Consider the following 72,089-nt stretch of genomic DNA (forward strand, 5'->3'; position numbering starts at 1 on the left):
AAAAAATTATCAGCCCCCACTTTACATGTAGGGGGGGTACCCTACTAAAACATTTTTTTCTATTTTTTATTTTTGCACTTTGTTGGCGTGATTGATATACATATTGGTACCAAATTTCAGCTTTCTAGTGCTAACGGTTACTGAGATTATCCGCGGACGGACGGACGGACGGACGGACGGACGGACGGACGGACGGACGGACGGACGGACAGACAGACATGGCGAAACTATAAGGGTTCCTAGTTGACTACGGAACCCTAAAAATCAAGGAATGACTTCAATAATAGCTAACAAAATAAGAATAAAACGATTTAAAGATGCATAGACTGCTAGTTTTGTGATAATTTATTTTATAACTAACTTCATAATTATTGCAACGTTTACCTATATCTACCTATATATTATATTTGTTACATTTGGTTTCAAAAATATCCTTCAGCCTTTGCCTATACTCAACTATGAAATTCCTTTATTTAAATGTTGAGAAATGTTACGGCTTTTCTTTCCAAAGTTGTCACTTTCCTAACATTTTCCCCTACCGAGACATCATAAAAAGTTACTAACGACTAATGTCAACAATTAGAATAAAAGGAATCATAAAAATCAGCTATATAAATTCAGTGTTTTATAACTTCGAAAAACAAGAACGATATTTCTAGTTTGAAATCACCTAACCTTCAAGAGATAGGAACTGATTTTATTTAAATAAAAAATAAATAATAAGTAAATATTAAAGGACATTTTTTGCATAGATTACAGCCCCACGGTAAGCTCAAAGAAGGCTTGAATTGTGGGCACTCAGACAACGATATACCTATATGATATACAAATACATGTATAGAAAACATCCATGACTCAGGAACAAATATCTGTACTCATCCCCGGGATTCGAACCCAGGACCGATTTTCATCTCATTTGAATACCACCTTGAGTCGTAGGCAACTCACGTATGAACACGATTCGAGCGAAATGCCTAAGCTGCAACCCACACTCAGGCGACGCACTCTTACGACGTGCGTTGCCTGTGTAGATAGTCCCTTATGAGTCTTATTACACAACATCTGTGTAGCTACCATGAGTGTCGAATACGTTACTTGATAGAGAGAACGTCAGGAAAACATATATGGAGAATGTGAACAAGGCCTTCATAGGGTCACAGAATATTTAATAGTACAAGTACAGAAGGCTCACTCCTTTGATGTTCACAAAATGCCGCCATTCTAAATTCTTACCTACATGTACTTGTATCGCGGCGATATATATAATCGCAAAGTGACCCGACCCTGATAAGGTTACTCACTAAAATCAATGATTAATTAATTACATACTTTTTTCGTGACACGCTCGCTAACGTATTTTGAACTGAAGATATAAACACAATGATATTTCATCATCACCAAACGAAGTAAGCCACTAACGTCATTGGTGCTCATGTCAAGTAAAATACTAATTACTTTTAATTTTACGATATAACGATGTTCATAATTATTCCAAATTTAAAATCGATAACATAAGTACTTCTCGAGGTATTTAGTAATATGACAGTCAGAAAGACAAACAGACAACACCAAAAGGGCCCGTTTAGACGGTACCTACGAGAACTCGCATACCTACGAGTTTTATTACATTGCGGTATTTGATGGCTGAGGAAAATTGTACGTAACCTCAACAGCCCGCAATGAACTAAACTCGCATGCGAGTTCGCACACCGTCTAAATCAGACCTAAGAGCTCCTTTTGTATGCATCTTTTTAACATTGATGATAACCATAATTTATCAAGTTGTAAGAAACAGAATCGGCCAAGTCGGAAAATGCAAGTTGTATGAAAGTTAGGAAATGCTCTCCAGAAACTCTCACGCAGCCAATAAAGGGCTTACGCGCGATAAATTACGATTATAAATCAGGGGAATGTTGCTTTTCCTACAGATTTTTACGTAATAAAGAGTCCACTTCGGGCGGAGTCTGTAATTCATATCTGTCGGGTAATCGATTGGCACACAACACGAACTCCTACCAGTATCTTAACCTCGTGATACTGGTGTTTTTCTAAACCTAAAGAAAATCGAGTATATGTAAAATAAAGTAAAATGCTGTATAAAGTAAAATGTGTAGTCACAGAACATAGACCGCCATCTCTCCACACAGGATTAAAATCTAAGTTGACGAACAGAAATAATCACTTGTCAAAATTACAGTTTTTTTATTAGTATTACAAAAATGTTTTTTGGGAACGTATTTTTTTATCAATAAAACGTTTCATTTGTTTTTAAGTTGTTAGAATTTAGGTATACTAGATAATATCCACTAATTTTATATTAAAACGTTATCTGTTAACAATGCTGTTTTACGTCTGAAAATTATACAATAAATGTAGTTTTATGGCAAATTCAGATAGATATTGTTAATTTATATCTCATGATTAAGGTTTAATTAGCTTATTTTATAGCACAAAGTAAAGCTTGTAGATTAAGTTAAAATTAAGTGCTCCGATAAATCACTGGTTGACAGAAAGTATTTATTACCGTGTAAACAATTATTTTGATTACTCCGCGTAATCTTGAAGCAGCGTTCAGTTTTACAACCTGGCGGGTGTTTACATAATCTGCTATTTAATCAGGCCGTTCTAAATTTCCGCCGGAATAACGTTTTTGTTTGCCCTAAAACAAATTGTTTTCACCCAAAGTTTTAGTATCCCCAGCTTTAACGTGCCCGAAAAATATTGAGGTTGCGAGTTGCGACCAATATTGAGTTTGGCTCCGAGCTTCGTTGCTTCACGTTACAAAAATGTATTACTTAAAACTAAAATTGACTATTAAATTCTATTGTTTTTTAAGGCTTTATAGCTTTCTTTTGTGCTATGTGATGGATAATTTTTCAATTTAAATGCCTGATTTCACAGTCGGTTTAGGTCTTCTCTAAGCCTTCGGCGAGATGTTGGCTCTCTATGCTTGTTCTACCGTCTGTACAACGGGGAATGTTCTGATGAACTTTTTTTTTATTATTATTTAAAGGTAACATACATTTTACATTTTTAAAGTTCCTCGCCAAACTGCTCATGCAGTTTGTTGGCGAGACAGTGCTCATTTTTTACAAAGCTATGTACCGTTCTTAAGTTGCTATAATTCTAAATAATGCTTACCCTAAATTTAACATTAAATAGTAATTTAGTAAATACACTTAACTTGGTGCCACCGTTGCGCTTTTAACACCGCGCCTCCCGCCAAAGAAACCAAATTCATACTCACTTTTTCGACACGAGGCGAGGCGCGTGGACTCGATAAGAACAAACGGGTTTTTTTTCCAAGTTGTGGAATGAGCTACCTTCTGAGATGTTTCCCTTGCGCTATAACATGGGGTTCTTCAAGAAGCAGGTATTTAGGGTTCTCAAAGGTCGGCAAAATATAAGTGGCGTCGATTACTGCTACATATGATAAAAAACCGGCCAAGAGCGTGTCCAGCCACGCTCAGTGTAGGTTTCCGTAGTTTCCCGTATTTAGCATTATCAAAAAATGGTTTTAGTAAACTCCTATTTATTATTAAATACCTATCCAACAATATATCACTCGTTAGGGTTGAAATGAAAAAAAAAAATCACTCCCCACTTTATGTGTAGGGGGTAGCCTAATAAATATATTTTTCCATTTTTTACCAAATTTCAGCTTTCTAGTGCTAACGGTTACTGAGATTATCCGCGGACGGACGAACGGACAGACAGACATGGCGAAACTATAAGGGTTCCTAGTTGACTACGGAGCCCTAAAAATGCATAATTAGTATAAGTATATTTTAAAGGGCTATCTAACCTTGTTTATTGAATCTCAATAAACCAGCACGTGTACCGTATCTGTCGGAATCCACAAAGGCTCAAATGGACCGTGAACAGTAAAAAAAACAACTTGTCTTGACTTGTTTGACCAAGAAATTGCTTTCGAAAGTTACACCATTCAATACTGTTCGACACTTCCAAGAAAATGGTTTGTATTTACTTGTTTATGTTAATTTATTTTATTCAGTTGTTAAACAAGCGCTGGTGGCCTAGCGGTAAGTGCGTGCGACTTTCAATCCGGAGGTCGCGGATTCAAACCCCGGCTCGCACCAATGAGTTTTTCGGAACTTATGCGCGAAATGCTTTTCGGTGAAGGAAAACATCGTGAGGAAACCGGACTAATCCCATTAAGGCCTAGTTACCCTTCGGGTTGAAAGGTCAAATGGCAGTCGCTTTCGTAAAACTAGTGCCTTCGCCAAATCTTGGGGTTAGCTGTCAAAGCGGACGCCAGGCTCTCATGAGCCGTGCCAAATGCCGGGATAACGCAAGGAAGATGATGATGAGTCAGTTGTTGAACAAACGAGTCGATAAAACCTTAAAACGAAGGTACTAGCCAAGTATCAGTGCCACGTTTGGCAATGAAGAGGTTGTAAAAAATTTAAATAGTGATATTGCAATGAAAAGTTGCCAGCCAGTCGTGCACATCACAAATGAAAACGTGTCCCATAGTCCTCTTCTACGGGGGTCTTTGTTCCAGAGAGGGAAGGGAGTGGTAATAGTTTATTTGTTTTACAAGAGGGCAAAGTTGTTGTTTAACCGCACGTTCCTATATTACCCGAGCAAGCGAAAGATTCCAATATTAAACCGCGAGCGTAGCAAGTGGTACACTAATTTTTTTGAATAGAGCAGAATATAGGTAAGTAATATTGTTTAAGCAACACATTAAACATGTTGATTGAAATTGTTATTTTAATGTAGAATTCAATGCATTATTTCTGGTCGTTTAAACACCAATACATTTACTTACTATCTGAACGAGCAAAACTCACGCGCGAATGGTTACTAAACAATTTATATTATTTTAATGTCAAATACAAATGCAAATTGTTATCCTTGCATGTACACACAGAGAGTTGTTTGCATATGTAGACAAATTAGATAACTTCTATTGGTTTTTTTTCTACCATCAGGAGTGATAACCTCATTTCCCACAGGCAAGAAATGCAACGATTTCAATGTTTCATTTCAATAAATTGTACCGCCAAAGATACAAATTCCTTGCCTACTGACAAATATAAGCGAAGAAGTTTACCCATAGCTAACGCGCTACAAAGCCGGGTATGTATAAGATTTAACGCGTCGTTTGAACGTATAAAACAAATTACATTTCCAACAAAATGCGCTTCCATTTTGCGATAGAAGACCGATTCTGATTTTAGAATCAGTTGTCAATATCTTTCATATTGGATTTCCTTCATAAACGAGTATTAAATAGAGCTGATTACTGTAACTAGGATGATTCAAATGTTATTCTACTTTCGATTTGATGTCGGTCCAGCCGACGTATTATGCTTCAAATTCACGCAGATAAGACACCCTGTCACTCTCACACTGACATACTTGCCAAAGCGTGACGGATACTTTATCCACATATTCTACGTGATAAAAATGGAAGCATGATACGCCGGCAGGTTCAAATTGTCTTGTTAGACACCTCGCTCTTGTTTTATTAGGGTGTGTAAGATGCCTTCTAGGGGGTATGTCTCCTTTTGTCAACTTTTCTATGTTAAATATTTCGGAGTAACACGTTGGTACCTACAACGGTGGCAAATAGCATTCAAATTCGACATTCCATGGGATAAAGCGGATTTGTGACAATCAGCGCCACCCACGCACCTTACCAATAACTGTCATTCACGTGTCTTGCCAACACGACATAAGTTGTGTTAAAACAAGATTCAACAAAGTATCTAAATTCTACATTAGAATCGCCCTCATGCTGAGTATACATTACATACGTATTTGACATACATTGACGGTAACATTTTGAAAGCATCAAATTTTGATGATAGCTTTCAGACTAAATTTAATATTCATCAATATTTCATTTACAGCGAAGTTAATGGTTGTGTATAGATCGTTTCATTCCCAAAGACGTGTGTTTTGGTTCGTGTTACCATGCTTTTAATGGTTAGATTTTATAAATCGACGCGTCATCGAGAATAGTCCGAACTATGAAGGTCTGGATTAAACCGACTGTATATAACTCAATTTTATAAAATCACTTCAACCTAGATGACATGTCAGCAATTTATTAGGTTACGAGTATGTTTATTTTTTTTTAATAATTTTATACCTGAATAATACATTTAGGGCCACTTGCACAAACGAAAATGGAGGGTTAACCCGAGGGTTAACCCACCGTTTTATATGGAATTAGACAGATGACAGCCCACTAACCCTGAGTTAAGTGGTTGTTGCAAGTGGGCCTTAGGTCATCTATTTAAAACTAAAGTAAGATTCCAAGGATGTTGGAAGGATTTTAAAGGCAAAAATCAAAGATGGCGGCTTAAATTTACGGTCCGACATCCGATATCGGATCGGATAATGTGTAAACGCACTAAAGCCGAATGCGGGACAGTTATGATAGTACTCATAGTACCTATTTAATAGGTGGTACTAAAAAATGGAGGTACGATTCTTAGTATGAAGATTTTAAATCCTGTATAAATTATATGTATGTATAAGCTTTATTGTACATAAAGGAGAAAAAGACACAGTTACAGAATCAGTAATATACAATCTAGGCGGACTTATCCCTTAATGGGATCTCTTCCAGTCAACCTTTGAGGAAATGAGTAGAAGCGAATTAACGATGAGTGACCAATTTAAAAATGTACAACCACTAAAAGAATTATCGTTGCTTATTAATAACAAAATCCCTGATGTGTCTGCAAATACCAGGAAAACAAAATTATCGGCACGAAACGCGAATGACTTTCCTTTATTAAAACTGGATAAACAAACTTTTATTAGGAAAGTTGCCGACCCCGTGTGTTATGAAGTTAATCTCAACTTTAATATGGCTTCAAATCAAACAGCATGAACCTAAATTCGCCCACGAAGTATTTAAACTATTTTTTTTTCGAAAAATGCATAAACAATATAAGTATTTATTAAATGAATTGGAAACATACCTACGTAGATAAGATAAAACCTACATAGTTTTAGATTCGGATCGGATGTAGTGCAAAACCGCTCTGAGGGCAGGCCCGCCGTCCTTGAAACGGCCAATCACAGCGCGCTTAACACATTCCCCGCCCGCTCCTCGCACCCCTGGCACTGGTGACTCGTATCGCGAACAAAATATACAAGAATGCTACTCTATAGGAGGTTCTCTGTGCCTACGTCACTCGCTTGCGGTCGCGCGTTAAGTTAAGTACCTACACGCTAGCGGTTCATTCGAATAAACAAGTGGCCGAGGGGCGCCTTTGTAGCCGTGTGGCACGTACCTACTATTCTTCTGAGTTTTACGTAGTAACTTATTAGTATTAGTTAAATAAAGCGTAGGTATTTGAGGAGTATCTTTTCAAAAGGAGTTATTTCTATAAGTCAACAAGGGTTATTTCTTTAGGAAGACATAGATAAAAATGACCTCTGTTGATTTATAGAAATAAGTCCTTTTGAAAAGACACTCCTCATTTGTCGTTTTGACGGGCAAGTGAAGGATCTGTACGTCAGTAACTTATTAATAATCTGTGCTGAGGGTTTTCTGAATCGTATTTAAAATCCACCAATCATATTAAATCTATATTTATTTCATTGGTGGATTTTGAAGTTTGCTGTCAGAAAGACCTGGCGCCTCAGTGGCGCCGCCTGGCGAAAACATTAAGATGTAGAAGGAAAACAAAATCGTGATACCTACCTATTTATTTTTTAAAACAGGCACATTTATTCCTATTAGGTCGTTTTCAGGAAATAATGCAGGAACCTTTTAGATGGTTTAATCGTTGGAATGGGAGTTCTGTGTTTTCCTTATTCAGAATAATAAGAACTTTCACCGCAACTTTTTATTATGAAGTGGTACAAAGACTCGTGCCCACTAGACAAATCTCATTTAGAAAATGTATTTCCTTTTAAAATGTACTTATTTTTTTTAAATAAAAATATACAATAGTATTTATAATAATAGACAGACAGACAGACAGACAGACAGTAATAACTTGGAAAATAATGAAACTCTGAGCTGAACCTACTTTTCAACATGACCAAAAATAAAATGATTTGAAACAGAATGTATAAGGGCCACTTGCATTCACGAAAATTGAGGGTTAAACCCGAGGTTTAACCCACCATTTTATACGCTTACGCTGTAAGTGTAAACGCTGAAACGCATAATTGCTAGATTAAGAGGTAATCGCTCATAAAGCGCATGAAGTAAAGGGTTAAGGTAAGATGGGTTTTGGCTACGCATACATGCATCGTATACATATACGTATATGTACATGTGTGTGTGTATGCGTAGCAAAAACTTAAAAACTTATAAATATTATACATATATCTAAAAACTGTGAGGTACGTAGCTTGATAAGTGAATGGGAGCCTCGTCTGCCAACAAACCACAAAGTGGTTTGGCAGAAGATAAGTAATAGGGTTAAGCTTTACGTTCTGAATAAACGTTTTGTTTATTTTATATTTTTTATTTCTTTTATATGGATTTTGACAGGTGACAACCCTGAGTTAAGTGGTTGGTACAAGTGGGCCTAAGGTAATAGCTATTGAAAAATCTGTTTGATTGAGAAATACTAACGCACACACATCATTGACTATCGAAAGTTCTACCTATACACAGACATCATTTCGCTTACGATTAAAAACAGAAGTGTGCGAAAGAGAAACTGCCACGTGTATGAATCCCAAGAGTGCAAAACGACAGCGGCCATCTCAATTAGAGTTTAATGGATTAATCGCGGACTTTCCAGTACAAAAAGTTGTGTTTGGAGTATAATAATAATAACAGGCCTTTGCATCTATAACAGATGATTCAAGCAACATCCTTGCGACGCTTACGTTCGTGGCTGTATAGCCCAATTCGAGAGAGGATCCCTCGTCCGCAGACACGGCAGGTGTGCTCCCCCAGATGGGCGGGGGTTAGAGGCTTGCTCGTGATGCCTCATGCGTTTATCATTCAAGGAGGAGAACCAGGCATTTTCGTGCTTAGATTGACCGTCATGGACAACACGGCGCCACGTGGGTCGGTCTTCGGCCACTTGGAGTATACAGTGGGTGACATCCATTACGATGTTAGAAAAGCAAATTATTCACGTAATCACACATACATTTTATGTTATGGATACGAAAAAAGTTTCCAATCTATCTATCTTTGTACATTCTGAATACAAATCACTTGGAATTGTTCCAGTTTTGGTCGCACTTTTGATATTTGAGAGTTCTTCTTTGGTATTCTACTTGTGTTTTATATCGAAACGAGAAAAGGTTTCTTAACCATGTTCTTACATGGCAACGTTATTTATTACAAGCACTCGTAATCTAACCGCGATCGAACGCCTAAACGAAATACTTGTTACTATTCACATAATGGGGGAAACCAAAACACATCGTCTCCGTTGGCTTGGTCACCTTGAAATTATGGGTGAAGATCCGGCAGTCAGTAGGGCCTACTTGGGAAGACGGAATGGACGCCGTCCTGCTGGTCACCCAAAGTATCGTTGGGCGGATAGAATGGAGGAAGACCTCCGTGAGCTCGGCGTCGCCGAAAGCTGGCGCTAAGACCGAGCAGGGGCGTGCTCTTGTTGAGGCCAAAACTCACTTTGGGTTATCGCGCCAGCACACCTCGGACAATAGCAATCGGGTGCCGTATCTGAATGGCACAAACGCTCACGAAACGAAACGCTCGTAGATATCTATCTCTATCACTCGTGCGTATTGAAGCGACAGACCCAGACTACCTTTCGCGGCGTTTCGTTTTCGTTTGGCGTCGGAGAAATGCCATTCAGCTACGCACAGATGTATGAAAGAGGCGCGTTCCTACGCACACAGTTTAAGCTCGTGTAGGTGTACGCGTACCATGCTTGTATGAGTAAGATATGACAAGTCGACTGGTCGCGTTTTTGACACGCGGTAACTGTGAGATAACCGAGAGCCATACTGTACAATACTACTCTTTATTATACATGCGCCAGCCAAGTAAATAAGTTAATGATCCATCTACTAGAGGATAACACCTTCGTACGTTATACACGTGTAAACGCCAAACTGTATGAAAGCTACATTGAGAACTTACTTGCGAAAGTCACGCGAAGTTAGTCTCTCTCAAGGCTCGGAATTGAATGGTTTCAATGAACGTTTTGCTTAACTCGTAGCTTAACCGCGTTGAAATTCTTAGTAACACTGTGTATGGGGCACTCGTAATAATAACTTCCTATGAATATGTAGTACTAGCTTTTGCCCGCGGCTTCTCTCGCGTTAGAAAGAGACAAAAAGTAGCCTATGTCATTCTCCATCCCTTCAACTAGCTCCACCTAAAAAATCACGTCGATTCGTCGCTCCGTTTCGCCATGAAAGACGGACAAACAAACAGACACACACACTTTCCCATTTATAATATTAATGGATATTTAAGTTTGTGTTTTAATGTTGCCCTATAATGCTGCAATAACCGATAGAAATAGTTACGATGCATGTACGGAAAAGTGAAAGTTTGAATCGAGTAACGATTAAATCGACACGAGTTACCATTTTCCTCTTCGTGTGCAATATTGTACAACGTTTTTCAGTACAATATTAGAGGCATTATAGCTTTTTGAAGGTTCGACATAGACACATACAGTACCACTTTTTGCACTAGTGTTGTAAATTAGCCCCATATATTTGAATAGATTTTTGACTACTGCAAAGGTCAAATGAACATCATAATTATAAGGTGAAATACCTATCGTGTGAAATACGTAAAACATTTCAAAAAAACTTACTTCAATGAAACATATATTTCGCCAATAGCGATATAAGTAATAATATTAAATATTGAAAGAAAGTATATCGTATGATACAAGTAAGTAGGTACTAGGTATTCGGTTAGACGTCCCATAATGCTAAGAAAATAGAGTTCCCGAGAAAGCACATTGTCATACTATAATGCAATTCTAGCATTACAAGCAATTCTTGCTTTCATTCAAATTTGACCTCTGTTTCACTATGATAAGATCAATATTGCTTCGAATAGTTTCAATTGACTTCTGTAGCAAACTTCTTATAAAAGTACAGTTATTTTAATGTAATGGCCGCATTTCTTGATGTAAAATTTTATTTACTGGATAATATACCTTTTACTAAGTATCCGATTTTTCAATTTTATGTTTCAAATGTAAAGTGGTTGGGTTGGGATTTATTATTTTTTACGGAGCTTTAGAGTGGTTTTATTAATATTTAAGGACAAATAAACAGGGTTTTCTTTCTAGTTATACGAGTATGTACTTAAATGGAGTTTACAGTACAGACACAAAATATTGTATTGCTAAGTTTTTCACAAAAATTTTATACTTTTAAATTTCATTTATTATATGTGACATATTTTTACACGTAAGTAACATGAAAAAAAATGAATTTATTAATATCGTTAGAACGTCAAACGGTTGGCCAAGGCAACGATGCGATGGCGGATATAGTTGAAGTGGATCTGTGCGACCTTTAGGTTGAAGACTGGCCAGGATCTGCAGAGGGTACGTAGCCGAATGGCACAAACGCTCACGAAACGAAACGCTCGTAGATATATATCTATTCCTATCGCTCTTGCGTATTGGCGCGTCAGAGCCAGACTATCTTTCGCGGCGTTTAGTTTTCGTTCCGCGTCGCAGAAATGCCATTCGACTACGGCACCAGGATACGAAAACAAATGCAAAACGCTTACGATAACATCGTAATCAAAGCTATCGCTCTTCCGCTGTCTCTATCGCTCTTCCGTTTTGGCACGACGGCGTTTCGATCGGCGTCTAGCGTCAACGATTATTTCCGCTTACAGGATCGATCCTTGACAATATTGTCAGTCCCTTGTTTATGGCGGCCAAAATCCTCTATGAACTTACTTACTTCGTTGCCTTAACAACCCGAAATGAATCTTGGCCTCCGACACTAGACTTCGCCATTCGCACATTTGCTGTGCGAACGGATATATGCCATATTAGTTACTTTAGTAACTTTAATTCAAACCATAACACAAATGTTTTAGCAAAAGAAACCGATGTATACGCGCCATATAAACTTCAATAATTGAATGGGCAAGTTTATATTTGCAGATAATAAAATTCACCACACGGGTAAACAGCGCGTGGTTTGGTAAATATTTACGGAATACTATATTTACGATAACCTCAAATCTTAAATAATCTGTTCTAAATTGGATACATTATCTACGTCATGTTGATGTACCTGGTACGTACTCAAATTTATGCTCAAACGCTTTCGATAATATTGTTTTCATACATAATACATACATATAATCACGCCTGTATCCCATAAAGGGGTAGCCAGAGCACATGAACTACTAAGTCTCAGTGCCACTCTTGGCAAAAAGGGGTTGAAAGAAATCCAAATTGTGAATATCGTTTTCGTAGCGAGATATCTCTATCACTGTTCCGTATTGGCGCGACAGAGCCAGGCCCCGTAGCCGAATGGCATTTCTGCGACGCGAAACGCCAACGAAACGCCGTAGAAATGTAGTCTGTCTCTGTTATGTGCCAATACATAAGAGCGATAGAGATAGATAGCTACAAAAAAGATATTATCCTTAGCGTTTCGTGAGCGTTTGTCCGTTCGGCTACACACACAGACTGCATTTACTACAAATAAAAAAAAATCGATCGGCGTTAAGGGTCTATGCTTGTCATTTCAGCTAGACCGAATGGTCTTCTAACACTGTTCTAGTAGCAGAAATGTAACACGTTACATGAAAATACAGTTGCCATCAAATATATGGAAGCTGTCAAAGATCTCACAAGTAAGTATCGGAACTCATGATTTGTGAGAGCATTGACAGCTCCGATGTTTCTGATTGCGACTGTACTTAGACAAGTCATGGCAAAAAATAAGCTAAAGGTCTTTTGAGAGTTTTTTTCAAATATTGGGATTCTTTCGCTGAGAACAAGTATTTGTTATAACTTTTTCTAACATCCATTTATCTAACATCCATTTAACCGCTTCAATCTAAGGATTCAAATCGTAATTAATCAATTTATTTCATCTATTTAACATACAGTTTTTTGATATAACATGTAGATAGTCGTCTGACTATATTCCAACGGTAACCAGGATGTACATTACCTATAACCATAATTTTTGATTTTACTATATTTTTGTTAGTACTATTGAGCTCCAGGTAGGTTTGAACTCACGACCTTTCCCACTTTTTGCCAATTGGGATAAATAACAGACACACAAACAAAAATATTATACAAAAATGTTTTGATTCGTTCCCTCGTAGGTACTATTTACTACATTTCAAATCACAAGGCTACGGGAAAGAACTCGCAGAAATGTCTAATCCCCAAATATAGGTCAGAGAAGTGTGTCGGTCGATGACACGTATCATTAGGTTGTCGACGGTGCCGTGGCCTCGGCTTGAGATGAATTATGACGTTCCTTATGATCTGTTATTGCGTTTTTATACGGTACTGAATATATTAAAACGGGTCACTTGCGTTGAAGTTGAAATTGCTACGTATATGTAACAAAAAGAAGATTTGAGATATAGATAGAGATTGCTACATCTATGTGACATTTTTCGATATTTTTCGCATTTACATATGGTGACAAATGAAATGATAGACAGCCGTCCATCTTAGCCCTGCAGTATACGATAAAGTGTGCGGACAATGCCAGAATGTGATGAAATTGTTATTGGTTCGAATCAGCCTCCAGAATCTCCTGCCAGAGAATTGCTGAATCACGTAATCTATCATTTAAAATCTCTCATACGTACCGGGTCAGCCGCCAACACTTCCGATATTTCTCGCAAATAACAGCCATTTTTCCAACTGGCAATTTTGATTCGATAAAAATCTCGAAGAATTTAGATGAAAATAACGCGATTTAATGCGTATTTACAAAATGAGGCAAGAAAGATTTATTCAGTAAGACAAGTAGTAGATAAAGATGACTACGCATTTACTCAACTCATAATTTGTTACTTACGAAATATTTGTAATGTAAATTCATGATAATAACGACACAGTTTATTAAAACCAGTAATAAATCGTCTTACGTTTACGTACGCCGCGCGGGGTGCACACAAGCGCGTTGTGTACATACGCAACACATGCAAGCGGATTTGGATAATCGTGAATAAGAATAATATGCATAATGATATTTTTTGTGTTTTCTGGCTGATATAATGTGGTATTATTATACTAATACATATAGTTAATAGTATTAAATAATAACATCTTACTTTGGACGATGTCGAGTAACATTGATAGCAATTTTGTACTACCACGTGCTTTCGAGCGCCGCGCAGTAGGTAGGTACCTTTCGCGTCGCCGCTGCCGGAGATTAACTACTGAGTCGTCCTTATACTGTGATAACGATTTGATGAAATAAACACTACGTTGTTTAGGACTGTTGGTAGAAAATAAGACGTTGTAAATATGAACATATTATTCTTTTCCATCGATAATGTTTGAAATTAAACAAAAGCGCTGCCCTGTTGCATCTCCCTATTCTATGTTTACGACAAAGCTCAATATGCACAAATGCATGTGCATTTCAGACACATGTGTCTTCACAAATAATTATAGCTATTAGCTAACCCTTCCCGATCTCATGAGCGGCCGTGCCAACCACGTGTCGTATGCAACAAAAGAAAAAAATTAAACACATTTCAGTCTTCGTGACGATTGAGATTCCGACAACATATATATGTATATGTCGCAGTAAGATAGATAAAGCCGTTATATAGTTATAACCCTAGGAATATAATTATACGTCGTAACATATGTAGTTAAACGAAAGCGATTAATTGCTATCTTACCAGGAATATAACTATAATATGTTACTAGTTTAGTCATATAGCTATATGACTGGATTCAGTTTAATGAAATGATTGTAGGCAGAGTGCGGCGGTGCGGCGGAGGTATAGTTATAACCCTAGGGATATAAGTATATGCCGTAACATAGCTAAACAAAAGCGATTTACTATGCCTATACAAATAACCCGCATTTACTGATATATATGGAGTTACAACGTTCCCTTACTTGTTCCTCCAATGAATAAAATTGTGGTTTTTAAATAAAATGGAACTAAAAATATTCTTTACAATATATAGCCAGAAAAAAAGGGGGAGTGTTTAAGCAGACAGACATAGCTACTCTTCTCCTCCCATCTTCATTCAGTACAGTGATACCACCTCTCTTCTGTAATAACTAATCGTATATTTTTATGAAAATTATACGATGTCTTATTCACCAGCCGGTGTATCATGCTTCCAATTTTATCACTTATCCACTTGGATAAGACATCTGTCCTCTCACACTGACATACTTGCCAAAGCGTGACGGATACTTTATCCACGTGGATAAGTGATAAAATTGGAAGCATAATTCGCCGGCAGCTCGTCTTCATAGTATTGACATTTTCGTGATGGAAAATGGTGCCATGAATTGATGAACATCTAGAGGTTTCTACAATCTATGCCACAAAATTGTTGCAATGTATAAATAGCATTTTACATCAAAAATGTGACAGTTACACCGCAAGTGGCGCCATCTATATTTCCTACGAATTGTATGTCGTATTGTATATATCTATGTACCAATTAGACCTTAATCCCTGTAACTGCGGCTCTGTAATTGACTCTGGTGGCCGTAAAAGCCTTCGCCCGAAAACGAATCGGATTTCGGTAATTTTACGCTATAATGCGTATTAAGGTTACGGTTTAAACAGATTTATTCAACCATGTGTACAGTGAGCTGTAAAAGTGCATGGCGAATTTATTAATGAATTCATTTATAACTTCTCCATGTAATTTCGCAGCTCTCTTTACACAATGACGACCGGTATAGCCTAGTCACAGTATAATAAAGAGTATACTATGGTACATTATGGCCACTCCCGCTCCCCGCTGAAAGTGCCGTCCACTCCCTCGCGGTTACCTCACAGTTACGTACGTTACCGTCTGTCAAAAACGCGAACAGTTGGCTTCTCATATTTCACTCATACAAGCATGGTACGCGTCCATCTACACGAGCTTAGACTGTGTGCTCATCCCTGATGACGGGTCTCCATATGAATCGAAACATGTCACCAATCGCGGTATAATCATGTGAATACATTTTTATATGTAAATATATCTCTAAAGTTACTGTTTCGACGTACCTATAGTTCTAATTGGGTCGTGAGTAATTAGAACTATAGGCACACATTAACTAAGCTAGAGTACTTATTAGGTAACCTAGGTTTTCTGTTTCAAATGCCTAAATGATCTGTTATCTTCCAGGAAATCGTGAAATCTCAAACCGATTTAATTATTCCACCAATAATTTACATACCACTCTAGAGGGTGATAGAGATAGATATATGCAGTTGTGTCCTGCTCGCACATCTAAACAGCATGGCTTGTCAATTCTTTGGCGCTGTCACTTTTTAATTCAAACTGCGTTTTTTACGATTAGGTTTCAAGGTCTGATGATGAAGCCGGAAGATATGAACTGGAACTACATGATGGAACATCGTATCATAGCTGTTTTTGGGCTTCTTAGGAAAGTCTTGTAATGAACTTTGACTACGATTAGGTTTCAAGGTCTGATGATGAAGCCGGAAGATATGAACTGGAACTACATGATGGAACATCGTATCATAGCTGTTTTTGGGCTTCTTAGGAAAGTCTTGTAATGAACTTTGACTACAATTAGGTTTCAAGGTCTGATGATGGAGCCGGAAGATATGAGCTGGAACTACATGATGGAACATCGTATCATAGCTGTTTTTGGGCTTCTTAGAAAAGTCTTGTAATGAACTTTGACTACGATTAGGTTTCAAGGTCTGATGATGGAGCCGGAAGATATGAACTGGAACTACATGATGGAACATCGTATCATAGCTGTTTTTGGGCTTCTTAGAAAAGTCTTGTAATGAACTTTGACTACGATTAGGTTTCAAGGTCTGATGATGGAGCCGGAAGATATGAACTGGAACTACATGATGGAACATCGTATCATAGCTGTTTTTGGGCTTCTTCGAAAAAGGGGGGGGGGTCGAGGGGGAAGCATGAAAGAAAGATCAACGTAGTATTTAAAATAAGTTGGGTTAGCGTTTTCTTGTGACCTTTCAGAGCAAACAAAGGGGGCTCGGGGGCGAAGCCCCCGCATAAAAGAAAGATCAACGTTGTATTTAAAATAAGTTGGGTTAAGGTTTTCTTGTGATCCTTAAGAGTAAAGAAAAGGGGGGCTCGGGGGGCGAAGCCCCCCGCATGAAAGAAAGATCAACGTAGTATTTAAGATAAGTTGGGTTAGCGTTTTCTTGTGACCTTTAAGAGCAAACAAAGGGGGGCTCGGGGGCGAAGCCCCCCGCATAAAAGAAAGATAAACGTTGTATTTAAAATAAGTTGGGTTAGGGTTTTCTTGTTACCCTTAAGAGTAACGAAAAGGGGGGCTCGGGGGGCGAAGCCCCCCTCATAAAAGAAAGATTAACGTAGTATTTAAAATAACTTGGGTTAGCGTTTTCTTGTGACCTTTAAGAGCAAACAAAGGGGGCTCGGGGGGCGAAGCCCCCCGCATGAAAGAAAGATCAACGTTGTATTTAAAAAAAGTTGGTTTAGGGTTTTCTCATCATGCACCCGAGTTTAAAATGCCGACCGTTGAGCCGTCAGATGTACTTGCGCCTGTGCATACCGAATCAAAACAAACATTATCTTTTGCTACGGTTGCGAGTGGTGGTGAGTGGAAATCGCAAGTAGTGGATGAGCAATGGCAACTAGCACAAAAACGAAGGCTAAGGAACAGGTTTGTTGGGAAAAGAGGGAATGCGACCGTGGGCGCTAACGATAAGTTCAAGGCCGCCGATATAAAGAAACCAATATATATTTATCAAGTGTCGAAAGATGTAATGGAAAACGAAGTTGCGGATTATGTGAAACAGAAGTCAGGCTTAGATGTGACAGTAGTGAAAATTAATATGAAAAAAATAAAGGACTATAATGCATTTAAAATATTTGTGCCAAATCATAAAATGGAAATGTTTATGAGCGATGGTTTCTGGCCTGAAGGCATATTGTTTCGCCTATTTTATGATTTCAAAGAGAGGCATGCAGCAGATGAGGCTAAATAAATCTAATAATAATAATATTAATATTAATAATAATGGCCAGTATCACGAAACTAGTAAGTTTTAACTGTAAAAGTATTATGCGATCTATTGAATGTGTGAGAAAGCTCTGTTCCAAGGCTGATATAATCGCTCTGCAGGAAACGTGGCTTCTGCCGCACGATATACCATACTTGGGAAGTATAAGCTCAAACTTCGGATACACTGGCGTCTCGGCAGTCGACACATCGACCGGAGTCCTGAGGGGCAGGCCATATGGAGGAGTGGCCCTTCTATGGAACAAAACAATATTCCCATGTGTATCGGTAATAGTTTGTAATAGTGCGCGACTCGCGGCGATCAAAGTCGCACTTAGCGACCGGGCGTTGTTAATCATATCAGCCTACATGCCAACTGCCTCGGCCGACAATTTAACGGAGTTCATAGATTGTCTCAGTGAAATTAGTGCGATAATTGAAAGTAGTGGTGTGGAAACTGTGTTTATACTTGGGGATTTTAATTCGCATCCAGGTGAGCAGTTTTACTCTGAACTAATGAACTTTAGTTATGAACAGAATTGGTCGTGCGTAGATATAGATTTGTTACCGGCTAATACCTACACTTTTATAAGTGACGCGCATGGTTGCCGACGGTGGCTGGATCACTGCATAGTGACCAGTGCGGCGCGGCAAGCAGTTGTGAATACCTACGTGTTAGATAAGGATGTTTATTGGTCTGATCACTTGCCTTTGTTAATTGAATGTAATATCACGAACATTGTGCCTAAAATTATAATATCTCCTGTTGCTTGTAACAAAGTAGTTTGGGGTGAAAGAGATAATAAACAGATAGAACGGTTTCATGAGTATTGTAATACAAAATTTAGAGAAATAAATTTTCCTTCCGTGTTTACTAGCTGTGCAGATAAAATGTGTCTTGATCAACATCATAGGTCACTTTTGGATAATATGTACTTAAATATAACATGTATACTTGCGGAGGGAGCGAAACTCTGTTATAATTCGCCTAAAACTAAGAAACATAGGTACATACCCGGCTGGAATAAGCACGTCAGCTGTGCTCACAGGCAGGCCCGGCTATGTTATCTTATGTGGTTATCGTGCGGCAAACCGGTTTCAGGGGACGTGTATACTAGAATGTATGAATCTAAAAGAATGTTCAAATCTAAGCTAAAATATTGTCAAAATAATCAAGATCAGATACGAATGGACATTATTGCGCAACAACATTCAAGTAAAAAGTTTGGTAAATTCTGGAAGTCAACGAATAAATTAAATCCTAGGGCGGCACTGCCTGTGAGTGTAGCGGGCCTGCATGAGCCGAGTGATATAGCCAATGCGTTTCAGCGCCACTTTAAGGTAGAATCACCGTTGTCGCCCGCGTCTCACATGTGCGATGCTGAGAAATATCCGCTAGCCAATATTGTAAGTTTCTCTGCTAAACAGGTAGCCTCAGTTATTAATAAGATGGTGCGAGGAAAGTCTCCTGGGAAGGACAGTCTTAGCATAGAGCATTTGAAGTACGCGGGTGTACACCTACCTAGAGTTCTAGCATTGTTTTTCAATCTTTGTGTAAATCATAGTTACCTGCCGGATGAGCTTATGCATACTGTAGTTGTCCCAGTAGTTAAGAACAAAACGGGCGATGTTTCTGACATGTCCAACTACAGGCCTATCTCGTTAGCCAATGTTATCGCTAAGGTTCTGGACAGTCTGCTCGACGAACAGCTGGATAAACACATCCGCCTGCATGACACTCAGTTCGGCTTTAGACCGGGCCTATCTACCGAATCTGCAATACTATGTCTGAAGCAGACTGTCCAGTACTACACGGCCCGAAAAACGCCTGTCTATGCCTGTTACTTGGACCTGTCAAAAGCATTCGATCTCGTATCTTATGACGTGTTGTGGCATAAGTTAAAACATGAAACTGATGTACCGGACGAAATTACCTCGCTGCTTAAATACTGGTACGATAACCAAGATAACAGTGTAAGGTGGGCTGGAGCATATTCGGGGACATATAGGATGAAATGTGGGGTGAGGCAGGGGGGGTTAAGTTCGCCCCGCCTGTTCAACCTATATATGAACCAACTACTGGAGGGGCTTAGCAGTGCCAGCGTTGGATGCTCCATAGACGGCGTACGCATTAATAACATAAGCTATGCGGATGACATGGTGCTGCTCAGCCCCTCGGTGGGTGGTTTGCTTAGCCTGTTGCGCATATGCGAGACGTACGCGGAGGCCCATGGGCTCAAATACAATGCGAGCAAAAGTGAGTTGATGCTATTTAAAGCGGGTAATAAAACGTACAAAGTGCCCCCTGTAACACTTTGTGGCACTCCTTTAGCGCTAGTAAAGCATTTTAAATATTTGGGCCACTGGGTCTCTGATGACATGTGCGACAATATGGACATTGACAGGGAACGCAGAGCGCTGGCTGTGCGTTGCAATATGCTGGCCCGTAGATTTGCACGATGCACTAAGACAGTTAAGGCTACGCTTTTTAAAGCATATTGCCAGTCCTTCTACACGTGCAGTCTATGGGTTAGCTATACGCAGCGGGCATACAGCGCTCTGAGGGTGCAATACAACAACGCGTACAGGGTGGTTTTCGGGCTGCCGCGGTACTGTAGCGCCTCGGGTATGTTCGCGGAGGGACGGATCGATGGCTTCCACGCGATCATGAGGAAGCGGTGTAGCTCAATGTTGAGGAGGTGGCGCGCCAGCTCGAATGCCATCCTGTGCACGCTGGCTGACCGGTGGGACTCACCGTTGCTGAGGCATTGGGTGCAGCTACATGCCCCAATGTGTGTAAATTTATATTAATTTTAATTTTATGTCTCTTTACTAACCCTAGATCTAAGTGTTAATGTATTACTAACAAAATATGGACTTTTGTTCGAAATAAATGCAATTTATTATTATTTATTATTATTATTTTCTTGTGACCCTTAAGAGTAACGAAAAGGGGGGCTCGCCCGCATAAAAGAAAGATCAACGTAGTATTTAAAATAAGTTGGGTTAGGGTTTTCTTGTGACCCTTTAAGAGTAACGAAAAGGGGGGCTCGGGGGGCGAAGCCCCCCGCTTAAAAGAAAGATTAACGTAGTATTTAAAATAAGTTGGGTTAAGGTTTTCTTGTGATCCTTAAGAGTAAAGAAAAGGGGGGCTCGGGGGCGAAGCCCCCCCGCATGAAAGAAAGATCAACGTAGTATTTAAGATAAGTTGGGTTAGCGTTTTCTTGTACCTTTAAGAGCAAACAAAGGGGGGCTCGGGGGGCAAAGCCCCCCGCATGAAAGAAAGATCAACGTAGTATTTAAGATAAGTTGGGTTAGCGTTTTCTTGTGACCTTTAAGAGCAAACAAAGGGGGGCTCGGGGGGCGAATCCCCCCGCATAAAAGAAAGATCAACGTAGTATTTAGAATAAGTTGGGTTAGCGTTTTCTTGTGACCTTTAAGAGTAAACAAAGGGGGGCTCGGGGGGCGAAGCCCCCCGCATAAAAGAAAGATAAACGTTGTATTTAAAATAAGTTGGGTTAGGGTTTTCTTGTTACCCTTAAGAGTAACGAAAAGGGGGCTCGGGGGCGAAGCCCCCTCATAAAAGAAAGATTAACGTAGTATTTAAAATAAGTTGGGTTAGCGTTTTCTTGTGACCTTTAAGAGCAAACAAAGGGGGCTCGGGGGCGAAGCCCCCGCATAAAAGAAAGATAAACGTTGTATTTAAAATAAGTTGGGTTAGGGTTTTCTTGTTACCCTTAAGAGTAACGAAAAGGGGGCTCGGGGGGCGAAGCCCCCCGCATAAAAGAAAGATTAACGTAGTATTTAAAATAAGTTGGGTTAGCGTTTTCTTGTGACCTTTAATAGCAAACAAAGGGGGGCTCGGGGGGCGAAGCCCCCCGCTGAAAAGAAAGATCAACGTTATATTTAAAATAAGTTGGGTTAGGGTTTTCTTGTGACCCTTAAGAGTAACGAAAAGAGGGGCTCGGGGGGCGAAGCCCCCCCGCATAAAAGAAAGATCAACGTAATATTTAAAATAAGTTGGGTAATGGTTTTCCTGTGACCCTTAAGAGCAAATAAAGGGGGGCTCGGCGAAAAAGAAATACTTCAATTTTGTTTGAATTAGTTGATATGTGACAATATTTTCTAATCGAGTCAAACAAAATCCCACTAGCTGAGAGCTTCAAAACAATGTATGGCGAAAGTATGTCTCTCTAATGTCTTCAAAAAGTCCGCGATGGCACATGTCTATATTGTCTATCTTTTACGGATAACTTACTAGGTATAAACATTTTTATGATAATACCGTAATAAGAAGGTAGCCGCTAGTTATTATTAAGTAGCAATTAGCAATAAGTACACGTTAAGCCACAAATGGCATGTAAAATCCGCCTACTTGAAATAAATTTATGTATAAATGTTAAAAGTATTTCATTATTAATGACTAAAAAGTATAAAATAAATTAATAGTTTAAAAACACTATAAAACACGCTTTTATAAATGCACGTAAAAGCCAAAAATAAATTATGGATCGTTCAAGTTGTCTCTATTTGTGAGCTGAAGTTTAAAAACTATGTGCTTTTAATTATAATATTTGATTGTAAAAGCGTGGGGCGCTGGAACAGGAAAGACTTTCTTGTAAACAAATACTAATCCGAACTTCCTGGCGAATGAAGTTGCATAAGAACATAACGTTTACATATGCCGCCTAAGGGTTACCAAAGAGAACCAAAGATATCTCGTCCACAAACAAGAACTCTGCATCCTGTCACTGTAGACACTTTCCCCTTTTGTACTTTGATTACCGGAAAAAAGCGGCGTTCTAAGTGTCGGTGACTGTCGACTCTCCTCGCTACTAGCGCATATTTTGTTGAACGATCCATTTTATTGTAAAAAAGCGTGTTTTATAGTGTTTTTTAAACTAGCAGCGAAACAATGATTTCATAAAAAACAATTGATAATTCGTAAATCAATAGGCATAGATAGATAAAATACTTTTTATTAGCACACCTCAGCAAAAGATACAGAAGACAAAAACAAAAGTGATTACAAATGGAGGCAGACAACAGGCGGCCTTATCGCTAAAGAGCTATCTCTTCATAGTTATGATTAAATACATAACACGCTATACACACAATAGTTTCCATGATGTCAATATCTAGGAAAAGAAAAATGTCTAGGCAGGAAAATGGGGACCCATTTGTAGCGAAGAGTAACCGTTCCCTTTCCTCTTAAGTACGAGTCGGACATTCGTCACGGGTAACAAATAACCACTTACGGCGCAAGGGCGGAAAAGTTACTTTTCTTTTGAGCTTTATTTCAGTGTTAAATTTAGGGAAAACTACTTATTACTACTTAATTTCGCTTGCTAACATTAATGTAATTGGTACTTGCCTCCATTTGTACGTAATATTACTTAGAAGGTTTAAGTAACTTTGTTAGTAAATCAACTTAGGGCCGGTTGCATCAAACCGTTTGTCACCGTTAAAGCCTTCGTTAAATTTTATTGTATGGGAAGTTCCATAGACGTCTGCTGCGTGACGATGATGTGTCTGTCAAATGTGGTTGATGCAACTGGCCCAACCCAAATGTATATCTAATCAAAACTTATGAATAGGTACCTATGTAGGTACTTGTAGGAGCCTGGTTATTTTTTTATAAGATAGGAGGGTGAATCAACTTTTTCTTGCTTTTTGCAAGAATTGCCCATACTTATTATTAGCTCTACTTTTGTGAGTTTTAACCTGGCCATCGTGAATAAAAATCCTTATTTTTATTTTACATTAAGGGAATAATTAAAAAAAAAAACATTTACAATTAAATCTATATGTGACCCAGTGGAAGAGACACTTTTTTCATACAAAAGTGAGGGACAGCTATGTCCACTGGGTCACTGCTCGAAATAAAGTAATAAAATAGCAAATCCTATAAAAACATGATGTATTGCATAGCTTGTATATCTGTTTTTAATATAATAAGTATAAACTAATTACACTAAATACAAATTAAATTTTCTGACCACATGTAGTCGAAGTATGCGTAATTTTGCTGGCAAAGAAAAGTTGATTCACCCAGGAACAAGGAGGCAAATAAACGGACGAAAAAATAGACGGGTCGATTGATTGTAAGTGATCACCGCCCCCCACATGGAAACACGTAACACGTTAGAATTACCTATAAGCCTATAAGCACAGATTATTAATAAGTTACTAACGTAACAGATCCTTCACTTGCCCTAGGTACGCTTTATTTAACTAATGCTAATAAGTTACTACGTAGAACTTAGAAGAATAGTAGGTACGTGCCACGCGAGTACGCAGGCGGGCGCGTGGCGCTCCTCGGCCACTCGTTCATTAGATGAACGGCTACGTGTAGGTACTTAACGCGCGACCGCGAGCGAGTGACGTAGGCCTGCTACAGGTCCATTATCAGACTTTAAGATTAATTGAATTAAAAGGTAATATAGCCTAATATAACCTATGAAACACTGATTGATTGAATTACCTTCTACCTATCATTATTTCAGAATTTTACCAGCTTTAGAATCCGCTTGCCTGCTACTCGCAAGAATTGGAGTAGCCATTTTTATGGAATTAGAAGAAAAACTACAAGTTTTTTGGACTAGTGCAATTTCCTCGCAATTTTACTCTTTACAGAAATAAGACTGATGCAAAACACTTTTGGAAAACTAACTCTAGATCGAAAAGCCAAGGCTAATAAAACGTTTTAAAAAACTCGAATGCTAATTCATTATATTCACGAGAATACCTTTTTATCACCCATGTCACGTATTTAGCATTTACTGAATGGCAAATGAATAAAATCAATACGAATCGTCCATTGTCAGTGGCATTTCGACGACCTAGATCTTTTTAAAGTGTTTTATTGGCAATATCCTCGAATACGCTCGATTCCGAGTCTTGATAGTATTTCTTTGTATTTGCTCCGAACTTATTACTGATAGAATCGAAACCGAAAATACAGTGAAACCAAAGACGTATGTAACTCTGTATAGACAGATAAAGTCTAAGACAAAAACGTAACTCGGAACCATCAAGAGAAATGTGAATCGTGCGCCTAGATGGCGCTAGTTGATACTCGGCTCTAGATGACGCTATAGTTATTTGTTATACAAGGGGGCAAAGTTGTATTTTAACACACGAGAAGTAAAATACATTTGCACCCGAGTATAACACAAAACTTTTCCCCTCACTATAGCAAGGAAACTACAACACAAAAAATGATAAACGCATTTTTTGTGTTGTAGTTTCCTGCTTCCAGTAGTTCCACAGGTGGTAAAACTGGTAAATCATCTTTATTACTAGATTCACCTACTATTATCAATTTTAAAGCAGTTAATTTGACTTTATTCAAGGTCAAATTACTTTACCCACTACTGGATAAAATGCGTTTTTACACGCTGGTAATAAAGGACAAAACACGTGTTTCCGAGCTAGTGAGGGGAAAATATTATTTTTTGTGCTTTTTTAACACAAATCAAGTTGAGAATATGGGCCAATTGTCAAAATTGAGGTTCAAAAGTTGCACATATCAAGTGAAGAATGTAGACCAATTGTTAAAATTGAGGATCATATTATTCATAATTTAAGCCGGTTGAGAGATGAAAGTGTATGCGCTGTGACCTCAGACTACACATTTTATTTTGACAGTAATTCTCTAAATAATCCATCTACTTTGGTAAAACGCAGCACCGAAATTGGTTGATTTTAAATTTGCATACTAATTTGTTGGTTGAGTCGGTGGTGAATAAGGAACTTCAATATTCAACTTCAATGTGAAATCGGTCTTATCTATAATCGGCCACGTGGTACGTTTTGATTTAAAACCTTACATGCTATTAATAATTCATCAAAACTGTAGTAATCCCAAAAAACTGTGGTACGCCTACCTTCTTAATATTTACATATTTTTAAATTAAAGGAAAAAATGGAAAAATCCACACCTCCGTCAGGACTCGAACCTGCGACCTTTGGCCTTACCGGGGCCAACGCGCTTCCAACTGCGCCACGGAGGTCTGCTGGATGTGTGCGAATTTATCCATGCCTTCCCTCAATTCTCAACCGCCTTAGGGTGGCGTTATAGCAAACATCTACCCGTAAGAATAGATCTTAACATAGATCTTAGTCCTGCCGGAGGTGTGAATTTTTCCATTCTTTCCTTTAATTTAAAAATATGTAATAATGCACGCAGACGTTTCTGGATGATAAAAAACAAAATTTACTTAATATTTAGTTTACCAGGAGTAAGAATATATGTAGGTACTTACTATAATCACGAACATCTGATCTGTAACAAAAAAAAAACATTTTCTCAGAAGTAATTTCAAAAGCCAGTACCTATATGTTTAACATAGGTAAATCCATACTAATATATATATATATAATATTATATATGTATTATAAATGTGTGTGTGTTTGTTTGTCCGTCTTTCACGGTAAAACGGAACAACGAATTGGCGTGATTTTTTAACTGCAGATATTTGAAGGGATGGAGAGTGACATAGGCTACTTTTTGTCTCTTTCTAACCCCCCACTTCCCTAAAATGGAAGGTGGAAGTTTGTATGGAGCACTCCGCAATTTTCGAATTTAGCGCGAGCGAAGCCGCGAGCAAAAGTTAGTATTATATACATATTAGCCTACCCGAAATAATGATACTCAAGGTATTTAATATAATGTTAAAATAATTAAAAAAAAAACAAACTTCTCTCAAAAATGATTTATGTCGAAAGCACTTAATTATTAGGTTGTTCCTTTGGAAACATTTATTTTATAGCAATCCAATTGAAAAACCAATTATTCTAATTGGTTTCTAAAAAAATCCCTTCATCTCGTTTCTTCACTCCAATAAGTTCATTAACGGTCGTAATTAGAAAAAAACAGATTGGTTTTCTTTAAGCACTATGAGGAGATTTCAAAATCGTCACTACTTTTTAAAAAACTTGTATCTTCGTATGTCAATGAAAAGAAAATTGTAGTAAGTATGTATGGAATGCATATAGACTTACTGCGTTTTAACTTTGAGGAACAGCGTGAGATATGAAATTTTTTAAAAGTAGTGACGAAAAAATAGTTAATTCACTTGGCTGAATATGATTGAACTCCATAAAAACATGTGGTCTCTTGTAGCTAAACGTCCTTTCCATCCGAAGATTCAACTTATTTTTATAAAAAGGTTCTTATTGCATATGGGTCATAAGAATCCTTTAGGCATAGAATGCCACAAAGCTCCATTGCGTCTCTTTACCTCTGTACTTCTCAGTTTTTTTGAAACAAAAATGCACAAAAAAAATGTTCTTTTTATGCGATATGAGGCGACAGGGCGCCTGGTGGTAAGCGATCACTGCCGCCTATGGACATCCGGAACACCAGAAGTGTTGGAAGTGCGTTGCCATTAAGATGGGTCTAAGCTTTCACTTTTGGAGGGTTTGAAGGTCGTATCATTCCGAAAATATCGAAGGCGACAGTTTGTTCCCTAGTTTAGCTCCATAAGATATGACTTATATTGACCGGGATATAGACCGTGATTACCTCTGATTTTTGTCGAGCTCCCGATTGTTCGGAACTGTAATTCCGTAGAACAAGTGTCATTCTAATGAGTTTAATATATGTCACGAGAGATGTCGCTGTACCAACTATCACTATTTCTACATCGCGCTATCGAAATGTTTATTGGGAATGTATACAAGGGTTTGGCATTTTTGAAGGAATTAGGAGTACATACACTACATACATTTCGACGCAGTTGCATGCATCATGATCACGGAAAACAATAATAAATAATATCGGGAGCTGGACAAAAATCAAAAAGGTAATCACGGTCTAAATATATCCGGTCCGGTCAATATAAGTCTAATGAAAATAACCGTGAATCATTCAAAACTTCCATAAGATATGATTATTAATTTATTCTGGTACTTACTTCACTGCTCCCTTTTATTACAAAAGTGATGTAATTACGAAAACACTAACCTCAGTCTAGGTTAATGCTACAGTTCACTATTCACTCAGTTCATTCAGTATTCCGCTGCGCCATGAATATTAATAGCGCCATCTATTGTTCACGTACGTGAACTAATGAGATCAGTTTGCACTTGCATGTTCTAATTGAATTACTTCCTTCGAAATTAGCTTGCTTTTAGTGGGTTGATGCCGGTAATTTTCACCTTTCATGTCGATTTACGCAATATAGTAACGAAATATATGGTCCTTCGTGTACCTAGAGTTGCAAAAAAACGGTTTTTTTCTGGCTTGAAAAAAACATGAAAAAAAAACCGTGAAAAAAAACAGTTTTTTTTCTGGAGCATGTTTTTTTCTAATGTACAAAATCTCAAAATTTGCAAAGCAGTAATACTTTTATACGGTTTTTTAGACTTAATGTTAACTATTAAACGAATTTAATCAAATAACTTTAATTTCTGGTCTTATAAAACGTAACATTTACGAATTTAATCTGGTCTTAGTAACATTTACGAATCTGTAGTTGGTAGTTATCACTATTTTCTGTTGGCAACACCACCGCCTCTCCACGCTGCACGCCGCATCGGGGATTCCCCAATAAACGTTTGTATACTGAATGCTAATCGAATTAAAATGTACGTTATTGTTATTGAAACACGTTACAATTCACGAAAAACCGTTATTGTCGAATTATTTGTTCATCTGAAAAAAAAAACCATATTTAGAAAAAAAACCATGGTGCTCGGTTTTTTTTTATGTTTTTTTTTCACAATTCTGAAAAAAAACATTTGGTTTTTTTTCTATTTGCAACCCTACGTCTACCTAAAACCTAGAAAGACTAGAAAGCCGCATCTAGTTTAATACAACTTTACGTGCGGTACCACAGGTTAGATAATTACGTTATTTTTGACAACCCTAAATAGGGGACAGGGATAGTGCCATGGATTAAAGAGGGATGGACACGATTCGACCTTTAAACTGCTTTCAAGCTTCGGGTTTGTAGGAAGTGTACTTTCTGTACGTGTTCATTATTTATTCTGTGGTATTGCGTAAGGTCAATTTTCACGAAAGCTGGCAGGAATAAAACGAACAAAACTTTGATTATTTGAATGACACTGTGTTGGTATACAGTGCGTTACCAACGAGTGGGCTTTTTTTAAAGGAACGTAATCTTACATAGTTATTTAACTTAACCATGTTCTTAATATAATTAATAATTTTGAAAAAAAATATTGCCAGCAATGTACAGCACACACTTGTCAAGTGAGGGCAATGACAGCTCATAAGTATGAGCGATATGAGTAATGACAATTAACAAGTGCACGCGTTACATTGAATGTTGAGATTTCGGAAAATATTTTTTTTAGTTAATTTAAATAACTATGATTTGCTGATATGCGCAAACGATTGCTAATTTACTGTATTATTATTGGTTTAATAACTGCCCGGGTGGTGGTAACACACTGTATAATCGTATTGTCATAACTGTTAAGATCCACCATTTTATTGGTTACCTAATGTCACAAACATTCATAATAAAATTTCATCCACATTTCTTCCATTGGTGCCAAATCTTTTGAATTATGTGTTATCGTGTTCAATGTTTAACCCCCGACGCAATAACGACGGGGTGTTGTAAGTTTGGCGTGTCTGTCTGTCTGTTTGTCTAATGGATGAACTAATTTAGATTTAGTTTCTTTTATTTGAAAGATATGTTTCTTCATCGTAGTAAGTACTTTTTAACCCCCGACGCAAAAACGAAGGGGTGTTATAAGTTTGACGTGTCTGTCTGTGTGTTTGTCTGCCAGTTTGTGTGTGTCTGTCTGTGGCATCGTAGCTCTCGAAAGGATGAACCAATTTAGATTTAGTTTTTTTTTTGTTTGAAAGCTGAGTTAGTCGGGAGTGTTCTTAGCCATGTTTCATGAAAATCGGTCCACTATGTCGGGTTTTTTTTTTAATTTTCTGGTTATAAATGGATCTATCGCTAAGTCGTACGAGTAACGTGAGGATGTAATTAGTGCCGTTTTTACGTAGAGTGTAATTGTGGGTTTTGTATAAAGGAGAGCCAGAATTGATAGCGGCAATTAAACGGGGAGACTGGACAATATCGTTTACATTTCCATCTAAAAGAGCCCTAATGGCGTCGCCTACGTTGCCTTTGTAATATACAAGTACGTAAATTGTTACGTTGGGTAGCTTGATAACGCAGTGAACGTGATACCTAACAAAAATACATACATACATACATACATACATACAATCAAGCCTGTATCCCATGAAGGGGTAGGCAGAGCACATGAAACTAATCAAGTTCCAGTGCCATTCTTGGCAAATAAGGGGTTGAAAGAAAACGAAACTGTGACATTGCAGTGACAGGTTGCCAGCCTCTCGCCTACGCCACAATTTAACCCATATCCCACAAAAACAAACAAATATCTAACATAAATACTTACAAATTAAGTACATTACCTTATAGACGGTGAAATAAAAAGGACCAGCCATATTTTGCTTAGTGACTTTTGATACAACCACTCTTATTACGGGACCAATGAAATAAAGCGTCGTGCCATATAATATATGTCGGAAAGTTTGGGCGTATCATAAATACTTATAAGTACCTTACCTTCAATCATAGTTGATGAGAGCTTTCAATGAAATGACACATATCACAAAGTTTACTGGACAAAACTGATTACACATCATAGAACATATTTCACCTGTTACTCCAAGCAAACTGCACTGAGAAAAATTTGCATTGTAAATTTAACAAGTTCGACTTGTTGCGGTTTATCCATTTGAATCAGCCAAACGTATGTTTAAAACCATATGTGTCAGGCTGTTTTTATAAAATCGACTTGTTGATTCAAATATATTGCCGATTCAAATAACAAGTAGCTTGTTGTTTGAACCAAAGAGCACGTAGGCGCTACTTTAACCAAAAAACTTGTTGAACGAAACTGGTTGATTTTCTCTCAGTGTAGAACATATTTCACCTGTTACTCCAAGCAGACTGCCGGATTTGGTTCAGGAACCAACGCCATATCTCGTCCGTCACACCATCTCCCCTGCAAATCGATTGATCGCTTTCCGTCATCCGTTTTCGGATAAGTACTGTTCTTTTGTAGAGCAGCGTCCTCTATGACGTATGAACAGAACTCAGTCGAATACCAGGTCTTACGAAGTCTTAAAACCCTTGATTTGCTCTATTTGTCAAATATAACGTTATACAACCTAACCACAAAATTAAAATTTTGAAAAAACCACCGACCGCGACATAGTGGACCGATTTTCATCAAACATGGCTGTATTGTAATACCTTAATAACAGGTTACTTCTACAAAATTGACAAAAGAGCGATATTCATTTAGTAAATAAATAAATAAAAATATTTTATTCAGTAACAAAAATATCGATTACAATTTCTGTGCTGGTGCCTCTTTTTAAGTATATTAGATACTTGTGTTAAGAGAACACAAAATAAATAAATAAATATTGGGGACACCTTACACGGATCCAGTTAGCTTCAAACTAAGCAAAGCTTGTACTTTGGGTGCTTTTCATATTATATTCTGCGGGAGTGTGAACATTGTACCGAATTTTATTTGTAGCAAATTCTTAGATATTTTAACCCTTTTAGTGTTGCTTTTACTTATTTACTCGATTCAAGGGTGTACAGTCAAGTTATTAAATATAAATTCGGACAAAGTTCCAAAAGAATGTATATAGTACTTTATTGCTTATACTTTAAGGTTGTGTATACATGTTTTTGGCTGTCCTAACCTTGGCTGTACAAGATTGTGGATGGCAGACGACAAGTGATTTCACTTGAAGAGGTCAGTGGGCGGCCATTAAGTACTCCATTAGAGATAGGTAAACCATCTTTGAAGTGTACGATGTGTCCTCTTTCATAAACTTACACACACACATCGAAATAATTTTGTTGACGATTACACACACATACAGAAAAGTTTGTAAAAGCAAGCCGCGGTAGCGTTGCGGCGGGGTTGGCGGGCGGTCTGGTATAGTGGTAATGACGTTAGCCGCGTGAGCTGAAGACCCGGGTTCAATTCCCCGCTCGGCCACCAGTGTGCCTTGTTTTTTCTTTCGTGTATGATATCTATTAAATTTATCTATACTAATATTACCAATGAAAGGGAAAAGTAAAGTGTGTGGCCGTCCTTCACGGCAAAACGGAGCGACGAATTGTCGTGATTTTTTAAGTGGAGATAGTTGAAGGGATGAAGAGTGACATAGGCTACTTTTTGTCTCTTTCTAACGCGAGCCGCGGGAAGAAGCTAGTAATATATATATAGTAGTGTGCCTACTTGAAAAAAACAAATAAAAAAAATCAAGAAAATAATTTGATTTGTTTCCTAGTTGAACCAAATTAAACTCAGTGAAATTATTCTACACGTGTTAATGCTCAAATTTTGTCACCAAACAACCCCTTGCGGGGTCAAAAAGTTTATTATCCTCAACTCACCATAATCCCAAAGGAAACTTTCCACAATTTTACGTAAACCTTCCCTATAATTTATTTACCATAGACATAATCTCCTAAATATCCTGAGCTACGGCAAAGTTCTTATTCCATTAACAAATAGTCTATTTTCGCGTAATTAATACCTCACAAAAGATAGATCCTTTAAAATAATCTATTTATTTTGCAAACCTCGTATGTGGTAGAAGAATTTGATTGAATAATCAACCTTGTTCAGTAAGTTCATAAGGTTTATCTCCAACAAAAAACAAGTTGCGAGATAAGAAGTTGAAAAAATATAGCTACTGAATTTGTGTTTAAGCCGAAAATTTGGAACGGACCAATTGGCAATTGGCGATCTTGAATTATGTAGCTGATTGATAAATGTGTGACAGGAAAGGATCAAATAAGGTATTTTTCAGTACAGATGGTCATTTATTTACGCACTAGTTCGAGAAGTGGTTCATTATATAACAGGTAGAAACTTCGGAGGGCCATCTGTACTGAAAAACGTCGTACGATACTCGTGCGAAAAATAAATTCGGAACTCGTGTCGATTTAAAACACTCCCTTCGGTCGTGTTTTAATCTATCGCCACTCGTGTCGAACTTCCTTTTTTACGCACTTGTATCGTAATGTACTATTTTGCACAAGCTTTTATCGCCGACAGTACCTTTCTTTCCGCCATCTACTGCTCTCTGAGACGTTTCTAAAATCTCCTTACTCGATGGGGATACGACGTTTCATATCAGAGTTCCTATGACCACCTTTCTGCTCCATCATCGGATCAGCTCCATGATACCATAATATTGCATTGTCACGTGCTTTACATATGTGTGCAAAATTTTAGCTCAATCGGAAACCGGGAAGTGGGTCAAATTTAGCTTCAACGTTTTGACGCACACTAATAACATACTAAGTAACAAGGCAAGTTAAATAAAAGCTTGTAAAATACGTTTACTTCAGTTCAAAACGTATTAAAGGAACTATTTTGCAGCAAATCGATCAAGTTACGTTTTATACTCTGTGATCAAATTTTTAATACCTCGTTCGTTCTCGTTTTCTTTCGATTATTTATTGTACCTTTGCAAAATAACTAATAGAGAAACTGAGTTATTTGGACTTAATACTAAATAACATTTAGAATGTACAGGTCGATTCAAGGAAGCTGTGCCACGAATGGAATGAACAAATCTTTGATTGTATGAGTGACACCTGTAAAGATATACCCCCTTGTATTGTATTGTAGAACGGGCGATTTTCCTCAACTCGACGTCTAGCGCCTATTTTGCGTGATATGAGGGAGGGGTTGGCTAGTCCTGCCATCCCAACTCCTACCAGAAATCCTACCAGACCCTTGATGTTGAGTAGGACCTCGGGGAGGTCTCTCGGAGATCCGAGATATTTTGCCCTGTATGGAGCCACCCCGCTGCACTCCAGCACCACGTGAGCAGCTGTTTCCTCTGTCTCCATGCACCCTCGGCACAGGGGACTGTCCGTAGCACCTGTTATGAAAAGATGTTTGTTAAATAGTCCATGACCTGTTATGACACTGGTTACCATTCTCAGACGGACCTTCCCTAGTTGAAGGAGCGTTCTTGTGAGTTTTTCGCTGATGCTGGGCATGGCCATTTTCGATTGCCTGCATCCAGTCTGGTTTAGCCAGTGTGCTGTGTGTAGTTTCCCTGTATATGATAGTAGCATTGAGCGTACCTTGCTGAAGGGTATCGGGAGAATTGGTTCTGGGCCAATGGCCCCCGCACTCGACCCCTGTCTGGCTAGCTCGTCTGCAGCATCATTACCTCGGGATCCGTTGTGTCCCTTGATCCATTGTAGGATGATCTCGTTTTTATGACTTACCTCCATTAGTCGTTTATGGCATTCGTGTATGAGTTTGGATGTAATTAAATGGCTCCTTAAAGCCATAAGGACTGCTCTACTGTCAGAGAATATGCGGATGGAGGATCCTACTACCTTCCTTGCAGTTATAGCAGCTGCCGCGTTAATGATGCCCATGCACTCAGCTTGGAAGACCGAGTTGTGAGCTCCTAGCGGAGTGGTAATCGACATGTTCAGGTCTTCTGAGAAAGTCCCAGAGCCCGACCCGTTGTCCGTTTTCGACCCATCTGTGAAGATTCTAAGCTCCTTGGGATTGAGCCCTTCGTAGTTGTCGTCCTCGTATAATTGTATCTTGTACCTTTTATCGAAGATGACATGTTTTTGAATTCGATCCGTACCTGACCTGAGGATTGGGAATTCGTCGTATACTTTTTCCAGGCATTTTGTGTGAAGAACTCCTGTGTTAGACCAGATGTTGAGTGTATTTAACCTTACCGCTGATAAGCTTGCTTCCTGCTGTATGTGCAGGTATAGCGGTGGAAGGCCCAACATGACCTCCATGGCTGCCGTCGGAGTAGACTTCGTGCAGCCAGTGATAGCCGCACATGCGAGCCTTTGGAGTCTTTGTAGTTTGTCTCGCACGTTGCCTAGGTTTGTTCTTGGCCACCAGACCAGAGCACCGTAGCAGAGCATTGGCCGGACTATCGTCTTGTAGAGCCAGAGGGTGATTTTCGGGTTGAGTCCCCATCTCTTACCGATCATCCTTCTGCATTGCCAGAAGACGACTGCCGCCTTGTCTATTCGTTTGTTGATGTGGTTGTTCCAGCTGATTTTGCTGTCGAGGGTTAGTCCTAAGTACTTTACCTATAAACGCCTATAAAAATATACCCTCTTATAAACGTTCACTAAAATTATAAAGCCGATAAAGTTTATCCCTTTCTATCACACCAATACGTTGGAAAGCGACAAACGAACTGTATAGGTTTGATCATTTAAGTGAACGTTTATGAATAAGGGGGATACAGTCGTAACTGTGAGCGTAGCCGAATGCACAAACGCTCACGAAACGCTCACGATAATATCTCTTTCATAGCTATCTATCTCTATCGCTATTGCGTATTGGCGCGACAGAGCTAGCTAGACTACCTTTCTGCGGCGTTTCGGTGGCGTTTCGCGTCACAGAAATGCCATTCGGCTACGGGGCCAGATAAGATCCACCATAATTATATTGGTTAATCTGTCACAAACATGCATATTTTCATTCACTCGATTTGACATGTTTATTTAATAACCTAACCACAAAATTAAAATTTTGAAAACCCCCGACCGCGACATAGTGGACCGTCGTTTTTGCGTCGGGGGTTAAAAACTAACCGTGTATCATTCAAAACTCTCAGTGATATAATTTTAATTGATTGTTTTAGTTTACCACAAGTAATAATAACAAATTCGTGTGTGATTGACAGTGTGTTGGGTCCACGGAAGTTTGTAATGGCGAATATTCGTCCAACATTCAGGTAAACTGTCCAAGTTTAGACACATGCCAAAACATGGGGCGGACCCATGTTTTAGCTACGCATTAAGGTGGAATTCGGATTGCGACAGCAGCAGTAGCGTTACTGGTTACCGAACAACGTCACAATCGCTTACGCTCCTTAACCCCTCATATGGTTAGGTACGGATCCGTGCGTGGGAAATTTAATATATTGTTTTAAATGTCAAGGTCACTACTTCAATGATCAAAATCGGGAGGCTCGAGGGGTTAAGCGTATCGCAAGATCGTAGCTCCCTCGGTTTTCTGTTGTGGCGCCACAGAGGCAGACAGGCGATCGCCATGTGTTCTTGTTGTTGTTGTAGTCCTAGGGCACGCCAGAGACGCAAAGGGCCTTCACCAGCTCCCCTCGTGGCCACGTTCCAGCTCAAACCAGCCGCTCGTAGCTCATGTGCCACGGCAAATAAGGGGTTGAAAGAAAACGAAACTGTGACATTGCAGTGACAGGTTGCCAGCCTCTCGCCTACGCCACAATTTAACCCATATCCCATAGTCGCCTTCTACGACACCCACGGGAAGAAAGGGGGTGGTGAAACTCTTAACCCGTCACCACCAGGCATTTTAGACCATTTTGACGCATAAGTACTCCTGAGTTTTGTATTGTGTAGGTACACTAGGTACCTAAGTAAAACAATAAAGAAAAGGCGGAAGAAATAAATAAATCCTGAGACCATCCTAAATCTTAAAGCAGTAAGTAATAGTCAGTGAAAATGAAATGAAATGAAATGTTTATTTTTCAAGTAGGCATATTACAATGCGCATATGAACGTCAAATAAAGCAGTACAGTAGTAATCAGTGGTTGTACTTGTTTCTTTATTCAAAATGTCTTGAGATTCGAGCGAGAGCGGTAGCTGTCAAGTGCCTGCCCAATCTCTTTCATCCCATAATATCCCATACATTTTAATAACTTCCCATGTTTCTGTTATCTATCAAAAGCTCATAAATAATATAAACAATGTAAATAGAACATAATACGTACCCGGTAGGTGATCATTAAACACACCTAATTTTAGACGGAAGAATCCGAGCTTACGATCGAACTCTCGTAAAAGGAACATATAAGTTAAGGTTTGGAGTTGTAAAAACTGTTGAGAATCTTAGCCTCTACTATAACACTGCTCTTGACATTTTAGAATAAGTTACTCGATATCGTAACAAAACATGATGTAGTGAGCTCCATATTATGTATCCACTGAAAACGCTTGCCATACCATATTATAGGCCCGTCGATTTACAATCGCCTGCCGAACTCGGTAAGAGATGCAGTTTCCACAGCGGCTTTCAAGGTCAGACTTAAGATGTGGCTAACGCAAGAGTCATTCTACTCGTATGACGATTTTTTTAGTCTACCAATGGTTGATAAATTGTAATTTATTAATTAATGTTGTAATTAATAATATAATAACTTATTTTACTTATACACCATTCCATCGACATGTAACAATTGTTATTAATAAATATATTTCATTTCATTTCATTTCATTACCACCTATTTAATAATGCAAAAAATTTCAAACATGGAAAAAATCGAGTAGTTGAAATTTGTCCCCCAGTCGTAATTGTCCCGCTGTACCTTATGTAGTTTTTGTTTCGAGTAAGTCACCATTTGGGGCCACTGTTCACATTCTACATGCAAGGAATGTCACTTTTCGTAAATTTTACCCTGTCGAATAACCTCAGAGTATAATTCTAGAGAGCGGACAAGCCGCCAGTGAATGTGTCAGAGTTATTAGCTCATTGAGCATACAGTTGTCGATGTGTGCGTGCGTGATGACACGACTCTCTGATCGTTCGACATAGACATGGAAATGATGCGCGTGTATTGCGCAATAGAAGCGTCCATCAACAACTGTATGTGATCGATGTAGGTTCAAGAATTTCCGACAGGCACATTCAATTACAAAATACAAAATACAAAATCATTTATTCAGCAAATAGGCCACGGGGGCACTTTTACATGTCAACATTACAGAGTATTCATTAAAGTTAAACAAATGAAATTAATAGAAATATTAACTAAAAATATTAATCATAAGCAAAGTAGCTATACACTGATATAGAATTAGAGATGTATAAAGTCTCTAAATGTCATATTATTACTAACTATAATCAATACATAAAGAAAGTGCAAACAGATACAAAGATAAAAGAAATCTATAATACTTCAATAGTTGTAAAAGACTGAATATTACAAGTAAAAATATTATACTTAATCAAATAATCCATGGAGATGTATAGCGTCTCCAAGAGTCAAATTTTATAAAATTAAAATATTTAAAAGTAAAAACCTTTGTCAAATAATACAAAAAAAAAAAAAAAATACAGAAAATGAACAGCTAAATTACACATTTCAAGAGATGTACAAGTCTCTAGTTGTCAATCATTAAAGAACAAATCAAGTTTACAAATAAGGGCCAATCAAGGTTACAAATTAAGTTTAAAAATATAATCAAAATCTCAGAGATGTATAAGGTCTCTATTCACGGAGCACTGGAGGCTTTGGTCACTTTTTCTTTGTATATGACATTTATTTAATGTTTAGAACATAATAGTAGTGTTACTACTTAAAATAACAAGTTAAAATATTTTCTATGAAAGTAATTTAATTTATTCTTAGAGTGTTAATGGCAGCGCCATCTCTCTTCGCTAGCTTGTAATCACCTGAGTTGATTCGGCTAGGAGGTCGAACCATACTGTTCTACCTCAGGGATGGCCAGAGGGCGCCACGAGCCTTCGGAAATGTCATATACTTAGAAATTTCGACCCTTGCTTTCGTGGACCGATAGCCGAGTGGTTCTGGCATTCGCCCGGTAAGCGGAGTACGCTGGTTCGATTCCAGCTCGGAGCACTGGAGGCTTTGGTCACTTTTTCTTTGTATATGACATTTATTTAATGTTTATGATACACTTACCCGTATTGACCTTAACGTTTTCTAAAACTTCAAAAACCAATGGTAAATGTTGTGTGCTATATTCGGTAGTAACGGTTTATAACAGTTGTTTCATTGAGTAAATAAAATGGATCCGTAAACGCAATAAAGCGAAGCGGGTCAGGCGGGGAATCTCTGATTGCCATTTAGATTTAAAAAGGATTAAGCTACGAGTGATGACTGGAGCTGGAAAGTAAAATGTCCGCGATTTGTCACGTAGGGGGGGTGTTGGATTGAACCTCGTTTAAAATCCAGTCAAAATTTGTTATTCGACCACAATAAAGCCACTGGTTTAACAACATTGATGTGTAATAAATGTAATCTTTGTAAAACTTGATTGAGGTCAATCAAGCTAAACTGTGGAATGAATTGTCGCCTGAGCTGCGGTATTTCCGGACCGATACGACCTTCAAATCTTCAAGAAAAGAGCGTACACCCATCTTAAAGGCCGGCAACGCACCTCCAACATCTCTGGTGTTTCGGGTGTCCATGGGCGGCGGTGATCGCTTACCATCAGGCGACCTGTCTGCTCGTTTGCCTCCTATCCCATAAAAAAAAGGAATAACTGGGAAGTAAAATCTTTATTTACATGAACATATTTACATAATTATATCAGACTTTTAAAAGCTAGCTAATGTCTAAAATATTTAGGCCCTTGAGGCATTGTATTTCCTCGCTGTATCACAATGCTGATACGTTGTGCGAGGAAGTCGCCAGCTCTTCGGTCACCAGTTACCTCAACCAGACGCTTCGCGATTTTTATGAACAACTTGTTCAAGCTAAGACCCCATGGACCTAGAGTTTCTACGCCAAAAGGTACAAAAAGATATTCTTGGCCAAGACTTTTGTATTTATAAACACAAATAAATTACGTTTCAAAATATCGGCGGTTTCTGCCGCTGCGCCCGTTTTTATCTTGGTCCGTTGGAGGTGGTACGGTGCCAATGCCAATGTGTCTACGCAAATACTTATAATATGGATGGTGATAAGCAATAATGTGTCAACCCACACGCCAACCATTTTGAGAAAATGGCGTCTAAAGATTTTTTCTAATTTTTTTGTGTTTCTCTTAAAAAAAATTGTTTTTTATATAGATTGTTGTGTTTTTCAGCTATAATACGTTCAGTAGTAGTGATTATTGTAGCTTAATTTCAAAACAAACTTCAATTTGACGAAATAATGCCCTTTTCTTTTATTGCGAATTGTTCGACGACGTCAAACTTTTTCAAGACTGTGTTATGATACTTAACCCACTTTTGCTAATTGTTTAAAAATATCTATGAGTCTTAAATAAACATGTTAAAGCACATAAATTGTTATTGTAAAATACTCTACCTATGCATATGTTTAACTTTATAAGTGTTAAGTAACATATCAGTCATGGTCACTTATGTTATTAGGTATAAATAATAAAATAATAATAAATATTATAGGACATTCTTACACAGATTGACTGAGACCCACGGTAAGCTCAAGAAGGCTTGTGTTGTGGGTACTTAGACAACGATATATATAATATATAAATACTTATATACATAGAAAACATCCATGACTCAGGAACAAATATCTGTGCTCATCACACAAATAAATGCCCTTACCGGGATTCGAACCCGGGACCGCGGCGTAGCAGGCAGGGTCACTACCGACTGCGCCAGACCGGTCGTCATGTAGGAATCAATACATTATTTATTAATCAAACCTTTTAATGATTTTTCTACTCCCGAACTGTTATTCGTCATTTACAGGATTGTGCGTATCGAAAAAACTGAAAACGCATTGTTTGGTTCTGTAATCATGGCAACGCATTGCATTAACGATACTGCGTGCGTGCGCGGGAAGGCTTTGGGCAGCTGAGCTGACAGTGCAAACCTTTGCAATACAGGAAACAGTGTGAATTTCGCGAGAATTATTTAAAAAAACTATTAAAAACTAAGTGCATGGTCGTTTTAAAAGTATTGTATGCAATGGTGTTTAACTGACTCCAAAATACTCGTGGAAAGTACGCCACTCATATTTCTTGACCTCCTTTAAACGCCTGTTGAATAAAATACTATAAATTAACTATTAGAGTAATGATCATTTCTAGACACATATTTAAATTATCTGTGCTTTTTCAACAAAAAATCGTTACAAAAACCAAATAATCATCTTTAAAAAAAAACAAACTACTTATCTAAAATATACAACAAATTTTTTTACGCTAAGAAATAGACTAAGTCATTTAAATTATGAATAACTCATGACTTGTACAAGAACAAAACATAAAATATCTTTAACAAAATAATAAACTACCATTCAGTAAGTATTCAAAAATCAAACAATATTTTTATGCATACATTAACACGTCTTAATGTAATTAGTAATTATAAAAAAATAGTAGTTAGATTTTTATATAAACACGTACTTGTAAAAAATGTTTGCAAATTATAATAACGAATATGTATATTCATGACTTAAAATGTTCAATTTCGTACTGAATTTACCATTCATGTGCAAAAATATACTAATGGACTAAGTCATAACTTATTCAAACATAAATTAATATGAACAGTTATATTTTACAATATAGTGTCATGGTACTTACACCAAAAACGAACAATTTATGACCCGAATATAATTTAACAATAATGACTTATGTTTTATAACACGGGTCGTAGCATAAAACAACGAATAAAATATCATTTTGCAATAATCATTCAAGTCTCATAGTGGGTAACTATGTCATTTTTTGCGTTTTGCAAGAATGAGTCAAGTGTAAAAAAATCGTTGAGTCAACCCTCATAACACATTATTGTAATTTAAATATGTCTTCTGCCAATTACTATAATAAGTTAAGGTTCTTGACACATTAATGCAAAACAGGCAACACACGATATAGGATTTGTGTTAACCTATTTTTTTACTTTTGGGATAGTAAAAATTTTCTAAATGAAAAGGTCATTTTTGCAAATAGAAGTTTAAAAATCCAGCTATAACATGGCATTAAAATCTCATTTTTTTAGTTTTTGTGGGTTGACACATTATTGCTTATCACCATCCATATATAGATATTGTTACAGGGAAGAGTGTCAAGAAAAGACAAGTCTTCGCTATGGAATCTCTGTTTTATCTCTGTTTCATATAGATTGTGAGAATTTGAAAATAAACATCAAATTTGGTAGGTAATTCAATTACAATGAGTTGCTGAAACCGCAAGCCTATTTGGTTATCACTTTTAGTAGTCAGTGTTAATTAAATTACAATATTAATCATTTTTGGATTAAATTCAAAGTGTACTAAAATTAAGCATGTGTACATGTGCGTGTGCATGTGTTTTGTACAATGTGTACAAAATTTATATAATAAAGCCTATTCAAGAAAGAGTACATCGTCTCCGTTGGCTTGGCGACCATGAAAAACCAACTTCATTTTGTTTCCCCCACACCACTCCCTACGTTCCGGTTCGTAGTTCAATGTTAGAATATTATAGCATGAAAGGTTAAACAATAACTTTGCCTCCTTGTACAACAAATAAGTAACTATTACTTATAAACGCAATAAAATACGTAATGTTACTTTTTTATTGAATGAAAACTCACGGCAGTCACGGCACAAATAATAGTGTATTTATTTTTACATTCTGAAGACTTGAATTACTATTTTCGCAAGTTCGAAAAACGCACAAAAGCTTTACGTGAATGAAACATGACATGAGTCATGCAATTTGACCTATATGAGTCACCAAACATTAGAAAGTGTCGAAAATACATAATTTTACTACCGCCGTCATCTGTCCCCACCTGAGTTGGCCTACATACCGTTTCATTCACAAGACACTAAATCTATTTTTAAAGTACACGACAGCCCGTCAAATCCGGCTCATATATTTAAATAGGACATCCTGGAGTGACGTTCCAGCTGCTCGCCTAACATTGGCTACCAGTACTGAATCATTAATTCTGAATTAATTTGACATATTATCATTCGTTCTCAATTCATTTTTACGAGCAGGAATGTCTGCAATCGATGCTATGAAGCTTAGAGATAAATTAAAAGTGGAAGACACTGAATGAAACCATGAGCTTACAAGCCGTCATCAAGCACAGCGAATATTTTCACTATATTCCTTCTACTCTGAGATAGGGAGAGCTGGCTACGAAACGCTTACGAAGCGGAAGCGATTGTGACGTTAGATAAGTGCCCTGAGTTGAGTCTGAAATTGGCATTTAGTTTTAATTAACTACTGTTTTATCTTTTTGGAGCAGTCACCTTTATTTTTGAGACCTGATTTACCCACTAAAACCCCTCTGTCGCCGTCGCCTTGCTACACGGCGAGGTCCCAGGCACTCCGAAGTTAGGTTGTCCGCAACCTCGCCAGCAAGCGTCCAGACTTGGACCCGACTCTTGGGGGAAATCATCACCGTCTCAGTGAGGTTGGAGCAGTCACAGATGAACTACGAATCGAGTGTGCATTAACAGTTTCAATTTACATTTTAAAAGTCGAATCCTATCGATCTTCTCAGTCTTATCACGCGTTTCCCACGCATACCTATTGTAACTGTTTACTCGAGCATTTCTTTTTCTTCGCCACTTTTATAAAATGTGATATTTTTGAAAAAAAAAATGCTATTTCTACTCAGAATCACTAGCTTTTTCAATCCTAGTAGTTAAAAAAATGGTCCTATACGATTTTTTCTTATTTTATTACTATTTACCGTATTTTGTTATGTGGGGTAACAAAAGAGGAAAGTAACAAAAATGTATGGAAATTCTGGGACACTTTTTGTCTCCCAGTGAGATTTAAAGTACTCGTGATTCTGAGTACAATTGACCTAAAATTCCCTAAAAAAAAATCAAAATAAAAAAAATGTCAAAAAAAAAGAAATGCTCACTCAATAAATTACAGCAAATTTTATAGATATAAACGTGGAATTTTCGTTTGTAAGTTGAAGTTTGATTAATAAATAATAAAATAAAATAAATATTGGGGACACCTTACACAGATCAACTTAGCCCCAAACTAAGCAAAGCTTGTACTATGGGTGCTAAGCGACGATATACATACTTAAATAGATAAATACATACTTATATACATAGAAAACATCCATGACTCAGGAACAAATATCAGTGCTCATCACACAAATAAATGCCCTTACCGGGATTCGAACCCAGGACCGCGGCTTAGCAGGCAGGGTCACTACCGACTGAGCCAGACCGGTCGTCAAAGATTACTTTTCTATCTAGTTTAAAATGAAACGATTAACTTATAAATCTTATAATCCTCGAAGGATCTTCACAAATTGAGATCAGTGCTTCGCCTCAAGTTGACCTGAAACCCTAGGTCATACTTGTCCGAACGAGCCTTGCCCCCGATTGTTATGGAACCATTAGTGAAATTGAGCAGATTCCTGTACCCCGGAGCGGGTAATTGAGTCCGTGGTGACATTTTACGACCAATTTATCATTTTTTGCGACCGAAAGCGGGCAACGATAGCCTCAAATGTGTTGGCACTTTACTGATAAAATATTTAATTGCGAGCGATCATGGTGTTTGGTTTATAAAGTGAGTGTAAATTGGGATTTTATTGGAGAAATCGCTCGTTGAATTATTCACAAATTGTCGGTTGAATCGAATTTGTGTCGAACATCGCAAAAATCTTCCATTTGTGTTGCACGACTGACGCCCTCATTTTGTAGGATGTTCTGTGTTAAATCTTATAGAGTGAAATTAGTTCCGTAACACCAGCACGCACTTAAATACAGTGTGTTATATTACTTAGTATAGGACCAGCAGCATGCATAAGTACCAACAGCGGCTGGTACATACAAGCCGAATCTCACAGGCTTGCCTAAAATTGATTACTAGTAAAGTACCTAATGTTAAGAAAGGTTTATTTTTGCTCAGTGTTGCCTAGCAAATATTTTCACCAGCCGCCACTGATAGGTTTCTACTATCTAACCTACTTACACAATTGTAAAATGTTATAATTTTGATAATACTGATAAATACGTAAGTTTTTATTACACGAAATGGTAGCAAAGTAATATACGGCCCGTCTGATGATGAGCAGTCACCATAGCCTATGGATGCTTGCAACTCCAGAGATATTACTTGCACGTTAAGTATACTTGAAAAACTAAATTAGTCAATTAAGTAAATCGTATTTAAATTACACTTATATGTTCATAAAAGTCTATTTAGAAGGAATTACTGTACGAAAGCATAAACCTTTGTGGACAACATTAAATTGATCATTTTAATCTAACTTGGAAATGTCTATCCAACTGCTTTTAAAAGCAAATTTCTCCCTGTACACAATTTAAACTATCAAAGAGACAGTTAATGAGAAAATTATGAAGCAAAAGCGTTTTTCTATAACTGTAAAAGTAGAGTTAATGAAGTTAGTTAAATCAAGGCTAGCGAATAAATTGCGAGACAGTAAATATAAACAAACACTTTGACTCAGCAAAAATAAAAATAGATAAAACCGCTTAACCTTTAAATGCATGTTTTTTTCTTTTAACGAGATATTAATATATGTGATAGACAATGGTTTTTTGACTCTGGGAAAAAAAAAAAAATAAGATCGATTTTTTTACTAAATCAGTGTTTGAAGTTAAATAGGCCAAATCTTATATTTATATAAATATATCGTAATTTTATTTAAAAAAAATTACTACTATTAAAAAGGTAGGTACCTACACTATTTGTGAAGCCTTTATGATAAAATGTTTTAACATAAACTAATTACTAACTCCGAAAAAATCGGCCTAAATCACATACTAAAAATCGCCATCGTCCTGTTTATTCACACTTTTCCGCCATTTCATCTTAATCCTTAAATAATAAATAGTAAATCATTATATTATTTCATTTATTTAATTGTATATTAAATAATAATAAACAATGAATAATAATTAAGCAATAAATGTGATTTTGGATAGCTACATATCGAGCCACGGGCCATCAAATATATGATGCATATATACATCACCATGCATTTAAGGGTTAAAGAACAGGTTAGGACTGATACAGTCGGACTGCAACCCAACTGCAACGTTGGCCTGCAGTTTGCAGTCCGTTAATATCAGCGAAAAATGAGAACGTTGAAAATAAGGATTCGTCCACAGGTTATGGATGGCCAGGGCACAGTATAAAGAATATTCAGTAGTTAATCTCCGGCAGGTAGATGCGGGCGGTCTCTACTGCGCAAGGTCACGCAGGGTTGAACAAAATTACTATAAAGTTAATCAATCAACTTCGTATAAAGTAAGTAGTTGTTATCTAATAGGTACTATTAGGTAACTGTAAGTATTAGTATAACAATACCACACCAGTTAATATTGAATACACAAAAAAATATTATTCATATATTAGTCTCATAAGCGCAATACTAGATTGTGTAACGAGGGAGCAAAATGAGATATTCACGGGGACGGCTTTTCACATCACGTATGTGGTAATTTATATGTTATACTTAGATATTATTTAAAACAAAAACGCACTTTCTACTACGTACCATTCAAGTAGGTACGTGTTTTTTTCTTAAATACTGACGAAATAGTATTTACATAAAATGTCTGAATAGATGGTTCCACAATATTTAAGTAGGTACCAAACTTCCGAGATAAGATAGATCGCATCATCTACCTAAATAAAAAACAAGTATTTGGTTGCAAAGTAGGTAATTAATGTCGTTACAGGTAAATCCTTATTGATTTTAATGCATCACTATATCTCACTTTTACCTAACGCTGCAAAAATTTAAGTATAAAAACCACTTACTTTTCTGGAAGTCTAGGAATTGTGAAGAATGTTATATCCGGATTTTTAGAACTGTTCTCCATACATCCATAAACACTACAGCACTACAGTAACGAAATGACCTCGGCACTGACGTCATTTTCACACACACATCGATACAGCGCGCAAACGCGGCCCCGACTGTCCAGCCCAATAATTACCAGTTTCGCATGTTTTCGCTGCATGCGAGGGTACTTTTTCGACACACCGCGCGGCGTTAAGTTTGTAAGAAGAGTTATTACTGGTTTATACTGTGGCCAGGGGTTGACTACTACTGACTGGCCCCATCTTTGCATAGCACAACTTGCGTTGTCGCGCGCGAGTCCATACATCAAGCGCGACTTCAACTCGCGGGCGAGAATGCCAGTTGTGCTAGACCGCCAGAGATTGATAGTGCGGTATTTAGAGGTAACTAAATTACAATAGTTATTTGTTTTACAAGGGGGCAAAGTTGTTGTTTAACCGCATATTGAACCGCGAGCGTAGCAAGTGGTTCAAAAAATGGAATCTTGAGCGCTGCGAGGGTTTCGAGGCACGAAGGTCAAACAAATTTTGCCGCCGAGTGAAACACAATATTTTTCACCACACCAACACGAACAAAATACTGACTATAAAACATCGAACTAAATTAAATCTATCAATTTATTCAATATTTATTATTCAAAATCATCATCATCCTCCTTGCATTATCCCGGCTTCTTGCCATGTAAACTAGACTATTATTCAAAATCATCATTTGTAGGTAAATTCTACCAGCCAGTTCAAGATGTCAAGTTAAAATTTGTATGAAATTACTTTGCTCTCTTGTGGATAAAATGCAATTTTTCTATCTGTTTTCGAATAGCAAAGTAAGCCTTTATCGGTTGGTGTGGTGAAAAATTAATCTATTTGGAATTAGGCCTTATGTGATATGTGTACTCGTATCACACTGAAAACTTTAGAAGCAGTTTGTACAACCGTCAACCGCCGACCGAACTTAACTTTGCCACATTTTCAATCACGACACCACTGATTTGCATACCAGCCAGCATTCAATTTTCTCCCATAATCTCTCAGCTTAATCCATTCATTTCACGTACATATTGCCTAGTAATTTTGGCTTCGTTTTGCGCGTGTAACCTAAAATTCGGCAAAAGAGGAAAATATCAATTCCTATTTGAACCTTACACGTGTAAACGTGTATCTATTCGTCATACCAACATACATACAACAACATACAATCACGCCTGTATCCCATGAAAGGGTAGGCAGAGCACATGAAACTACTCAAGTTTCAGTGCCACTCTTGGCAAATAAAGGGTTGTCAGAAAACGAAACTGTGACATTGCAGTGACAGGTTGCCAGCCTCTCGCCTACGCCACAATTGAAATATCCCACAGTTGCCTTCTACGACACCCACGGGAAGAAAGGGGGTGATGAAATTCTTAACCCGTCACCACACGGGCAACCAATGATGGAATACCCAGTGTTATAAACGCACAAAATTGTAAGACTTGTCTGGCGCTAAATGCACACACAACTATCTCATCATCGTCCTCCTTGCGTTATCCCGGCATGTGCCATGGCTCATGGGAGCCTGGGGTCCGCTTTGACAACTAATCTCAAGATTTGGCGTGGGCACTAGTTTTTACGAAAGCGACTGCCATCTGACCTTCCAACCCAAAGGGTAACTAGGCCTTATTGGAATTAGTCCGGTTTCCTCACGATGTTTTCCTTCACCGAAAAGCGACTGGCAAATATCAAATGACATTTCGCACATAAGTTCCGAAAAATAAGGTGGGGTTCGAACCCGCGACCTCCGGATCGAAAGTCGCACGCTCTTACCGCTAGGCCACCAGCGCTTCCACACACACACACACACAGCGCACACACAACTATCTATACACTTGAATATAAAAAATATCTAAAATGGTATAGAAAATCATGCACGTTCAGGTTAATTTTATGTAAATCAAAATCGGCAATAGGAATATAATCTGTAAAGGCCCATTTACAGGCCGTGTGAGTTTCATTACATTGCGGCATTTGACTGTCGTGCTAATTAGGTAATATATAACCTGCACTAATTTAAATAATCATATAAGAAACTAAGACTAAACTTAAAAGCTAGCTAATATCTAAAATAGGCCCTTGAGGCATTATACCAAGGATGCTGACGACATTTAATCGGCTAGCTGGGCACAAAATATTTTTAGACATCGCGTCAAAACAACGTACTCCTAGAAATCTAACAAAACTAAGTAGAGCCTGGCCTGTTGTCTTCTACAACGAACAATGTGTTACGATAGGTTCTCAAAGGCAAATTGCCACTTTGGCAAGACTCTATGCCTCAATAGACACGTTCATTTTCTAGTGAAATTGGAAAATAGACTTCGTACATACACGTGGAACGAACGTCATACATGAGCAATCCCGTTAAGTTTGTACATTTGGATCACGTCTCCGATTTTGATAAAAATTGGTAGGCTGATAGAGTCCATGATGCAGAGCAAAATCCACTAGGTTTCCCTGTATATTTTGTGCTATAAAATTGGAATACATCAATATTTATGTTTTCCGGCACCCAACAACTTTATGTTTTGAAATTTAGTTCCTTATTGCCGTGGGTATGTATTGGAACAACTCATCAAACTGAGTTTGAAACATTCAACACAAGTAAACGCGCATAAGGGCGATTCCGAAAAAGTTGGATAATTTTGAGTTTCAGAAATTTCATTATTTATTTATTGGAAAACCAACAGCACATGACATGAAACATGTTAGCAGAAACAATAAAAACAGTTTAATTTCAAACAAATTGTATATTGGGCCATTCCATGAAGGTTACGTGACTTTGATTAATTCCGAAATGACAGTTAATTAAATCAAATTGAAGTACAACCATAAAAAAGATTAATTTAGTAAGTAGCAAAACTATTGAATATCCAGTTCAATTCTTACCCAAGACAGTATATTCTATATGTATTTTAAATGTATTCTTAGCTTAATAACGTCTTTTGCAAACATCTATGTTTGATAAAAAAATAGGTTATCTACATTATTGTCTTTTGCGTACAGACGGCATAAATTAAATACTTAGGTACGTACCCGTATATTAATAACCTTTAAGGTCAGGAAATAAAATATCGTTAAGAGGTGTCTAGAGGGAAATGCTCAAAACAAAACATTGACTAACTTTCACTAGACTAGTTAGGAGTTAAACATATCCTATATAAATAAATAAATATTGGGGACGCCTTACACAGATCAACTTAGCCCCAAACTAAGCAAAGCTTGTACTATGGGTGCTAAGCTACGATATACATACTTAAATAGATAAATAGATACTTATATACATAGAAAACATCCATGACTCAGGAACAAATATCTATCTCATCACACAAATAAATGCCCTTACCGGGATTCGAACCGGGATCGATTTTTGAATTTCGAACGCATGAATTCGCCGTTCGTAAATCTGTGGAAAACGACGTAATGCTATTTTTGGAAAAAGACGGCTAGTAATTTTAAAACTAGTGGTAATGATCACTCGTTTTCGATTCTGTTAGTAGAATTGAAATAGCAAGTAGTGGAGATATTATTGAACGAATTTCACGAAATCCCTAGGAGTGCTAGGACCTCAGATCATAATACTAGAGAGCATACATGCCGCCGGCAGACGTGTCGCAGTTGTTAGCTCATTGACCATACAGTTGTCGTTGTGTGCGTGCGTGATGACACAACTAGTTGGTCGTTCGTTCGCATGTACACAGACATGGAAATTATGCGCGTGTATTGCGCAATAGCCCAATAGAAGCGTCCATCTACCGGCCCAGCCACGACATTGGTCTAAGCGCGACAGCGGTGAGCGGCAGCCATACGTGCGAATGAAAAGTCCCATCGCTGTGTCTCGCTCCAATGAATGGCCGCCGCTCCCCGCTGTCGCGCTTAGACCAATGTCGTGCCTGAGCCGTACAAGTGTGTGTGGGTTCAAGAACTTACGACAGGCTTATTTACCGTTCTGGCTCAGTCGGTAGTGACCCTGCTAAGCCGCGGTCCTGGGTTCGAATCCCGGTAAGGGCATTTATTTGTGTGATGAGCACAGATATTTTGTTCCTGAGTCATGGATATTTTCTATGTATATTAAGTATATATGTATCTATTTGAGTATGTATATCGTCGCTTAGCACCCATAGTACAAGTTTTGCTTAGTTTGGGGCTAAGTTGATCTGTGTAAGGTGTCCCCAATATTTATTTATTTATATGTGGCTAGGACCAATAATGGAGCCCATTAAGATTCAAACACTAAATATAACCTATATAGGCACCAGACAACGCATTTACCTGCGAGTTTACTCTTGTTGAGGACGTGGACAGTATGTTTACTTTCCATCAGGTGTCGCTATTGTTTGCTTTAAAAAACCTTAATTACACAGAGATTCTATAACACAGAGATTTATTTTACTACAAGTTCTTAACACAATTTTATTTTATTTTATAGGTACCTGCTTTTGTAGAAACTCAAAAAAGGTCAAAGTCTGTAAAACCCCTTTTAGTTTAATTGAAAAATACCTAGATGCTATGTCACAAATATCTGTGACTGAAAATTAAAAAAAGAGTACTTTGCCGGCCAAGGCCAGCAAGATTTGTATGAAATTGTCCTAGCCACAGTATAAACCAGTAATAACTCTTCTTACAAACTTAACGCCGCGCGGTGTGTCGAAAAAGTACCCTCGCATGCAGCGAAAACATGCGAAACTGGTAATTATTGGGCTGGACAGTCGGGGCCGCGTTTGCGCGCTGTATCGATGTGTGTGTGAAAATGACGTCAGTGCCGAGGTCATTTCGTTACTGTAGTGCTGTAGTGTTTATGGATGTATGGAGAACAGTTCTAAAAATCCGGATATAACATTCTTCACAATTCCTAGACTTCCAGAAAAGTAAGTGGTTTTTATACTTAAATTTTTGCAGCGTTAGGTAAAAGTGAGATATAGTGATGCATTAAAATCAATAAGGATTTACCTGTAACGACATTAATTACCTACTTTGCAACCAAATACTTGTTTTTTATTTAGGTAGATGATGCGATCTATCTTATCTCGGAAGTTTGGTACCTACTTAAATATTGTGGAACCATCTATTCAGACATTTTATGTAAATACTATTTCGTCAGTATTTAAGAAAAAAACACGTACCTACTTGAATGGTACGTAGTAGAAAGTGCGTTTTTGTTTTAAATAATATCTAAGTATAACATATAAATTACCACATACGTGATGTGAAAAGCCGTCCCCGTGAATATCTCATTTTGCTCCCTCGTTACACAATCTAGTATTGCGCTTATGAGACTAATATATGAATAATATTTTTTTGTGTATTCAATATTAACTGGTGTGGTATTGTTATACTAATACTTACAGTTACCTAATAGTACCTATTAGATAACAACTACTTACTTTATACGAAGTTGATTGATTAACTTTATAGTAATTTTGTTCAACCCTGCGTGACCTTGCGCAGTAGAGACCGCCCGCATCTACCTGCCGGAGATTAACTACTGAATATTCTTTATACTGTGTCCTAGCCGCTCCTGAAACGTCATACTTCGCAACACAACATCAATATTTCATACCATGTTTGAGAAAAAGTCGTAAATAGCCATGAACTAAGCATGTTTACATAAGGTTTAAGGTTTAAAGACATTTATTCCCATTTAAGATATACATCACTTCCATGAGAACATTGTTGTTACATCATTACAATACATCATGCATTTATCTAGATTATTGTCACCGTAATTGTTAAGTAAGTAGGTAGACAACACATACCTGCATTAAGACAAAAAAAAATACTTATGATAAACAATAATTTTCAATAACATGCAAAAAATAATACTAATACAAGTACTAATTAGCATTTTTTTGACTTTTTTTGACATTTAGAATTTATTCTAGACTTACTTACTATCCTTAACATTATTAAATAAAATAATTGAATTAAGGAATCGACTCCATATTTTACGAATGTCTGCCCCCCGGCAACTTTAGGTAAATATCTAGCAGGTTTTCGATCCCTGCCTATTAGTCTAAGGGTCTTCTCAAACCTATCAATGCGAAATCTGCTTTCGTTGATCAAAAACCGCAAGTAAGTATGAACGTGCGTACGCATAAGTTCATTGACGAAGACGCGTAGGTAAGCGTCTTTTTTTATACCACGTCGGTGGCAAACAGGTATTCCTACGGTCCGCCTGATGGAAAGCGGTCACCGTAACCTATGGACACCTGCAACTCAAGGGGTGTCACATTCGCGTTGCCGACACATTAGAAACTTGTACACTCCTCTTTTGAAGAACCCCATACTGTAGTTCATCGGGAATACCTCGGCAGGGAGCTCATTCCACAGCCGGAGCGTCCGCGGGAGGAAATTCCTCTGAAACCGCACGGTACGCGACCATTTAGGTTGCAAGGTGTGTGGATGAGCGCCCTGTCGATGGCGAGCGGTGCGATGACGAAAAGTGGACGTTGGCATCATGTCAAACAGTTGCTCAGAACACAACCCATTGCACAGGCGATATCTAGAACACACATAAGGAGGCGAAGTTTCTCCTTAGCCCAGATAACCCTAAATGCAAAAAATCTTACCCCCGACTTTTTGGGGATATTTTGATATATTTTCACTTACCCACTAGAAAGAAAAAAAAAAAAAGAATCGGTGTTATAACACCCTGGTAGGGTTAAGTGAGTTAGACTTAACTTCGTACTAACGTGCGATTTATGGTCGGTTAGAGCCAATTTCGCGTCGATAGCTTTAGGGAAACCCTAAAGGCGTATCTCTCACTAGTTCTCAGCCTATAATTATCACACTACTCTCTAATAACATTCCCACACGCTTGAAATTAACAATACTGTTTAAATTACGAACAAGACAATTACTCCAATTACCCAGAACATGTTATGGGTAAATATTTAACACCAATAGACGTGTAGGTACTATGGAGCTTAATAATTGGGTTTTGGTTTACAAGACTATGTAAACATTACTGCAAATATTGTTATTAATAAAGGAGCCCAGTTTGACTTATAGAGTAATTCGTAAGGATGTGACTTACCTACGTGGGCACTAAAAATAGTGCCAATGTAGTCAGTGGTGTCAGTCATACCTAACCACAAAATTAAAAATTTGAAAAAACCCCCGACCGGCTAAGAACACTCCCGACTAATTCAGCTTTCAAACAAATAAAAACGAAATCTAAATCGGTTCATCCATTCAGTAGCTACGATGCTACAGACAGACACACACACAGTCAGACAGACAAACAGACAGACAGACACGTCAAACTTATAACACCCCGTCGTTTTTGCGTCGGGGGTTAATAAAACACAACTTTCTATGAAAATTGGTCAAGTGCGAGTCGGATTTCGACATTTCCATACAAATAGGTCATGACGAGCGCCTTAAGAAATGTGATGGCAAGTACACTAAATTTCGTACTTTCAAGATTTCGCGTATAATTATTTCGGAAACGATAAGAGATAGAGCAAAATGAACTTTAGATTTGGGCTTTCGGTGGCACAAATTTTATGTTTTCATATATATAGGGTAAGATGGTTGACAGTGGATCACTCCATTTTTCAGAGGCCATATCTCAGGAAAGGTTTAACATATTTACATTTTGTTTGGACTCTTATATACACCATTTATTTAAGATTTATTGTGTTGTGGTTTAAAAGCTATATTATGAGATCACACACACACACAAACAGACACGTCAAACACCCCGTCGTTTTTGCGTCGGGGGTTAAAAAGGGGAGCTTTTTCCATTTAGAAATTTTAGCTCCTTTTGCCTTAATCCGCTCGTCCGTCCGTGTTTGCGGACAAGCTAGCGGATGGGACTGGGACGGACTGACTTAGGCAGGAAAAATGGTTCGGTCACCGGGGGGGGGGGGGGGGGGGGGGCGTAGGCAAACAGCCTACTTTAAATTGGCGCTCAAATTGCCTAAGCATAAAAAACAACAAGCTTATCTCGAAATGTTATTTACTAAGTCAATAAGGGCCCGCTCAATCCTATCACCTCGTTCCAGCTGAGGTTTGCCCTACATATTTTGCGCAGAGAACATTATTTGAGTGATAACCTAACGATAGTTTTTCTCGTTTTACTCTTACTATTATCATATACGACGCTCTAAAAGGTCTACTAGGCTCGCCGAGTCCAGTCTCATTACACAGAGAAATTTGCATTGTGAATTTAACAAGTTCGACTTGTTGCGGGTTTATCCGTTTGAAACAAAAGTATTTCAGTAAACGGAATAAATCACAATATTAATGGTACAAGTCGAATTTGTTCGAACAACAAGGTCAAACTGTTAAAAGATATTTGACTGAATCAGCCAAACATACATACAGTTACAAATATAATATATGTCATGTTGCTATTATAAAATCGACTTATTGATTCAAATGACATGAAACTTGTAGAATGTACTAGTTACACAACAAAATCTAACTTGTTGTTTGAACCAAAGAGCACGTAGGCGCTATTTTAACCAAATAACTTGTTGAACGAACATGAAAACTGGTTGTTTTTTCTCTCAGTGCATCGCCTGCTACATTTATTATGAAACTGCGTCTATTGGCGACGTGTCGAATCGAATTCACCGTTCGACGATTCGACGCGGCTCGATTACGCGTAAGTGGACGCCAGCCGGCGTATTATGATTCCAATTTTATTACTTATCTACGTGGATAAAGCATCCGTCACACTTTGGCAAGTATGTCAGTGTGAGAGTGATAGTTGTCTTATCCACGTGGACAAGTGATAAAATTGTAAGCATGATACGCCAGCTGGCTTAAATCGGCGAGTCCCAGATATCGAGCGTCGGCGAGTCCCACACATCGTGCGTAAATGTATTCTCACTCCGTCAAAAAACAAAGGCTTAAGTCGGCACGTAAATTACCTCATTACCGTTCAGGCATATATACTTTTTACATGTTTGTAAACATATCTTGCATGAATTTGTTTCCAGCTGCGAGACTTATGAGAATGAAGAGGATGTGTAAACAAAGTCATTGTTTAGCACCATGGCTCAGATAAATAAAGGTTTGCAAATTTTAAATTCAAGAATAAATGGAAAAAATCTCACCTTCGACATGACTGTAACAAACCATTTGAACTCAAACCTACGAACTTTTTGGAACACCGGTCAAATTCAAAAGGTTTAAAAGATCGCAAAGGATCACTTGCAGACGTTTCTGCTTTAATTATTAAAATTTTGAATAAAAAAACCGACATTTTGGACCGGTTTCCACGAAACATGGCTAAGAACACTCCCGACTAATTTTGCTTTCAAACAAAACAAACTACATCTTAATCGGTTCATCGAAGGTCGTGACCACCATAAGTCGCTGTACGTTGCAGTGCTCTCCACTCAGGCCGATCTTCTGCCTTCCTAAAGGATCCCTGGAGCCCAACGCGTGTGACCTTCATTATTGTGCTGAACCAGCGCGTGGGTAATCCGGCTCTTTTACGATGGCCCTACGACTAGTCCGACGATCAACGCCTTCTCAAGGCCTGTCATGATCTCGTCTGGCCCAATGGCCAAAGAAGCCTATAATTCTCTCCCGGCAGATAGCAGAGAGGCGAGTCTCTCGCTAATCATTAATCTAAAGTTCTGAGACTTGATGCGTACATTAGCAGCCTGACAGGATTCAATTTGGCTCTGAGATAATGTCGCTACTCGCTACAGGTACAATAGTATCAATACAGCGTGTGAATTCCATACGGGCGAATAATGCATCTGATCATACGAATCGCGTAGGATAATCATTTTGTTAAAAAGTGTTAAATAAGAGTAATTAATTTTTAAATTTTGACTAAATTTTGACATGACATAAACGTCAAGTCGTAATGACGATTAGGTAGGGACGCTAATTGATGTGGACGTAATACATTGCGTGCTGAATTATTATGTATGGAAACAAAATCTCATCTAGGTACTCGTTTAAAAAAAAACAATGTAGTTAGGCTCCTTAGGTCCGATACTAATCGTTACTAAAATATTCACCTGTATGGAATACACACGCTGTATAAGTAGGTACAGTCAGCATCAATAGTAACGGATGAAACAACGCACCGAAAGTATATGTATACGCAAAGCTTGTTAAATCCAACATATCCCCGCCAGTCGTAACAATCCGTTACTAGTTGCTAACAAATAAACTAACTGCCAGAATCAAATTCTATACAAATAACATCGGTACGGAACATCGGTATCCTGCACTAAAAATGTATCGCTTAACTTTAAACCTGGGTAAATCCATTCTGCCTTAAGGTTAATTATATAAAAAATATAATATTAATCTGAAAGATACTCAACCTTATAACAGAATGGATTTACCCAAGTTTGAAATAAAGCAGCACAAATATTGTTTTAAATATGTCAACTAATAAAACACTTCCTTCGGCTCCGGCTGATTTCAAATTCTCTTGATGTGGCAAGGGGACGACATAAACTGTCTAATAAAACGTCATCCATGAAGAGATAAATGCTTTGACAAACGACAGACAGCAATGTGTCACCCAAAGATCTTAACAGTAACGATATGGCAATTTATATAATTTCGAATGAACGTTTTCGTTTGACGCGTCTTGTGGCCTGTTTTACCACAGTGACAATAATAGTGACACTTCGCCGTTCATGGCCTGTTCAACAAGGTAATATTGACGTTGAGTCAGTATTGAGTAGGATGTTCAGAAATAGGCACAGAATTGTCATAAACATTAAATAAATGTCATGGGTGCGCCAAAGTTCAAATAAAATTGTTATATAGATTATTGGTAGTCCGAAAATGTTTCTCATACAATTTTACATTATAACGATCATTATTTATAACAATTTTATGTTAATAACTATCGTAACTTCGAATGACTTATGTTCATAATGTCATTCATCATAAATACTTTTTATGTTTATATACTTATGTTTATGTTTATGTACTTATTGATCATAACGATTGCGAGTAATATAATTTATCGTTATATTATTTTTAACAGAACAGACATCACATGTGACAGTTCAGTTAGGTGCGACGACGAGCGTAGCGAGGAGGAGCGTGTTAGGTTGACCGTGAGCGAACCAGAAACGAATTTTTAATGTAAATTGTATATGTCACTGCCTTCGGGAATGTCATATACTTGGAAATTTCGACCCTTGCCTTCGTGTACCGATGGCCGAGTGGTTCAGGCATTCGCCCGGTAAGCGGAGTACGCTGGTTCGATTCCAGCTCGGAACACTGGAGGCCTTGGTTACTTTTTCTTTGTATATGACATTTATTTAATGTTTATAACATAATAGTAGTGTTACTACTTAAAAATACAAATTAAAATATTTTCTATGAAAATAATTTAATTTATTCTTAGAGGACAGAATTGTCTGTTGAAGTTTCAATGTCGAGCAATTGGTTGGTTGATGAATTTGTTTCCCGCGCGATTGGTCGCATACGTATAAATTGCACGTTTGGCGCGTCCACAGCGGTGTTACTGCCAACCTAACCGAAATGACAATCGATGACCAATCTAATACGGAAGAGCAGTAGAGATAGTCTATCGTAAGCGTTTGTGCATTTAGCTACGTACCCTGTTGTGATAGTCTTAATTTAATGCGCCCGTATGGCACGTCCTTATGAAGTGTTATATAAGTCATTGGGTCACCGAATTCCTACGTGTTGGCCGACATTTTTGTGTTATTCATTCGTGTTGTCAGGTACATTTTACAAAAACTGGGTCAGATTCACATGCAATCGCCACAACATGGCCAATTTTTTGGTAAATTCCGTATTTTCCGACGTGTGTACACACCAATAACGCAATAACTTTTGTTTGCCAAACAAATAATGGAGACCGTTAGGTACTGACAACTAAAAATAAAAATAACATATCTACCTAAAGTTTTTATTTAACAATTGTTTGCGAATGCTATGTGCATATGCTACGTGTTTCTAGATTTAGATACAGAGAATAATTTCTCAAAATGGCGAACTAAAATGCAAAAACATTTATAAACAACCGAATTTTAATTCCAAAATTAAATAAATACGGGTAATTTGAACGATTACCAGTATTCGATTTCTAAAACAATCGCTGTTTTGTCGATCAGTAATCAATATTCCCGCAAATAAATTATACTAAAATTAACCGCACTGAATTTATGTTTCCGCTAAAAGTAGCCGAATTGGCAACGTTTATTTTAGTTCATGAAACTTTAGCCGTAAATGTAGACTTCCTTTTGAAAATGAAACTTTTATCAAGTTAACGGCCACCCCTAATTGGACCGATGCTGAAGCAAATACCTTAATCATCTGAAGCCGTATGTAGCTAAATGTAATAATATCGTTATCGTATCTATCTCTCTCGCTCTTCCATATTGGCGCGACAGAGCCAGACTGCGTTTCCATTGGCGTCTAGCGTCAACGATCGTCGTTTCGGCTCGGCCGACTGAGGAGACATGGCACCCGCAAATGCGGATGAAAAATAGGTAGCGTAAAAACGGATAGATAAAATGGTTAAGCATAATAAACTTACGTCTCTATTCCTAAAAGGGGCAACAAACTGCTCAAGTTTTCAGTCCACTCTTAACACTTAAGAAAAGAAAAAAAAATTAATTATTCAGTAAGCCACACGGGCAGTACTTTTACAAGTCAACATTACAATAAATAATACGGTTTCAAGAAAATTCAAAAGCTACTTTAAATAAGAGTTTTGAATGATTCACGGTTATTTTCATTAGACTTATATTGACCGGGATATAGACCGTGATTACCTTTTTGATTTTTGTCGAGCTCCCGATATTTCGACGCAGTTGCATGCATCATGATCACGGAAAACTGACGAAGGCGGGTGGATGTTAAAGTTGTATAGACAGCGCGCGATCTACCCTCCTTCGCGCGCGTCGGTAATCACGGTCTATATCCCGGTCAATATAAAGCTACTTTAAAGTTAAAATTAAACGTGGTGAAGAAAGAAAAAAAATACAAACTGATACAAAAAATAAGAACAAATAAAATAACTTTAGAGTTGTGAAAGACTAGATATCACAACTATAGATAATAAATACCTATACTTAAGACGATACGGTAGGGGTCAATTCTTCATACAAACGCTCTCGACTATTTCCTCCCTGGTTTTTGAAGATAGAGCAATGATTTTTTCAACACAGATTTTTATTATTTTTATCTGTGTCGGACCGTTTTTGATATTCTGCTTTTTAAAGATTCCAGAGCCAATCAAAAATTTCCAAAAACGGCCTTTTTCATTGTGGCTCAAAAAAAGGTGTGATACTCAAGATTGGTAACAATTAACCAAAAAAGCTAAACGGTCCGACATAGATTATTTCATTGTTATTCAGATTCTCAAATTTCGTTCCGATTGATTAAGTTTTTAAGGAGGAAAGAGTCGAGAGCGGAACCTTGATTTTAAAGATTTTTTTGAAATATCTTTTGACTGAGTTGTTCTTAATGGACAATTTTTTTTTTTTCGATAAATCTAGTTAATAACACTTGTACATTTAACTAAAACTCCCAAGTTGAAAGGGGGGGCTCCTTTCCATTTTAGCATTTTCGCTACCGTATCCTCTTAATCTATTTATTTTATTTATTTATTTGGCATTTATTTGTGTGATGAGCACAGATATTTGTTCCTGAGTCATGGATGTTTTCTATACCATATATAAGTATGTATTTATCTATGTAAGTATGTATATCGTCGCTTAGCACCCATACTACAAGCTTTGCTTAGTTTGGGGCTAAGTTGATCTGTGTACGGTGTCCCCGATATTTATTAATTATTTATTTATTTATTTTCTCAGAGAAGTGGAAAGAAAACAAAATTGTGATATTGAAGTGACATTGACGTGACATTGACATCTAGCCTTTTAATTGGGTATTTGACTGAATTTACAATTAATTATTTTACACCAATCATGAAATAAAAGAAATATGAAAGGAGAAAATACGCATCATGATATAAAGCAGCAGATTAATAGAACAATATTGTCATCAGTTACTTTTTTGCACCTTTTTGTAACAATTCCTATTTTATAAATCGTACAAAACTATAAAAAGTAGGTACTTATCTAATTCGACCGCCTCTACCGTGACGTCATTGTATTATGATTCATATAAAATTCCACAGCCACAAATCGTTTTGTACTTTGATAAAGGAGCTAATTTGATTGTAAAGTCAAATACCTCATTGAACTCATATCCCACATTCGACTTCTACTACACCCACGGGAAGAAAGGTGGTGTGAAATTCTTAACCCGTCACCACACTGGCTCAATTCCCTTTCTATTTAAAAGTCGCTTCCTGAACAGTTATATCTATTTGTCTACATGTGTGGTTATTTGTATGCAGCGTACGATTTTTTAATTCTATTGCTCGTCTGAAGCGGGCTTATTTTTATCCGTTTTATGGGCTTTATCGGTTACTTCGTGTGCGAGATCGTCTGATAGCGCCTGTATGAGGACCGCGTACTAAAATATATTGTTACTGTCCCGCTCTTCCTGCTTGAGTTTATGAGATAGGGCACAGGGGCTTTATTCGACATGCGTAGCTGTCACTTTTTGCATCTTTTTAACAGTGGATAGGTATATACATATACAGCGTTTGTATACCATACGGGCGAATATTTTAATAACGATTAGGACCTATCGGACCTAAGGATCCTAATGACTACATGTTTTTTTATAGATGAGATTTTTTTTACATAAAAATTCAGCACGCAATGTAATACGTCCACATCAATTAGCGTACCTACCTAAACGTCATTACGACATGACGTTTATGTCATGTCAAATTAAGTTGGATACTTTTTAACAAAATGACTATCCTATACGATTCGTATGATCAGATACTATAACTGGATATAATCATTATTCGCCCGTAGGGAATGCACACGCTGTAGAATTAACATGGTATCCCACGTATAAAGATATACCAAATCTTGATTCGATCAGCAAAATGAATTAATTTATTAAATAGTTTTAAAAAAGTCAACTTTATTGTAAGTATGACTTTGATTTGGAACTTTCTTTTTTTATTAAAAGTTCAGAACTCGAATATAATTTATACATGTACAGCGTACATGTACGTAACTAGAACTTAAGAGGTTAATATTAGGAACTCTAAGATTTATAATTGGTTGGTTGCCACGCTTAACAACAACTAACTGTGGATTGCAAATGTCTAATTTTTTATATTTTACAATTGGGATGTTTCAAATACAACGGAGAATCAACACGTAACGTTAGTTTAATCATGTTGAATAAAGCCCCAGTTTATTATGTCTTTTTGTAGGTGCTTACAGATGCTCCTGAATACGGCAGTCAGCTGATACTGCTTTCGTTTTTATTGTAGTCTCAAAAGAATAAAAGTACCAGATGTTTATGCTGGGAGTTATCGGATCATTAAATTTTAGTGTTTTAATATAGGGATTATTTATTTTTTATGATATATCTTTAGTGCGACGGTTAACTTAATTTGATTACTATTGCTTAATATAGGTATATTATTTGAGTATAATAGTCAAATAGACATTAACGTTAAACTCATTTCAATTTTACGCTCGACCGATTGACCGTCCATATTGCAGAAAGTAAAATAATAAACGATTTTTTTTTATTGGCGTAATTTCAAAGTAAATATTATAAAGTCATAGTTTTTATTTATTAACTAAATTAAAGTCACGGTTAAGTGAAATAAATATGTTAGATGTTAGATGACGCTCTTTATAAAAAAAAAGTAAAAGAAATAATATCACATTGGAGTGGTTATTCAGAAAGTCACTTCTTATTTGTTAGTGTGTCTAATATCTATATTATTATATTCTCCAAAGGGCAACAATCCAGCAAAGTTACTTTTTATTTATAATCTACTCGGAGTAAGTTCGAGATTAGAGAAGTTCTGACAACTATACTGAGCTTTTGTCCTTAGGGAACACTTTGACGCTATTATTCCCTATTAAGTCGGCATCAAAAGTAGCGGATCATATTATATCGCTTCAAAAATAACTATCATCCTGTAACCGCTTGAAAAAAGAGATTTTATGCAGTAATTATTATTATATAGTAATTTATTTAGTAATAGAGTGGTAAAAGCTTGGAACCAGCTCCCGGAGGATGTAATATCGGCCCAGAGTGTCAACGAATTCAAGAATAAGTTAGACAAGCACAGTGCCAATTGTACATAACACATGAAACCTCTGCTGACAACTGGATACAGGCGTTATCAGCTACTACAACTGCCTGCCTGCTTTACAAATAATAATAATATTTTTCCACTGAAGTGAACGCAGCCGACGCGCGCGAAGGAGGGTAGATCGCGCGCTGTCTACGCAACTTTGACATCCACCCGCCTTCGTCAGTTTTCCGTGATCATGATGCATGCAACTACGTCGAAATATCGGGAGCTCGACAAAAATCAAAAAGGTTATCACGGTCTATATCCCGGTTAATATAAGTCTAATGAAAATAACCGTGAATCATTCAAAACTCTTATTCAAAACTCTTAATTTTCCACATTTCAACTTATTCTAAACTAAAACAACCTTAAAAACACGCGTTCGGTCATTTTTACCAAATCCTAAAGACTGCGACAGTTTGCAGTTTACAGGCAGGCTGACAGATAAAACACACAAACATTACACGCAGACACAATCGCACATACACTCAACACACACACCGCACACACATATCTATTTGTGGACATCTGTTAGTGCCTATGTTTACAGTTCCTTATGTTCTTTACCTTTCTTTTTGTATATTTGCTATTGATGCCCTAAAAAAATAAAATAAAAAATAAAATTCTTAGCATAAGTTTAATGTGCCTCAAATATTTAGTTGCGAACCCAATATCAAGTTTAGTAGGTCCAGTAAGACCTATCTGATATTCAAGGAAATTCTGAAAACTATTAAATAATGATCAAGTGACTTTCGAAACGCTCTAGAGCATGCTTATGAAAAGTTTCACACTTAAATGTTTGATAAAATTGCACTTTTCGCTTCAAGTCGTTAAAAATTAAAGAGGTCAACTTTGTTTGAAAGTGTTTTATTTTCGTCGTGATATTAGCCCGATACAATTTACTAGTTTTAAACTACTTTTAAATTTAAGCTATCAAAATATAGTTAATTTTTTAATCAATCAAACATTTTAGTAAATAATATAATGGTTCAAAAATATTGAAAACAATACAAGTTAAACTCATGCCTGATTTAAAGCATAAAACTATTATTCTCTAGTTTCAAAAAGATGTCTTAATCCCTATCTGCCAATTTGTCATCAATACATTATTAATAGGGATGTACCGACTATTGATTTGGCCGACTAGGCCGACTACCGACTAGTCGGTGCTTGGGTGGCCGATTAGTCGGCCGACTAGTCGGCTAGTCGGCCAGAAGATAATTTTCGACAAATTTACATTTTGAATGTCATTTTTGGTCCTTCGTTCACGCTTTTCATGATTTTTTACAGATGTTCAAAGGTTCATGACAATATTTATACACATTTTCCATTTTTTAACAACCGGCTTGGCTTAGTGGGGTTGGCAATATACTGCCTATGAAGTCGATAATCCTAGGCAGGAAATTTATTTCTGTGGTGATAACAGATATTTTACAGATAATTTAATTTTGTACTGTTTTTCTATCACTAATGAAGTGCCGACTAATCGGCCCTTTTTGCCGACTAGTCGCCGACTAATCGCCGACTACAAATGTGGCCGGATAGTCGGCCTTTCGGTACATCCCTAATTATTAATAACAAGCACCTGTAATCTCTCTGCTTTGCGTCAAGGTAGACTGCTAGAGAGCTAGAGAGTGCCTATTGGCATTAAGTCCTTTGGTACTGTAAGATTTCTTTTATGCAATAATGTTTAAACACATTCAATATCTCGAAACTCGTTTTGGGGTGTTATTATGGAAGAAAAGTTTTAGGCTATTATAACCGACTGAGATTTAATATTCAATAAGCGGGTTGCCATTGTCTTAGGCAATATATTTGACGTCGACGCCTTCATCTTCTACTTATATTGTACTAACATTATGTTCGAAGATTTCTAAAGTAAGGACAAGGCAATTGCAACATGGTGTTGGAACGCTACAACACGATTAGTATTTATGAGCTTGAGTTGAGGATAGACTGTGCGCTCACATTTGTGCACGGCTATCTTACTAACATGGCAAGGACCGCATCACATTCGAGCACAGGGGCGGCTCACTCCGCGATTCTTTCGCCGAGCTGCAAATACATGCCGGCAGACAAATACATTCGCGCGACACTTAGAACTCAATGTCGATTGCTCACGTGCGGTCCGTTTGTTAATGTAACTTAGGTAAGAATTATGAAAGGTGGCCTTTTGTGAACAGTGAGCCTTCTGTACTTGACAGCTTTATTCTGTGGTGTTACTGACAGGGCGTCATTCTTGGCGCCTCTAGGTAATACAACGTCCTTAAGAAGTATATATACTTCAATGGTTACGATCGCTTCTCAGTTTACGTCCGAGATTTAATGCTAGGGTCGGTGACTGGTGACTGTTTAAATAAAGAAAGCCAAGGATTCCAAACGCCCTGCGCGATAATATTTTTATCTTCACCGCTTAGATGGCTAGCAATCCTCAAGTATGTATTTCTTCAGAAACTATATTTGTATCAATATGTGCTGCGGAGGTTGTTATGGTGGATGCTGCTGCCTAAGCTGCTGCGGTGGCTCCTCCTGCCCATGCATCACCGTATTCACCATCTACACATGCTGCACTAAGATCTCCTGAGTATTATCCGCAGAAGTATCGGCGGCTCTGCCAGCGCTTCTGATGCTTCTACCAAAACCCGTACCGTGGGGATTCTGACCGATACAACCTTCTAATCTTCAATAAAAGATTTGGCTGACCTGGCAGTCTTCAAGTTCTGCAAAGCGCTTGATATCTTATTGCACAAAAGATACCGATGGGTCGGTGGGTAGGTATCCAGAAGGGAGCCCGTAAATATAAGGTAAGATAAGATAACCCCAAGGGTTAGAGGTGTCCCTGACTAAAACAATTGCATAACAACAGACAATTCGTCCGGCTGATTGTCTGCTACAATGTTTTGCTTCAAGACTATTACCATTATTTAATTTTGTGATAGAAATGATTCTCCTTCGGTTTTAAGCTTTGAGTATCCTTAGGTCGCTATAAAGATAAATAGTTCACAAAAACGTCTACCTCTCCTAATATTTTATTCAAATAAGTGCCTAAAAATTGATTTAGATCCTTGTATCTTATAACCCCAAGGCTATCCACAATCTAAATCCTACCAAAAGAAATGCAATTTCGATTTGTCTGAGAAAATATTCAAATTGAAGACCTTTTTGCTTGTAGGCATATTTAGACAGAATGTTTATTTAGACAACGCCAAAAACTTACAAGGTGAATATAGATTTTTTCGCGAACAGTATTTTAAACTCAAAAACTAGAGGACTTATTACTACTGAGAAAAAACCTCTTCCACAGATAAACCTTACTTACGTACATTAAAAAAAATCGTCTTCTAAAAGTATAAAGCAAGTTATCGCAGGTGACAAAATAACACCCGGTATTTTTTTTATTTCAGAAGCCATATCATGGTCGCGTCTTTGTCATATCATGTGTCACTTTTGCACTTACATACTTGTTAGAACGTGACAGACATGGTGCAGCAGTCCATCTTAGCCCTTTAGGTGATAGTTGGCCGCAAGCAATGAGAATGACAAAGGACGGGATTGGAGGACGTGTGCTTACGGGAATGAGGGTTGGTTTTGGTTTAAGGAAAGTGGAGACTGTTGGTATTGTACATACGTGTACAGATGTTGAAAAGCCTTTCCTTCGCAATGTCAGGGAAACTCACGAACATGCAAGAAGTTACTAACGTGGACCGTGGTAGCACAAATATCCGGACCGCGGACAGATACCCGGCCGACAAATCTGAGTAAATTTCTCGCCATATATGGACGGATGTGTCTGCCAGACACATCTATCAGGCAGATCCAACAGACAAATCCGTACGTGTATGACTAGCTATTATACTACCTAGGAGCTTATTAACCCCCGACGCAAAAACGACGGAGTGTCACAAGTTTGACGTGTCACGTGTCTGTTTGTGTCAGTTTTGTTTGTTTGAAAGCTGAATTAGTCGGGAGTGTTCTTAGCGATGTTTCATGAAAATGTGGAGGTTTATTTCAAAATTTTTAATTTTGTGGTTAAGGAATTTTATGGAACAATATCGGAATCGGGGTGTTCGAATCTTTGATAGTTAAACACTTGTGGAGGTATTATCAAGGATTCCCTCCCCAATCCAAACTTAATGTCAGCAAAGTATACATATGGTTCATACCAATTGTGAAAATTATTGTTAAAGATCCAAAAACAGCGTGATATAGGAAGGGGGGGGGGGGTCAAAAATCTAAATTTTAAAACGTTAAACGATAGCATATAGCATTTATCTTTATACGACTGACCCTTTTTGTTGTCAATTAACACAATATAATGAAAAAATTACACCTACCCTGTGCTGCTCGAAACCATGTAGGTATGTTTACCTAAACCGCACTCCTTTATCGGCTAATAATAAAATTCAATCTGAATTTTTCCGTACCTGCAACAAAAAAAAATAATACTTAATAAAATTTTCGCAGTGATAAGAATGCTTTAATGCCTATACTTTATTTGAGATACGAAGGCCCGATAGCACTTAAGACGGTCATTAGGCGTTAATAATAGGATTAGTGAATACAAAAAACCCGGTCCCGCCCGACCCTTTTTCAGCGTGGTATTAGTTGTCGAGTATGCAATTTGCACCGACGCGTGCTAATTTCAAATCCTCCTAATTATAACAAAAGACAAACATTATAAACTATTTTGTTAATTTCAAGTACTATCGGGCCTCTGTATTTGATTTGATTTGATTAGGTATACATATACACCGTGTTTTTTTCGTTTTCCGTTAAATTCGACACGTCGTTAGGTTCATTATCAGGAATCACCCTGTATATTAATTTTAGTTAAATTCGCAAAAAAAATTGTCATTGTTTTCATACGTAATAAATGAATTTATTAGTGTGAGAAACCCTTAAGAATTACATTCAAGTTAGTGTCAAGTGATTCACGGCACATGTCAAAACAAATAACATTAGGAATTGGTAAAGGCTGTCACACACGTGTACAGTAATTATCTTAATTTTTTTTAATAACTCGAAAACCGTAAAAGTACACACAGTACAGTACAGTAGTGGTAACACGCTTGTTTCTTAGAAAAATCAATACTATTTGATCTAAAGAACCTTCCCTTAAAGTTAACGGAATTCAATAAAAACAGGGTGTATAAAACACACTTTACTAAGCACAAGTCTAAACATCGTACAAGACATAAAACGCGACATCGCACGATTCAACAATTTTCATATTCGCAAAAAAGGAAAGTTCAAAGCAAGAGACCGTTATTAAGCGGGCCTAAAGGGTGCGAGATTTATCCCTCAGGTTCCGTGCCAAGCGCGTGAACCAAATTATGAGGAATACGTGTGGCAGGGTCAAGAATTTGGCATGTTTCTGCGCAAAGATCTCTTTATTACATTCTTAAATGTTTGGTATCTAAAAGTAGGATATCAAAATCATTGTGAAATGTTATATTTCAAGAGGTTCAATCATCAATCAATCATGGCGACATCATCCTCCTTGCGTTATCCCGGCATTCGCCACGGCTCATGAGAGCCTGGGATCCCTGTGACAATTTGGGGTAGGCACTGTCATGTTGTTCTTAAATCTTAAGGGTGGATTTTGAACTTCGAACGCTCACTGCATGTAAATTCTACGCATTGAAAATGACTGGTTAAGACTGTAGCTTTCTAGCAATCGTAGTTAAAAAGTAACATTAGCAATTGTAACTCTCATATACAAGCATTCGAAGGCACTTAATGCTTATTCACATGTTCACTTTTTTGAAAAAGTACACTGTCTTACAAAATAAATATACCTACATATGAAAATAGGTGTATGTGTAAGTACACTATTCAAAGTTTTAATGAATCAATGGCTCAGAGCGTCAGTAGTTACATAATGAAGATGTTTGGCTGAAGCTGAAAAATACTAACTAAATATTTCAGCAATCTGAGTTAAGCCTTTGGATATTGTTTTACATCGAATTTCTAATTGTCCTAGTTTATTCTAAGAGCGCCATAAGCCTTCGGTAATTGAAAATTTCGACCCTTGCCGCCGTGACCAGTTGGCCGAGTGGTTGAATCATCCGTGGCTATAACGGAGGACGCTGGTTCGAATCCAGCATTGGACACCTGGAGGACTTGGTCATTTTTTCTTTGAATATGACATTTATTTCAGTTTATTGTCCTAGTTTATGCCTGCTTTTAGAAAAGTTATCATAAATGTTGATAGTACCTCTAAATACAATTTATGAAAAAAGTTGTCTTATGGAATAGAAGGGTAAGTTTAGTCACGTATTAACATTCTGTCTGCACCCCGTCAGATATTCCTTAATATCACATTTTATTTTCAATAAAACCTCTGTTTGCTAATGTTATTTGATTCCAGAATGTGTTGAGTTCGGCATTATTAGTCTATGAAGTAGCTAAGATATTTGTTAGCTAGCATTAAGAATTCAATAACATTTCTATTTTATTTAAGTCTATTTGGACTAAGTTTTCTCGATATTATTGGATTTGGCGACATTGTTTTACTGAAATTATAACCACTACCAAAGACAATAGATAATTATAGAGGATTGTTGTCAAAGTGAAATTTATACGAATAGAGTGTTCGGAAAGAAAAGAGTCGTGAAATGTATGGGATCCAATACATTCGGGTAACTCCATGTAACAGAGTAATGTAAGTGACCAATTATTTGCATGTTTTTTTATTCATGGTGCTAATTTAAATATCAATATATCTAAGGATTAAAAGTAGGCTTATCTAGAGATAAATTAAGACTTCAATTTGCATCATAAATAAAAAAACATGCAATGAAGTGGTCACTTACATTACAGTTACGTGGAATTGCCCATTCAATGACTCTTGGCTTTCCGAACAGACTCTAGTCACAGTTCACTGACTGCCATCTCTTGACGCAGAGTTAAAACATTTTGACCTGCCGACGTAGCCGAAATGACAATCATGTTTTTTTTTGGCGGTAGTAGAAATTAAACTATAACTTATATAAAAAATAAATAAACCTAAAAACTACCCTCCAGCAGTTACGCACGATGTGTGGGCGCTCCGGCGCGAGGGTCACCTGTTGCCTCTTTTTCCCCACGCGCTCCCTTAGCGAGTCTCGACGCCAAACGCTACGAAACTTGGCCCTACCCACTAAACCCACTCCGGCGTTTCATCCTCTTTGCCGTTCGTGAGGGCGCGCTGGAATCGATGTATTAAGTCTTAAAATATTATGTCGCCATCTAACATACTATCAACCAAAGGCATATTTTTTCGTAATATTTCCGAATTACGTTTTTATCTTAGACTTTATTTATCTTATACGAAGTTATATCTTTACCTTTAAATGGAGTAGGTCGAGCATTCGAGTTGGTTTAAATTGTTAATGTATACGAGTAGACTGGGTATTAAGGTAATACTTAATTAAGTTCAGACAGTCGACGAACGGTGGATACAGTACTTAACAGAAGCTTTAAGGTACCTACTTACCTAAAGCTTCATTTAAGATAATACGTACAATTCTGCTCGAAATGAACTTAAATTTGGGTAAATAATTAATGGCTATTACCTAAAACAATGCCTATTTTACAAAATAATGATTTATATTTCTAGTATAAGTTGGGAAGTTATTAGACATTTTAATATTCAGTTTTATCAAATAATTTGTATTGTGTTTATTTTATAACAGTGTCTGTTTTGTATGCACTTAATGGTCGTAGGTATACCTATCAAAAATAGTTTGGTTACTTGTTTCATAAATGTGAGTGTGCACGGCAAAACGTCCCACTTTGTCTTTAGTCATATAAAGATACAAGCAAATCTCGCCTTAATGGTAACCGACAAAGTGGGACGTTTTACTAAACACACTCGCAAATATAAAATTTTAATCCGTCCAACTTTCATCAAGCATATTTTCTCTGACTTATTTGGTAAGACACAAAAAAGTTAAAATTCGACTCAGTATCTAAATTACTCTAATAAACAAACGAAAAGCTGCGAAAAGCATTTGATTCTTAAAAGAAAGCTCATTTATGTTAAATAAACTGACTCGTAAACGCCAAGTTCAGTTTAGGTTGAGAGAGTCACTTTTAATAAGACGGACTATGGAACTGCTATAGCTTCGTCCACTTTCTAAAGTAAACCTTGAAAAAGTCAAATTAACTGCTTTAAAATTGATAATAGGTGAATCCCCCAGTTCTGTTAAATAAACTGACTTGTAAACGCTGAGAATACAAGAAAAGTTGTTCAGATTTATTACATCTTACAACAGTCACTTTTAATAAGATTTTTTACAGACAATTTCTCTCCAATGCTGCGGCACTGCTTACATTAAAAAATACAAAGTTACTTTTCACCACACCAACTGGTAAAGGCTTTCTTTGCTATTCGAAAACAGATAGCAAAATTGCATTTTATCCACAAGGGAGCAAAGTAATTTCATACAAATTTTAACTCGATGTCTTAATCTGGCTGCTAGATTTTACCTATAAATGATGATTTTGAATCATAAATATTGAATAAATTGATGGATTTGATTTATTTTGATGTTTTATAGTCAGTATTTTGTTCGTGTTGGTGTGGTGAAAAATTTTGTGTTTCACTCGGTGGCAAAGTTTGTTTAACCTTCGTGCCTTGATACCCTCGCAACGCTCAAAATTCCACTTTTTGAACCACTCGCTACGCTCGCGGTTCAATATTGGAATCTTTCGCTTGCTCAGGTATCAATATTGGCACGTGCGGTTAAACAACTACTTTGCCCCCTTGTAAAACAAATAACTATTACGCTTCATGTGACATGTCATGTGACTTTTAATCAGAATAATACCAATAAGAATTCTTTACTTACATAAAACATCATAATTATCCTCTTTGCTTCGTCTTCTAGATTATAAATAAACACAATGTAGTTTCACGCAATGCTGACCTTAACACTGAATTTGAGAGAATAGAAAAAAAAAATATTCAAAAGCGTATTGACATGTGACATTTCCATCATTCAATTCACAAATTTTCAGTGCTAAACGAAACACTTTTTCCTTCTTAGAACTTCACTTCAGGTAAGTTCGTTTAATCATTAATTTTAAGTATTTTTAAATTAAAGGAAAAATGGAAAAATTTACACCTTCGGCAGGACTCGAACCTGCGACCTTTGGCCTTGCCGGGGCCATCGCGCTTACCAACTGCCAAAGGCCAAGGTCGCAGGTTCGGTCCTGCAGGTATCGAGACGTTTCT

At 37.4% G+C, this 72,089-nt stretch overlaps 1 protein-coding gene and 1 non-coding gene across 2 annotated transcripts; both read right to left on the reverse strand.

The window, feature by feature from the left end:
- Positions 1 to 26,057: 26,057 nt before the first annotated feature.
- Trnat-ggu lies at positions 26,058 to 26,132 on the reverse strand. The gene has a single exon. It is a non-coding gene; the product is annotated as a tRNA-Thr (tRNA).
- A 7,563-nt stretch (positions 26,133 to 33,695) lies between these two features.
- Positions 33,696 to 35,156, reverse strand: LOC125235613. The gene has a single exon (XM_048142211.1). The coding sequence runs from the start codon at positions 35,154 to 35,156 to the stop codon at positions 33,696 to 33,698; it is 1,461 nt and encodes a 486-aa protein (XP_047998168.1).
- Between the last annotated feature and the right edge of the window lie 36,933 nt (positions 35,157 to 72,089).

The sequence above is a fragment of the Leguminivora glycinivorella genome, chromosome 17, assembly GCF_023078275.1.
Source record: "Leguminivora glycinivorella isolate SPB_JAAS2020 chromosome 17, LegGlyc_1.1, whole genome shotgun sequence".
In the NCBI taxonomy this organism is placed as follows: Eukaryota; Metazoa; Arthropoda; class Insecta; order Lepidoptera; family Tortricidae; genus Leguminivora; species Leguminivora glycinivorella.

Excerpts from the sequence above, each read along its gene's own strand:
- LOC125235613 (XM_048142211.1), bottom strand. The coding sequence starts at position 35,156 with ATGATCGGTAAGAGATGGGGACTCAACCCGAAAATCACCCTCTGGCTC.